Raw genomic sequence first — 70,677 nt, 5'->3', positions numbered from 1 at the left:
TCAGGAACTGAGAGACAGAAGCTTTAGGCCCAGCTTTGCCTCTCAATGTACAAAATTAATAAGAGTGGAGGGCAAGATGGTGGGACACTGCTTCTGCTCTAATTGGTGAATATAGTCTCTGTTTTTTTTCTTTTTTTCTCTCATGCCGTTGCAGTTTTGGCTGTTTGAAAGGAAGCTTGGCACAATACCCATTGTCTTCTCCATTTGTGAATCACCAAGCAGAGTCTGGGCAAGCTGATGTTGCAGAGCAAATCCTGCAAATGTACTGGTCATCCTGAGCCTGGAGAATGCAGTTAAACACAGCCAAAAGTAATTTCTGGAAAGTCAAGCCTGGTGTACATTCTCTTGACTTTGGCTATGCCAACTTCACCTGAGTCTTATGAAAAAGCAAACAAAAGACTCAAACCAAAACAGACAAAACCTAGAAACAAACGAACCCATGCAAACCAATCAAACAAAGAGACTAAAAAAACCCCAAATAAAACCAAAGGGAATGAAGAGTTGGAATTAGTTTTGAGTTCATCACAGCAGGTAAATGGCTGCTTTCCACAGGATCATCATAAAAAGCCACAGATAACAGCTGCTCCAAAATACACCCAACAGGAGAACCATCAAAGTGATACATAGCAACTCTGAGGGCAGCTCCCTATTAAGGTGAGGGATGAGCTCAGAGTGGGAAGACGCAGGACGCGTGAGTATGAGCCGGTTTCCCGCTCGGTTTGGGGTGGTTTTCCCGGAGTGCTGTGTGTGAGAGGTCTCGTAGAGACCAAGTGAGTGCGGACTCTGTATTAGTGCGTTTTCCATTCCCCGCGAGGGGCTTGGCCACGAACCAGGGGAGCACGTGTGTGAGAAATTGAGTGCACTCCGGAAGATGGGACAGAGGAAAAGCAAGCCCTCTGGTCCCATAGGAGAGGGGACCCATGCTAAGCTTCCCCAGATTCCCAGGGATAGCCCCTTGGGTTTGATGATAATTAATTGGGATGCTTTCCCATCTAGAAAAGGGAAAGACAAAGTTAAAATGATACATTATTGTATGGAAGTGTGGGGGGGGAAACAAATTAGGGGAGACCATTTGTATTGGCCGGTATTCGGGTCCCTTGAGGATTGGATTTGTCAGGCTCTAAATATATATGTTAACTCAAAGGAAGCCTTTGATTCAGAAGAGAGCAAATATGCTTCCCTGTGGACAGTTGGGGAGACAAGGACAAAACTATTTGCCTTATCAGCCAGGGAAAAGAACAAGAAAAACAAGGAGGATTATGGCTGCAGTTGTGCGGGAAGGGCCTAACCCTAATTCCCGTGCAAGGAATGTAGAACAAAGGGAGAATCGGGAGCAGAGTTATATTTCTAGGGAAGGAAAAGGAAGAGGTCGTGAAATTGTCTGCTTCTACTGTGGAAAGAAGGGACATATGAAGAGGGGATGCAGACAATGGATAGCGGATGAGAAGGCCTTTAAGGAAGATTAGGGGTGTCAAGGGCTCTATTTGTTGGGGAAGAAACATCATAAGGAGCCCTTGGTAAAGCTTAAAGTGGGACCCCAACAACAAGAGATGGAATTTTTAGTGGATACCGGGGCTGAAAGATCCACGGTGCAAGCCTGGCCGCTTGGATGTAAAAAGTCATCTGACACTGTACATGTAATTGGGGCAAAAGGAGAGTGTCGCGGCGCGGCATGCGCCCCCCCTCGCCGTGATACCCCGAGCGGTGGCGTGCTGGGCGGCGAGAGGGAAGAGAAGGGGCGGCCGCTCCCCCCGGGGTGCTCTGCTGTCCCAGTCGGTGGCGCAGGAACAGAGGAAGGCGACATGGGACTTGGGGGTGAACAAGATGGATTTATTCAGTGAGCCCCAAGACCTTATGGAGAGGGTGAACAAAGGTTTTATACAGAACTCAAGAGGAGGGGAGTAGGAACAACAACCAATGAGGGTAGGGCTGGGGAGGAGTTTAAGGCAGGACTAACATAGCACAAACCAATCAGGGGAAACAGGGGAGGGGAGTAACACAAAGTAACCAATAGGGTGTTGAGCCTCACTAAATAGACAGGGAATGGTCTGGAAGTAGGGGAGGAGGCCGAGAGGAATGACAGGGAATGTTCTGGGGAAAGGGGCAGGGAAAGGGAGGATTGACAACTTGGAGGGGAGTGGGTTAGGGAAGAGCTTGGGAAGATTGACAGTTGGGGAGAGGAGGAGATTAGGGGGTTGGGGGGTGAACAGACACTGAACAAATATCAAATAAAATAAAAACACACCACCGCAGGAGAGCCCTTTGAGGTATCTGTTATCAAGGATGTGATGGTAGAAACTGATTCCAAATTTGGTATAGGTTCTTTACTACTGGTACCTGAAGCAGATTACAATTTATTAGGGAGAGATCTGATAATAGAATTGGGTATTAATTTAGAAATTGTAAATAAAGAATTACAGATAAAGCTCTGCCCTTTAAGGGTGGAGGATGAAAAGAAAATTAATCCTGAGGTGTGGTATACCCCAGAAACGGTGGGGAAATTGCAGATTAAGCCTTTCTCAGTGGAAATAAGTAATCCTGGCAAACCCGTAAGAATAAAACAATACCCTATCCCTAGGGAGGAAAAATTAGGACTAAAACCTGAAATAGATAGGTTATTGGAAAAAGGGCTTTTAGAGCCCTGTATGTCTCCCTTCAATACTCCCATCCTGCCTGTAAAAAAAGTCAGATGGGTCCTACAGATTGGTGCACGATTGAAGAGAAATAAATAAGAGGACTTTGGCCCGGTTTCCAGTAGTTGCAAATCCATATACTTTGTTGAGCCGTCTGGGACCTGAAAATCGATGGTATAGTGTTATTGATCTAAAGGATGCCTTTTGGGCATGCCCCCTGGATGAGAAAAGTAGGGATTATTTTGCATTTGAATGGGAGGAAGGGAATTAGCTCACAGGCCTTTTGCCAAAATACAAATAGACCTCACTGAATTGCCTAAAGTGGGTAGATATAAATATTTGTTAGTAATAGTAGATCATCTCACCCATTTTGTAGAAGCTTACCCCACTACTCGGACTACTGCTCAGACAGTGGTCAGAATATTATTAGAAGAAATAATCCCTAGATATGGGATAGTAGAAACAATAGATTCTGATAGGGGACCCCACTTTGTGTCCAAAATAACTGATATCTCACATGCTCTGGGAATTAAGTGGGAATACCATACCCCATGGCATCCCCAAAGTTTGGGAAGAGTGGAAAGAATGAATGGGGAACTAAAAAAGCAATTAACCAAATTAATGATAGAAACAAAATTGACATGGGTCAAGTGTCTCCCTTTAGCCCTATTGTACATAAGAACAAGACCCAGAGCAGATGTTGGGATTTCCTCTTTTGAAATGCTATACGGGATGCCATATGATTTGGAGGAACCCCGAGACCACCCCCGGTTGAAGGACTATAAAATAACCTCATATATTATTGCCTTAATAAAACGCCGCAATGAACTTTGGGAAAAAGGAATCATTACGCAAAGACCCCCTTTAGATTTAAAAATACATAAAATGCACCCAGGAGACTATGTGTTAATAAAATCCTGGAAAGAATCTACACTAACCCCACAATGGGAAGGTCCTTATCTTGTGTTACACACTACAGAAACTGCAATTCGGACTGCAGAAAGAGGATGGACACATGCCAGTCGAGTAAAAGGACCAGTTAACAACACTGTGTGGCAAGTAACCAGTCCTCCCGGGAACCTGAAATTGAAGTTACAGAGAAACTAATGGACTCTTATCAGATTGAATACACATCAGACTTATATTACTTAGATAGTGGACTAATTAGTAATTCAAGTGTTAGAGTAAAGTGTAAAAATCAAAATTGTAATTGCTATCCTTTTGTATGCTATATCTGTAAGGTGTGTGGGGAACGGTGGTGGTCACATTGCAACAGAGGGTATCCTCCACGAGGAACTTGCAATTCCTGTTGGAACGTACAAAGAGAGATTACAGCTTGGGTACTGACCTGTAAAGTGACTAGAGGGGAAATCCGATTGGAATCTAAAGAGTGGTGGGAAATTTTCTCAAAGGGCATTCACCCAGACTATTACTGCTACAATACAAACGAGCCGAGCCCATTTGTGGCAGAGATCATAGAAGGCCTTTGTAGGAAAGACCTAAAAGGGGTCAGTTGTACCGCACCGGAGGTAAAAGATCAGAATTGGCGTTCTTATTGCATGCGGCAAGGCACTAGAGGGCATAAATCCCCTCCTGAAGAATACTCTTGCTGCCGAGAAGATGGTACACCCTGTGGCTCGAAGCACCCGAGTCGACGGGCGAGGCAGAGGAGTAAACAGCTGTGGAGGAAGGAGTCCTCAGGATGGAATACGCAAGCAATATTTGCGGAACTACCCCGGGACTGGGAGTAACAAAGGCAGAAATAGTTTTTGGGCTCAAGGGTATTTTGGTGATAACCAGCTAATAGAGGGAAAGAAGTCACAAGCGTATAATTGTTGCAGTGTGAGAAACCAGACCCCACATGCCATTTGCTTACTGCTTGTGATTTTCCTTTGTATATCTTGTAATACTGCGGAAGTAACAACTCATGAACCTTTCAAGTGGACTTTAGGAAGATGGGAGGATTCACGAGTTATAAGGAGCTGGAACTGGGGTGGCATCCCTAGTAAATCAACAAAAGGAATTTAAAGCATTAAGAATTTCAGTAGATAAAGATCTGAGTAAAATTGAGCAGGCCATCGATGGATTAGTAAAATCATTACGGTCCCTATCTGAGGTGGTGTTGCAGAACAGAAGGGGTTTAGACTTGCTATTATTACAACAAGGGGGATTGTGTGTAGCCCTGAAGGAGGAATGCTGTGCATACGCTGATCATACTGGAGTTGTTACAGACACCATGGCAGAATTAAGGAGAAGATTAGAGCAGAGAAAGAGGGAAAGAGAGGCACAGCAAAGTTGGTATGAATCATGGTTCAATCAATCTCCTTGGTTAACTACCTTGTTATCCACCCTTGCAGGACCTCTGATATTGATAATATTGGGACTGACCTTTGGGCCATGCATCTTCAATAAGGCAATAGAAATAGTGAAGGGACGCTTAGAGGCAGCACATTTAATGCTCATTAGGGCAAAATATGAACCCATACACGATGTAGATGAGACCCTAATACTAAGTCACCAAGAGTTACAAAGATTCAGTGAACAAAATAAAGATGAACAAGAAAAAGGGGGGAATTGAGATAAGTAGAAGATCATTTGTTCACTGTGGTATGCTTGCTTACCTTGGTTTGCATAAGAATGTACTGGTGTGTCTTTGAAATGCTTATTTGCTTACAAGGTGATAAGGAGGTTGAGATTAAAGTCCTGGGTGTGTGTATCTGGTCTGCTTGCTGTATCTCAAAAGAAGAGACTTAGAAACTATCACAACGACCAGACTCAGACTACATCTGGAGAGTCACGCCTGCAAGGAGAAGGGGGGGAATAAAAGGAAGGTTGGGACAGAACATTTTTGCGTGCCGTTGGTGGAGAAGGAGACTCCCGGCCGCCCAGCGCTGTGCTTTGCCTGCCTTACTCGCTTGCTATTTTAAATAAAATTTCTTTATTGAATTAAGACACTTCAAATTGTCGTGTAACAATTTATAACAGGGCCCTAAAAAATTCTGCTGGATTGAGGGATAAGCATGCCCAAGAGCATCCAGGATTAAACCTGCTGGGTTGAGGGATTTGCATTCCAAGAGCACCCAGGGTTGCAAGATTTAAGATATGCCCACGGGGATCTGGGGTTGGACAACAGTAACATTAACACCTAAAATTCTGCTGGGTTGAGAGACATCCAGGATTAAACATGCTGGGTTGATGGATTAACATTCCATGAGCACTCAGGGTGTAGATATGTAATGTAGACTGTTTGAAAGTAAAAGGTATCTTCTTGTTGTATGTGAGAGTGAGTGAAAAATAAAAGTGAGTAAATGTAGATTAATGGAAGTGTATATAATGTAGATTGTTTATTTTGAGCTTTACTTTATCTCCTTGGAGGGAGGTGGATTGTGTTGAATGGTATTGTGAGAGAAAGGACTTTTTGAGTAGTTGAAAGAAGGTGGTATTCAGGTTGTTAGAGAAAGTGGGAAACAGAGGCAGAGGACTTGTGAAGAAACGTGAGGAATGGACTATCACATCTAAACTGGTGACACCAAATTGACTTTCAACCAGGACTGGGTGGTAATGGTTTGGGAAGACCCAAATGATCCAAGGCAGGTACAAAGAATAACACCTAACTGAGAAATAAGGCAAAGCTTGCATCACTGGTTCTAAGCCCTGCCTGAATAAGCCCTGAGACGCCTCCGACACCTCCTTGGCAGAGGAACACTGCCACTTCAAACAGGAGGATCGGGAGTGTTTGAGTCAAAGAGTTCTTATAGTCTGGCCTTAGCCTGTGACTTGTACAGGGAAGAAAGGAAATTGCCATCAGTGCTATACTGTATACTTATTTGATTCATCCCAATACTGGACACGCCAGCTGGGTTACAAGTGAATGTTCAAATTATGGGAATAATTGGTGTTGTATCTCACAAAATCTATGTTCTTGTTGCAAGACGTATCAGTACTGAATCAATTCCCAATACAGATAGAACTCAAAACAACTGAAGTAATAACTCTGTTTTGTGGATGGGAATTATTACTGCCTGTTGACTGAGAGATACCTGAGGAACAATGGGAAACCACAGTTAAGGAGTGTCAAAAAGGACTTGCCTAAAAATATCAGTAAAAAGGAGTGACAAGGGAAACAGAGGGCAAGCCTGGATTGAGCACTGTACTCACCAGCGAGAAGATTACACGTACCTGCTGTGGGCAGCAACCCCACAGGCAGGGGAGGTGGGGGTATAAGCCATGCCAGACCTCTGTCATTCCTGTTTCTGTCTCCCATTTGTTGTCTTTTCCCTTCTGAGATAGCAGCAAGATCGTGTCACAAATGTTACAGAAAGTGTTACATGGAAAGAAACCAAAGTTCCTTTTTGTTACACACACCCATGTCAACAGCCACAGACTCACCCAAATTGAGTACCTGCAGGCAAAATGGGGAAAAATATTGGATTACAAGGAAATTAGGAAAATGTGATAATAGATGGGGCATCGAATGTCTGAAAGGAGAGAGATGGATTTGCTTTACATTTGATCTTAGAGATATAGTCCAAGATTTGGTATAAAGACAATTAATAAACAAAAAGGTGAAACCAGCACAGCAATCTAGCTCTGTATTGACTCCAAATTGTATACTGCATCATATTATAGGCCTCCATGCTGTTATAGAGGAGATAACAAACAAAGCTGCTCAGGCACTGGAATTAATATCAAATTGTGAGAAACTGCATTGACTTGTTTGTTCATCAAAAGTATGAAATTAGGATAAAAGGGGGGGAAGTCGGGACATGGAATTTGCAGGCTTTACTGGTAACCACAAACAAAGATTGTGAAAGATTTTGCAGGACTGGCTGGAACTGATAACCGCAGTGGAAACCCATTGTTGCTGAAAACTGATAAACCAAAGTGGAAGAAGACACACCACCCCACTTGTGAAATCCATTGTTTTTGGGACTGATAACCACGGTGGAACGAGACTCACCACCCCCACTCATGCAAGATAAAAAGGGACTGAAGAGAAGGAAAGGTTGTCAGCTTTTGGTGGAGCCAGGCTCCCAGCTGAACCCAGCGCTGTTTTGCTTGCTATCGCTTGCTGTAATTAATAAAATTATTAATTGATCTTAAAAGGCTGAATCAAATTATTCGCCTCAACTTATAACAAATTCATAAAGGCCAAACAAAAACTGCAGTGTACCAGAATAGGCTGGCTTTAGACCATTTATTGGCTAATGAAGGGGTGTTTGTGGAAAGTTTAATATATCAGATTGTTGAAAATAGATGACAACGGGGAGGTCATCCTAGAAAAAAACAACCCAGATACCAATCCAAAAATGGGAAAACAATGTTAAAAACTAACTAGTGGGGTAATGTATTGAGCATGGGATGGTGGAAGAAATGGGGATTCTTCCTTTTATGTATTACAACTGTTATAAATGAAAGTTTGTCTAGACAAATTAATATGAAAAATAAAATATTTATTTTGCAATCAAATTCTACCTAGCCAGCCACAAGGAAAGAACAGAGCCGAGCCCGGGGTCGGCCCTGGGTGGGCAACAAAGAGGTCAGCCTCAGCAAAGGTTTTCCTCTAAGCCCACACACCTCCATTCTGGCACAAGCGGTTTTTATAGGGAAAATTCTGCCTGAGGCCAAGATTTCAGCAATCAGTCTTTTCTTCCATTAAGAGTCTATATGTTAATGAGATTTTCTTTTTTGGTGATGAGGGAGAACAATTCAGTGTCTGGAGTTTGTTGAATCCCTTGATGAAATTTACGGGAGGGAACGCTGCATTCACCTGTGTCTGCCCAAGGATTTCCATGATATCCATCTCGGGTCCTTCAGGCAAGGATCAGCACCGGGGGTTCCTGTATCTCCCCAGCCATGCCCCATCTCCTGGGGAGCCGCACCTTCTTACTTGTAAATCAGTTTCCAATATACACCCGGTCTCACCTGCGAGGGTGGGGGGGGGAATCCTTATACAACCGTGTAGAGTGTTAGAGTGTTCTAACAAATCTAACAAATATTCAATGTCACATATATCATATTAGAAATGGCGCCAATTATATCTGCTACATATAACAGTATGGTAAATGTAGCTTTGTAGATAAAATGAAGCTTTAGCAGTTAAAAAGGAAACTATGTATGTGTGTGGGGGGCGGGGGGTTTAAGGAATGAGATACTCGCTTCAAGGAACACGCAAATTCTCCAGAGAAGAGCAATTTATGGTTTTCTTATTAGAAGAAGCTGATTTCTTCACGCCTTGCTCAGACTCGAAGACCCCGTGGGGATTAAAGAAAACAGTTGACATACAACAGAGTTTTTTGTTTCAAATATAATGTATGCATAACCACGAAGGATATATGAATATGCAACAGTGTATTGTTTTAGGGGTGATTCCTTCATTCACAAGGTACATTCCTCTTGGCTTAAGTACCAGAGAGCAGCTGGACCTCAGATATTCTTTCTTTTTTATTGTCTTGTAATTGTCTTAACTCTAAATTTTTATCAGTCTAATTCTATTCCTATTTTTTCCACCATTTTATTATTATAAAACTTTTAAAATTCTAAAAACCAAGTGATTGGCATTTTTCACAAATTCCTATCAGGAGACAGAGAACCCATTTATCATTTCAATGGCATCATTAGATTACAAACTGTCCTCGGAATGAGAACCAACCAGACAGCTCCAGCTCCTGACCTTCCTGCCGACCAAGCCACTGAAATGAGGAACACAACATTTCACCAGGGGATGGGATCAGATTATCTGTTAGCAGGAAAAAAAACAGTTTGAGGAAAACTAAATGACTCAAACTGCTGCTGGCAAAGAGATGACAAGGGGAAAGTGTTGAAAAAGATAATAAAGGAAATAGGAAAGCAGTTTATGTACGGGTCCAAGCATGGAAAGGATGGGAATGAGACACGGTTTTCCGGCTCCCCGGCAGACCAGGGGTTAAACGTTGGGTGTCTCCTGGATTGTCCCCGGAAAGCGCCCATCTCTGCACCGAGATACCTTTTTTCATTTGTAAATTAGGTCTTTCTTTCTCTGCCAACAGTGGTTTCTCCAGCCCCGGCTGCAGCCACTGGTCATTTAAAACTTTAAGAATCTTTTTGTACAAGCACAACTGACTTGATGCATATTTTATATAAGCACGAATTATTCCATAACATATATTAGAATGGGGCTGCGGAAATCTCCCTGCAGGTCCATGGGGATGCAGAGATCCCCTGCGGGTCCATGGGGATGCAGAGATCCCCCTGCAGGTCCATGGGGATGCAGAGATCCCCTGCAGGTCCATGGGGGTGCAGAGATCCCCTGCAGGTCCATGGGGATGCAGAGATCCCCTGCAGGTCCATGGGGATGCAGAGATCCCCTGCAGCCCCTGCAGGAGCCGGGCTGGAGCTCGGCGATGCCCGAGAGGAGGCTGTGAGCCCGCGGGCAGAGGGGCCCCGCTGGAGCAGCCTGTCCTGGCAGGACTCAGCCCGTGGCACAGTGACCCACGCTGCAGCACTCGGAGGGGGCTGTGCCCAGGGGATGGACTCCGCTCCGAGAAGTTCCTGGAGAAGTCTCGGCCGGGAGAGAGCGCAGGGTGCAGCAGGGAACGACTCCTGTCCCTGAGCAGAGGGAGAAGCCCCGGGGGATGAGCTGAGCATGGCCCCATTCCCTGTCTCCTGCCCTGCCGGGGGAGGAGGTGCAGCTGGGAGCAGGGAGGCGTGGGGAAAGCTGCATTTAAGGCTCTGCACTGACTTCTCCTGCTCCTGCTCCGAGTCTTTGGAGTTTTCTGCCAGAAATCTCTCCCCTGCCCCACCCACCCACAGGGCTTTGGGCAGGTTTCCCTTTTCGGGGGAAATCAAAGCGAAGCACTGATGCGCTAACGAGGGGCAGGAGAAGTGAGGCTCCTGGGCTTCCCGCAGAGGCGGAGGCACGGGAGGCGCAGGGCCGGGAAAGCCGTGGCGGGAGGCGCGGAGAAGTTTGTTTGTGTGGGCAGCTCAATCCCGGCTCGGCCCGGGCCCGTGCCGGGGCTGTTCCTCATCTCCGGCTTTCCCCTCACGCAGCCCGGGGGCGCCGAGAGCGCGGGGCGAGGCGGGGCCGTGCGCAGAGCCCGCCCCGAGCTCGCTGCCATTGGCCGCCGGTGCCGTCAGTCGCGGTCGCGGCGCGCTGATTGGTGGGAGCGGGGCGCGGCGCGGCCCCGGCGGCGGGCTGAGGGCGGCCGTGGCCGCGCAGCGCCGCCATTGGCCGAGCGGCTGTGCGGGCCCGGCAGCGGCGGCAGCGGCCGGAGCGCGGTGAGGCGGCGGCGGCGGAGCTCGGAGGCGGCCCCGGCGCAGGTGGGAGCCGCGCTGGGCTCTGCGGGGGCTCGGGGCTGGCTGCGGGCGGAGGGGGCGGCAGGGGGCTCCGGCGGCTCGCCGGTGCCGTGTCCGGCCCGTGCCGGCCCCGGGCTGAGGGCGCTGCGGGAGCGGCTGCCCGCGGTCTCCTTCCCGCCGGGGCCGGGCAGGAGCCGCTGCCGGAGCAGCGCTGGCTCGGCCCGGCTGCTGTGGGTAGGACAGGGGGGCTGCCCCGCGGCCGGGAGCGGGCGGGGAAATTCCCGTCGCCGGAGGTTTGTGTGCCCGACGGAGAGCGAGGAGTCCTGTCAAAGTGACTTTATTGCCGAGCAGGGGCAGAGGCCGTGGGGCATTTGCCGTGCGCTCTCTGCCGTGGCTGTAGCCCGCAGCCTCCTTTTTATCCTCATTTTCCCGGCCGCATCTCCCTCTGCCTTTGCCCACCGGCTGAGTTCCTTGGAAGGTTCCGACTTCCCGATGCGCCTGGAGCCTGTCCTCGTTAATGTGCACCCTCCTTTTGTATAACAGCCGATATTCATGGCTCTGTTAAGTCTTTGTTCTTCTCCTCGAAGTTCGGGAATGTAGCGGCACTTTGAGCAGCTCTCTGGGTCAATTTGAAACATTTATTGGACCTGATGGTTTCTCACGTTGCTTCCTTTTCTACAAGTGCCCGGCCCTATCTCCAGGCAGATTCACTCCTTGACTCTGTTTTGTTCTTCCCGGGTCCTCTTTGGTTTTGGGATTATTCTCGGTGCCCTCATTCCCTGTCCTTTTGCAGCCGTTTGTGGATCAGGAGGCCTGGCTGCCACCTGCATGCCCTGGCTCAGCTGCTGGATGAGCTGCACTGCCAAGGTGTAGAGCATGGTAAAAAGATGAGAGTTGCTGCAGCACAGAAGAGGAGAAGCAGCATTCCTTTAACCCCTGGTGTGCTGGGTAGCCACGAAAGGGTTTCCCATTCCCATCCTTTCCATGTTTGGAGGAATACATAAACTGCTCTCCTATTTCCTTTGTTAGCTTTTTCAGCACTTTTCCCTTGTAATTTCTTTACCAGCAGCCGTTTAAGCCATTTAGTTTTCCACAAACTTCTGTTTTTTCTGCTAAGAGATAATCTGATCCCATCCCCTGGTGAAATGTTGTGTTCCTCATTTCAGTGGCTTGGTCGGCAGGAAGGTCAGGAGCTGGAGCTGTCTGGTTGGTTCTTATTCTGAGGACAGCTTGTAATCAAATGATGCCATTGAAATGATAAATGGGTTCTCTGCCTCCTGATATGAATTGGTTTGGGTTCCCAGGGGCTGGTCCATGGTGTTGTAGGATTTGTTCTGGTGGCCCTTCAATGCTTTTCCCCATTTTAGGGTGCTCCCGCAAGCTAGGGTTGCATCAATTGACCGTTTTTTTCTTATTCCATCATCAAATACTTGAATTCCAACTGATTTCCCTAAACCTCTTCTAGCAAAAACCCCAGTGCTCTGATACAGCCTGTACAGCACAGACAGAGGCAGCAGATGTTGGAGTGGGCAGAGGGATGATCCCCCCCCCCTTATTTTAGTGAAGTTTTCCCAACATTCTCCATTTGCTGTTTCCCTTTGCAGCTTCAGCCATTTCTGTTGCAGAGTCAGAGATCCTCAGCATGGGCTCTGCCTTCAGCTGTGCAGATTCCATCTGTGCAAGCAGGCAGAGCTCGGGGTGAGGGGCAGAGGGGATCAGCCAATTCCTGCCCCAGGCAAGAAGAGCCAGGTACATTGTCTCCTCTATGCCCCAGCGGTGTTAATTTGCATTTCTAAAGCTCCTGTCCAGACTGCCTGCTTAAGAGTTTAGGGGTCACCTTTATATCTCTTCTAGTGATGCAGCCTAAAGGTGAACTTCAAAAAACCCAGATCAAAATTTTGGTATCTTTTACAGCTACGCACAAACATAGACAAAAAATCCCAAGGTAATTCAGCTTTTTCTACTTCCCCCCCCTCGGAAAAAAAAAACTCATTCTCACCTCCTTTACCCAAACATAACCAGCTATATAGAAGTATGAGTAATAAAAAAATACTATGTTGCTATAAACTTTGCACTGAAACTTCAGGAAAAAGGAGAACTTCACTATTCTTTTTAGTGTTAGAATCAAGGCATTCCTTGATTCTGGCCAGGATGTGCAACAGAAATCATTCCATTCCCACATAGCCCGAGAAAATTGTTCCATTACATATGGGTTTTACTCGGTTTTTCCCAAACTTGTGCTGTCTGAAGCAATCTACATCCACTGGTTTAATGTTCTATAGTTTCAAGTCCTGTAGTTTTTAGTATTTGGTTTCCTCTTGGACCCGGATTTCTTTGCTTCTGCTGTTAATGAGGTGGGAAGTGCTGGATTTCCTTCTCAGCCTTTTGCAGACCAGGTGTCTGCAGCCCTGCCGGGGGCAGTGTCTGGGGTAGGTGTTGGTTGCTGTTTGCTGCTGGGGTTGATGTTTTGCTGCTGGTCGTTATCTTTGTGGGTATCTTTTGGGCCATTCCCAGTGTGTTGAGATGTGAAACTCATCTCCACTGAGTGGTGTAACAGCCCTTAACAAAACCTTTAACATTTGTTTCCCCAAGGCCAAGGCAAAGCAAGCCTGAGTAGAGAAATCAAAGGTTAACAATGTTCAAGTCCATGAGCTGGTCTATTTTCCATGGATGCACTGGCAGGCAGGGCAGTGTGTGAGTGTGAGTGAGAGCCAGAGTGGAATTGTCCCGGTGTGTCCCCAGCAGCTGTGGCAGTGCAGGCCCAGAGAGCACTGAAGCTGCAGCAGTGGCAGCAAGGGCTGGCCCCGGTGGCTGGAGCTGCCCAGGGAGGGTGGCCAGGCCGAGGATTTCAGCAGAGGAGGTGTGGGCAGGCCCAGGGCCTTGCCCCGCTGTGGAGCCCTGGCTGCTGCTGCGCTGCCTTCAGTGCAGGCTCAGGGGGGCCTCCCATCCTCCTGCTGCAGGCGGGAAGTGCAAATCTCCGGGGCTGCAGAGACCTGGAGCCCAGGCTGAGGGGTCCCCCCGTGTTCAGCTGTGCTGGCGGCTGTTTCTGGCCTCGGGCCCCTTGGCATGGGCCACGCCACTTGGCCACCAGTGGTGCTGCTTTGCACTCCTTAGGCAGAGCCCATGTCCTGCTTGGATGTTGGCAACAGCAAAGTGCCAAGGCAGGCTCTGTGCCAGCCCAGCTTCCTGGGGGAGAGATTGCACCAGAGACAGGATTCTGGCCACGGACTGCTTTAAATGTGCATCCCTTATCTCCACCCTGCACTAGGTGGAGAATTCCCAGGTAAGGATTCCCGAGATCATTTGCAAGGGGAAATAATGGAATATCTGCCCTGGGTGTGGCCCTTCTTCTTGCCCAAGCCAATGGCAAAAGCCGTCCCCATGGCATCTTGGTCTCTATCCCCAGCTTCCAAAGGTGTTTCTTTCTTTCCCCATTCATTCTTTGTACCCAGCCTGAGCTGTGGGGGTGCCAGGGGTTCTGGAGGTCCCATTGTATTCCTAAAGTTTCCATAAGCCCCTGGAGGATCTTTCCTGGAGAATGAGTTCTGCTTGTCTGAGTCTGTTTCTTCCACAATCCCTTTTATTGGAATTATTATTTTTAGAAATACCCTAATAAGTGATCCAGTAGTTGCTGAGCAATCAGAATTGCTTTTGCCCCCCTGTTAGGTGAGATGGTGTCACCAGAAGATATTGAAGCCTTCCTGCTCAGGGCATTTCAGTGCCAGGCTCTTACAAGCACACACAGCTGTGCTGGTTGAGCTGACCATGGGGGGTAACCTGTGCTTTGTCTGATTCCCTTTCCTCAATAACAGCGTGTCTTGGAACTCTTTTCCCTTCTGCTGCCCTTGAAGAGCCATCCACAAAGACATTTTCTGCCTCAGGCCAGGCAATGTCTCCTGAATCTCCCCCAGGCTGGGTCTGGAGCTGTGTCATTTGAATGCAGTGCTGGGTTTCTTCCCAGCCCCTCTGTGGGCTGTTCAAACAGGAGGGTGGGTTAAACCCTTCCCGTGTCCTCAGTTCTGAATCCTCCTGTGCCACTGAACAAGTTTCACACTGTAATAACCGAGCACTGCTCATCCATTGCGAGGCTCTTTTGGTGATCAAAGCTTGAACTTGATGGCAGACTGGAACAGTTGGAGATCCTGTTGTCATCAGGTTTTGGGCCTCGGTTCTGTTGAAGCTGTGGCTGCACAATTCTGCAGGCAATGAGGCCACTTTGGCCACTGGGTGAAACATTTTGGCCCAAGGATTCCTTTGGCATGGCCCTGTTGAACATTCACCTGCAATTCCAATTTCTTTTCTGAGTGTGGAAGAGCCCCAGCTGAGGCATCAATATTTTTGGTTGTTCATTTTCTCAAGTTTTGCTCACTTTCTCCTGTCCATACCACAGCATGGAGGCTGTCTGGGGTTAAAAAGTCCTGCAATGCTCTGGCTGGAACAGAGAATCCTCAATCCAGGCTGTGGAATTCCTGTTAATCCTCAGAATTGTCGCAGATCTTTTTTGGTCTTGGGAAATGTTACTTCTCATATTGCCCAGACCTTCTCTAGGTCAATCCACCATAAACCTTCAGTCAAAATATGTCCCAAATATTTAATCTTTGTCTCCATCATTTCCACTTCTTTTTCAGATACTCAAAAGGTATTTTTTCGATAGCAAATTGAGCCATTTCACAGGGTCTTTGGCTAGCACTTGTTCTTGTTCTCCTCATTGGAGCCATTCGATTCCCTGACTGGCAGGATAGGAGTGCTGTAGGGAGACATCCCTGGCTCCAAGAGCCCTGCCTTTGGCAGGGACTCCATACCAGACTGTGAGCCCTTCCTTCCCTCCCCTGGAACAGAGTGTTGCTTTTAGACACCACTTGTCCTGGTTGCTTCCAAGTAACTTGGAGAGGCTCCACATCAAATTTTCACTGGGGCTGCCCACACCTCTGGGTTCCCTTCAGCAGAGGCCTTGGCAGACATTTGACACAAAGGTACAGCAGCAATAGCCTCTGTATCACCTTTTACAATATTGCAATGCCACCATCAAATTCCTTCCTAGTTAATAACAATCAGAGTAGGAAGAAAAAGAAATTAGTTTATTTCAAATCTATCCTCCAAAGCATGTAATAATGATTGAACAAATGATACCAGCTCAGCTTTCCCATTTATTCCCTTAATAATGAAAACATTCCTTTACAGTTTTCCCCCCTTAGGTGTAAGATTCCGAGTGGATGGAGAGGCCCCTGTGTCCATCAGGAGAGGCCTCCTCTGGATGCAGACCCAGCCTGAATGTTCTGCAGGGCTCCAGTGTGGTGGGTCCCCGGTGGGATGGGAGCTCAGAGAGCCCTGCCAATCCATGTCCATGCAGGGGTGGACTTGCTCCTGCTGAGGGTGCTGCTGTCTGTGCTTGCAGTGTCCTTGTGGGCTGCAGCTGGAGCCCTGACTCCTTCCCAGGGGCTGTTTGGGTGGGCTCTGCCCTGGCCAGGAGGGCAATGCCTCTGCCAGGTGCTTGTGGCCGACCCCGTCATGCCCCGGGTGCTGGGGCCCCCTTGGGCCCTGGGGTTGATCCCTCAGGGGCTGTGGGAACTCTGCCATGGCCTTTGCCTTCAGCTTGGCCTTTTGCTCATCCCTTCTTGCCTTCAGCTGCTGTGCCCTTGTGCCCAAGTGCTGCAGGGCTTCTTGTGCCACTCCTGCAGCCCCGGTCACTGCCTGTGGGTGCTCATCCTCTGAGAGCTGCTGAGCTTTCTGCAAAACCTTTCCTTTCTGCAGGGACCCAAAGCAAATCCTGAACAGCAAATCCTGATCCTTCATGTGCACTCTGCATTTCCCAGCTGTTCCTTTGTGTTCCCCGTTGTGCTCAGGGTCCCTGCCCAGCCCGTGTGGCAGAGCCGGTGCCTGTCCTGCCGCAGTGTCCAAAGGCGGCCCCCCCGGCGGGCAGGGCCGGCAGCTCCCCGGGGCCGGGCAGCGGCCGGGGCGTCCCGCAGCCTCCTGGGGGCCGGGGGCCACTGCCGGCCCTGCCCGGGGCTGGTGGGGTCAGGCAGCGCCCGGCGCTGAGCCCCGGCTGCCCCACAGCCCCGGCCCGGCCCCGCAGCTCCCCACAGGCCCCAGCCCGTGCTCCCGGTGCCGCACCTCTGCGCCCGGTGCTGCCGCTGCCACCGCAGAGAAACCCCTGGCATCCTGACCTCCTGCTTTTCCTGTCTGGCAAACTGGGAATTCAAAATATTAGCTGGCAAATTGTGAGGTTAAGACTCTGTGGAAAAACATCCCTATCCAGAGTATTTTTCTCTTCCTCCTCTTTGCTATCATCCTTTTTCTTACCACATTGATTCCTCCTGCTGCTTCTTGCCTGAACCATATTGCTGCACACTCCCCTTCACCTGATTCCTTCCCAGCACACCAACTCCATCCATCCCCTGTTGTCCAAATCCCTTCTCCACTTCTTCTGCATTCTCCCAAGGGACCCTTCAGAGACATTTTGGGATCATCATCCCTTTGGCCAGGACCCCTCCCTGGCTTTCCCTTTTCTCCCCTCCATGGGTGCCCTGCCATGTTCACTCCCCGAGGATCCCAGGGCACTCACTGATGAGATTTTCAGTGCTCTCTCCCTGCTGACTCTTCACAGACCCCCTGATGTGTCACTGGTCTGTCTCCTGGTCACTCCCGGGTCCCCAATCAATCCCCGGTGCTGCCGCCAGCCAAGGGAGCCGATCACCCAAAGTGGGTGAGGCACCTTCAGCTGCACTCCCTGCCCGCCGCCCCGGACAGTGGAAGGAATTCCGGATGGGCCCCAAGGTGTGTGGAAAAATTGACATCACCAGAGGATTCTGTCCACAAAGCAGACAGAGAATCCTGTAAAATAATTTAATTCCTAAAAATGGGAAAGAGTAGGGGACAGTCCTCATGGGATCTCTCCGATTGTTGGAGCACACAGCCTCCTTTTCATCCTATTTCTCCTGGCCACATCTCCCTCTGCTTTCCCCATTGGCTGAAGTACTTGAGAGGTACAGACTTCCCAATCCACCTATTACATACCCACCTTGATATACTCCGTGCTTTCATATAGCAAACGATATTCATGGCTCTGTTAAGTCTTGTTCTTCTGGAAGCTCATGAATAGAGCAGGACCTTGGCTGAGCAGCAGTCTCTATCATCAATTAGTAACATTTTCTGAAACCGATGTCTTCTCCTGTCACTTCCTAACATAAAATTCCCTGGCCCTATCTCCGAGCAGATTCAGAGCATCTGTTTGTAAAGACACTTTCCTGTGGTTCCTTCCATGGGGTCCCCCGTTTGTGGGACATCCCCCCTGGAGCAGGGTGTCCCCTCTGTGCTGCAGCCCCAGGGCTCGGGCAGAGCTCAGCCAATCAGAGCCCGCGGCGCTGATGACTCACCAGTTGCCAGGCAGACTCGCAGCTCCCCGCGTTCCCCACCTGGACCCACCTGCGCCCCCCCTCGGCCCCATGGCCCCGCGAGGGGAATTTGGGGAGGTGGGAGTGGGGCAGCGCCAAGGCCGGGCCCCCCCGCGCTGTCCTGGCGGGAGCGGCTGCAGTGGGGACCGAGTGCGGGCGGGAGCGGCCGAGAGCCCAGCGCTGCCCCAGCCCGACCTGCCCCAGCTCCATCCCTGCCCCTGCGCTGGGATGCTGTGGGTCTGGGGGGAAGAGGGAGCCGGCAGTGGGTGCTGGGCCTGGGGGCAGGAGGAGAAGGGAAGGAGAAGCAAGCTTGAGGAATGAGATGGTGAAACGATGGACGTGGCAGGAGAAGGAGGAATAGCAGGAGGAAGAGGAGTGTGAGGAAGAGTAGGGACACAAGAGGAGGAGCAGAAAGAGGAAGCAGCAGAAGGTTCCGCCCCTCCCTGTGTCTGCAGCCTCCCCCCAGCCCCAGGAGTGCTGCTCCCTCCACATGCAGCAGGTGATTGTGGAGGGGGATCCATGATTTTCACAGGGTGAATCTTGGTGTTTCTGAGTTTTCTTGGGCTAAATGTTGGTGCTTTGGTTTTATGTGGCAGCTGAATCTTTATGTTTTGGAGGAGGTTTTTGCTGAGCTGTGATGTTTGGGGAGGTTTTGTTTTGTGTCTTAAAGTTTGTGGGATTCTTGGGCTGAATCTTGGTGTTTTGGAGGTTCTTACAGACACAAGATTCCCAATGACTTCCTGAGATGAACTTGGGCAAGGAGGAACCTCCAGTCCAAGGTGCTCTCCTCTTGTTTTTCCCTCAAACCAGGATTTTTCATTGCCAGGGCGTGGCTGGATGGAGGAGGAGGAAAAGCCCCGGAGATGCTGCAGGAGGAGGAGCTGCAAACCCAGCCCAGGGAGCTGCGGGGAGGAAAGAGCCCCCCTGAGCCAGGAAGGCGGGCGGAGATCCAGGCAGAGCTCGGAGCTGGTGGAGAAGCCTCATGGCAGGGAGAAGCCACACAAGTGCTTGGAATGTGGGAAAGGTTTCAGCCGGAGTTGCACCCTGATCCGGCACGAGAGGATCCACACTGGGGAGAGGCCCTACGAGTGTGGGGAGTGTGGGAAGAGTGTCAGAGACAGCTCGGACCTGCTCCGGCACATGGTGATCCACACTGGGGAACGGCCCTATGAGTGCTTGGAATGTGGGAAGAGCTTTGGGTGGAGCTCAGACCTGAGAAAACACCAGCGCATCCACACTGGGGAAAGGCCCTACGAGTGTTCCCAGTGTGGGAAGAGGTTTCGGACCAGCTCCAATGTCCTCATACATGAGCGGATTCACACAGAGGAGAGGCCCTTCCGCTGCCCTGACTGCGGGAAGGGCTTCAAGCAAAACTCCAACCTCACCATGCACCAGCGCATCCACACCGGGGAGAGGCCCTACGAGTGTGGGAAGTGTGGGAAGGGCTTTTCACAGATCTCAAACTTGACCCAACACCAAAGGAGGCGCCACTAAGGGAAGCCCTGTGAGTGCCCCGAGTGAGGGAAGAGAGTGAGGGAAGAGCTTGGAGTGAGGGAAGAGAGTGAGGGAAGAGCTTGGTGCGCTGCTGCAGCTCCATCCCCCATGGGAGGATCCGGGCTGGATGATCCCCAGTGACCCCCGTGGGGCAGAGCCCTGGTGTCCCCGTATGGGGAATAAAACAGAGAGTAAAGCAATGGAGCTGATAAAGGGGCCCGATATCTGAGGCCTGACTGAGCAGAAACTGTGGGAGACACAGACACAGTTTCAGTCTCCCTGGGCAAGAAGTGGCCAAGCAACATGGTGTGAGACTTTGTGATAAAATAAATGTTCCCAGGTTACTGGATGTCACCAAGAATGTGTAACCAATGGGAAATTGTTACCAAAAACAGAGCCCTCTATAAGCCCCATACAAGTCAATCCCTGTATAAACACCTGGTACACTCAATAAAATTGGCTTTGCTCTAAACTGGGATGTCCCCGTCTCTCCATGGTGGATAACCCTGTTGTGGGTGATCCCCGTTGGCTGGGGGAAGGTGCTGGAGGGATTTCTTTCCCTTCTCCCGGTGCTGCCGTGGTTTGGTTGGTAATAAATTCCCTCCCTGTGCCCAGGCCGGGTCTGTTGTCCCCGTGCCGGTGCTCGGGGCGGGATCTCTCCCGTTCCTTCTCTGCACTGCCGGGCCTCTCCTCAGCCAATGAGAGAACGCGGTGGAGAAGAGTCAGCCAATGAGAGCGAGCGGGGCTGATGACTCACCAGTTGCCGGGCAGACCCGCAGCAGGCAGTGTTCCCCACCTGGACCCGCCCTCCCTGCCCAGGGCCGGCCCCGCCGTGGGGTCCCCCCAAGTCCCTCCCCAGTGCCCCCAGGAACTGGGCTGGGTTTAACTGGGAAGCTTTACTGGGAACACTGGGAGCAGGGGGCAGGGGCAGAGTGACAGCAGGTCTGGAGACACAGGTCCCCCCAAAATCAGCGTGGGGATGGAGCAGGGGGTGCCGGGCGGGCCCGGGGTCACGGCGAGGGGCTCTCACCGCCGGCGGCTCAGGAGCTCTGTGGGCAGAAAAAAGGGGGTGACACCAGGCTGGGGACCCCGGGGAAGCATTCACATTCTGGGGGAGGGGGGACACAACCCCCGGAACCCCCCTATTCTTGTGCAGGTAGAACCCGATCCCCAGTGCCAGGAAGATGAAGCCCAACACAGAATCCCCAGTTCCTGTCAGCATCTTGCTGTGGCAGCATCCAGCAGCATCTCCGGGGTTTCCGCAGGGGTCAGGACCCCCCAGAAACTCTCACAGGCACCCAAGCCTCTTCAAGCACCCTCCTGGTCGCTCCCAACCTACTCAGGATCCCTGAAACCTCCCTCTTGATCCCTTCCTGACATCCCCAGGACCCACCAAAGCTCCTCCTGTCCCTCTCAGTATCTCACAGCCTCCTTCCAGTTGCCCCCCACTGCTCCAGGACCCCCAAACTGTCAGTCCCTTCCCAGCCCCACCAGGGGTCATCCAGACTCCTCCCAGTCTCTTCCCAGCACAACCAACCTTGTCCCAACCTCTGCTTTTCCATCCCCAGTCTCCATCCAACTCTTCCAGGCTCACTCTCATCCCTCCCAGTCACACCCAGCACACCCAAACTCCCTCCCAGTGTCCACCAGGACCCCCAGAACCCCATCCCACCCTCCCCAGTATTCTCCAAACCCCTTCTTAGCCCTTCCAAACCCACAACCTCCTCTCCCAGTTGAAACCAGGCTCTCTCCAACTCCCTCCCAGGTGATTCCAGCACATCCCAGTGGCTCTCCTAGTGCCCCCAATTCCTCACCTGTATCCCAGTGCTGGATCAGGGGGTGCTCCAGGCTGACGTGCTCCACCTGGCAGCTGGAGGTGACCCTGGCCCAGGTTGGGGTTTCCAGCAGCACCATGAGCTGGTGGGTTCAGTCCCCATTCGGGACCATGTCGGTGGCCACCACAGAGAGCTCCTGCTGGCCCTGGAACCACCTCAGCTGAATGGGAGCAGGGTAGAAATCCACCAAGGAGCAGAGCAGGTGACTGGGGCTGGGCCGGGAGCTCGAGGGCACCAGCGAGATGGACACGGTGGGGGGCACTGGGAGAGAGCGGGGACACACTGGGATCAGCTGGGGGGAACTGGGAGAGAGAGGGGAGGGGTGGTGTGGCCTTGGGGCAGACTGGGAATGGACTGAGAGGGACTTGGAATGAACTGGGAAAGACTGGGATGATACTCAGAGAGAGGGGAGGGGATGGGGGGCACTGGCAGAGGGTGGAGATCTCGGAGTGAACTGGGGAGGAACTGGGAATGGGCTGGGAAGGAGTGGGAGGGACTGGGGCGGCACTGGGAGGAACTGGGAACGGGCTGGGAAGGAGTGGGAGGGACTGGGGCGGCACTGGGAGGAACTGGGAATGGGCTGGGAAGGAGTGGGAGGGACTGGGGCGGCACTGGGAGGAACTGGGAATGGGCTGGGAAGGAGTGGGAGGGACTGGGGCGGCACTGGGAGGAACTGGGAATGAAGCGCGCGGCACTGGGAGGCCGAGTCCAGCGCGGGGCACGCGGCGCTGCGGGTCTGCCTGGCAACAGATGAGTCATCAGAGACTCGCGCTCTGATTGGCTGAGAGGCGGCAGCGCCACGCCAGGCTGAGATGGACAGCCGGGAGGCACTGGGAGAGACTGGGATGGACTGGGAGAGCCACGGGGGTCAGTGGCAGGGACAGAAGGTCTCGGGGATGGGCACAAGGAGGGCTGAGGGCTCTGGGGCGATTCCCAGGGAGGTTTTGAGGGCCCTCAGGGTCATTGCCAGAGCAGGGCTCGAGGGGACACGCTGTGCCCCACGCTCACCTCGGCGCTCCCTGAGGAACGGGCTGAGATACTCGTGGTTGCACCGGCAGAGCCAGTCCACCGCAGTCCTTCTTTGCTCCATAATGTGCGGGTCGCTGTTGCAGTACCTGGCTGCTGTCCCTGGAGTATCTGTCCCATGGTATCTGTGGATACCATGCAAAGGCCTTTTCTGCTTCTTTACCCGGCACTCTCCTTGTAGCAGTTCAGGCTGGAACAAATGGCTCCCAGAACAGGGACCTTGGGCAGTTGTCCAGTCCCAGAGAGCGTCTCCTGAAGGTCATCGGATCCGGGATCTTCGGGAATTCAAGCGCTGTTTGGGACCAGCTCCAGGAGGAGCTTCTTCCTTCGCTTTGTGAGGACTGTTTCTCCTGGCCTGTCGGCACCCCTTTGGAATTCTGAGGGAAGGCTGCCGCTTTGGAAGGGAAGCTTTCAGAATCCAAAGGACCGGCAGGAGCCCACCAGCCCCCTCGAGGTTTCGCTTTTCCTTTGTGTCCCTCGCATTGGTGAGTACTCGCAGCGTGGGCTGCCAGGTGCCCGGGGGAGAGCACCACACATGAACACATTTATCTTAAGTTAATCCTTTTGCCTCGTGGGGGGGAATTTTGGGTTGTTTGGGGAACATGGACAATCATTTATCCCCAGCTCAACGAGAGATTTATATTCAGATTAAAGCAACTTTAGTACTAGGGAACATTTCATTTAAAAAGAGGGATCTTAAAACTTTTGTTCAGTTTTTGTTTGAGCACTTTCCTGATGCTTCCCAGAAAGATGTTTCATCAGTTTCGTTCTGGGGAAAAGATTGGTGATGCATTTATGATATACAAACGGGGGGAAATTATAAAGTGGGCAAGTTTAATCCTATTTTTGATTTGATTTTTAAATTAGTAAAGCCTAAGAGAGAAAGTTGGGTCCCTGGTTCTTGTTCCCCGTGTTCCTCCCTCCCTGATCCTAACCCTGCTTCCCCTATGGGTGGGATGGGAGCCAGACCCTGCCCACGGGCACAGGGCTGTCACCTACTCCCTGCTGCCTCCTGCCCCACTCAGTCCCTCTCTCGGGCTGGCCCTGGCCACTCCAGCCCGAGCCTTCCCCGCTCCCTTGTCCCCGACTGCCCTGTCCCCAGTTTGGTCCCCAGCTCCAGGAATGTCAGTTGTACAGCCCCGCCTCGGGTCCCTCCCCTGCGCTCGCAGCTGCGTCGATGGTGTCACCGTCGGGACCAGCCCCTTCTGTCCCCTGCCCACATCCCCGAGTGGGCCCTTGAGGGTAGTTCCCTCCTTCTCCAGCCCATCCCGGTTCCCACGCCGCGGAACCGAACGCGGGCCTGGCTGGAAGCCCGCCATGCTGGCCTGCAGGCCCCGAGTCACCGGGCCCCACCGCTCCGCCGGAGGCTGCGCGCTCCAGCGCGCCCCGACCCACCTTCCGAAGAGGATGAGGACGGCGGCACCCCGGCAGTAACAACAGGCCGGGAGGAGGCTGGACACGGATCAGGGAGGAGCCCTGTGGGATGGGGACCTGGACTTGGTGAGAGATCTCGATTGCCTTGCGGCGCCTGTCGTCATTAAACGGGGAAAGGAGCCACGATGGGAGCGGATTCCTCACACTGAGGGGAAGGAGTTGAGAAAAGTGGCCAGAGACTACGGCCGCAATTCTCCATATTTTAAAAATGTATTGGACTAAACTTTCACAGGACATACCTTAATTCCCCATACCTTCCATTACATTACCACTGCACTATTGCAGTGGAAAAAACTTTTAAAGCCAATCCTATCCAAGTATGACTTGAGTGAAGTTTTAGGCGAAGGCCAGGAAGGCCTTGAGGCTTTGGCAGGAGAGGGGGAATTTAGCAGACCAGAGGATCAGGTCATGCTGCCCAACAATGTCTTAGATGACATCAAATCTGCTGCAAAGACTGCTCTTTTAAAAATCCCTGATGGAACCACCCTTGTCCAAAACTTTTCTTCAATCCATCAGGGGGTTGAAGAGACATTTGTTAAGTTTGTTGACCACCTCCCAGAGGCCATTGATCGCCAAATTGATAATGTAGAGGCCAGGGATGAACTCCTGGGAAAAATGGCAATGTCTAACGCCAACCCGGAAACCAAAAAGCTTCTCGGAGCTCTTCCCCAAGATCCAGAGCCACCCATCCCACAGATGGTCGACACCTGCACTAAGGCCTCTTCTTCAGAAACTGCTTTAGCCCTGGCCGTGAGCAAAGGGGTGGGGGAGGCAGTGGTGCCCATTAACAACGAGAGGTGCTTGAACTGTGGCCAGTTGGGCCATTTCCAAGCAAACTGCACTCACTGGCCTCCTGTGCACTTTAACTGACCTCGCTGCCCTCTCCAGAACACCTAGAAATGATCAGCCCTCGCAGCGTCCGGGAAACGGGCGGGGAGCGCGGCGCGGTCCCGCACGGAGACAACGAGCGGCAGCCGCGGCCCCGGGGCCGAGGGCGGGCGGGTGAGGCCGGCGGGCGGGCAGCCCCGCCGAGGGCGGCTCAGAACCGCAGTCCTGGGGCGAAACTGCCGCCCCCGCCCCGCTGCTGCTCCGGAGCTCCTGCGCCCGCAGCGTCCGCGGGCACCGGCCGGGACAGAGCCGGGAAGGAGAAGGGGCCGAGCCTCGGCGCGGCCGCCAGCGCCGGGAGCGGGACGAGCCCCGCACGGCAGCGCCCCAGCACCGGCGCCACGTCCAGCATCACCAACACACACGCAAACCCGCTGGCCAAGGTAAAAAAGTCCTTGCCATGAACGTTCTGGGGACAGGAAATGGTTCAATGTCAAAAACAGATACCGTTTCATAACCCAGAATGATAACAAACAAGATGTGCTTGTTCATCAGACTGCTATAAAAAAGAATAACCCCAGGAAATAACTCCACAGTCTAGGAGATGTAGAAATTGTGGAATTTAATATAATACAAGGAAGAAAAGGCCCCCAAGCAGCCGATGTGACAGGACCTGGTGGAGTTCCAGTGCAAGGTGGCAAACATGCACCAAACTGCAAACCTGCAAAATATTACCCATGTCATGGAAGTCCTCCACACTCCTTGGGGAAATAAAACCCAAAACCAACAACCAAATCCCAGCAACAGCCCAAAAGCTGAAAGAGCACAGAACACCAACAAGCCGCCCTCCATCCAAGACTCCACCTCCATATCAAAACAACTTTCCTGTCTGATAAGTCCCACTTCTTCTAATACCCTTCCCCAATTCCTGTGGCCTCCCTGCCCCCCTCCCACTTTCCCCGTTTCCTTTCCGTTGTCCTATTACCCCTTTTTTATGTTCCCACAAATTCCTACCTCCTTTTCCCCCTTTCCATGGCCTCCCTCCACTAGTCCCTTTCCCCAGAGTTCCTTCATAATACCCAAGTGAGTGTAATTGGAGGGGAAGAAAGGACAGTTTTCCTAAAGTAACCATCTTTTTCTTAAAAAGTAATGATTTCTATTTGGAGTTTCCAACAGGCACACCACCACCTACATTACCTCGTACAGAGTCTGTCACAGCCAGCAGCACTGCCACAGGGGCCAGAGAACCAGTCCCTACTGAAGGCTCCTGACTCCATCTCCTGATAAACTGGACTAAGAAAACCCCACATCCCTCCTGCCAGCTCTAAGAAAATCTATTTGGACATTAGAGACTCAGAATTGTTTGCATTTTGAAAATTGTATGAGTGCTTTTGATTGTTTTTGTCATTTTGTGTTGAATCAGTTTGATCCTCCAGAGAAGCTTTCTTAATAATATAAAAAGGGGAATTGTGGGGATCCTGGGGGGCATTTCCCTGGTTTGGGGAGACGCAGGAGGCTTCCCTCAAGGGGCTGCTGGACTCCGTTTGCTCCTTTCCCTGTTCCTGTGTCTGTTCCTGTGTCCCTGGGCCACTCCCTCCCTGTTCCCTGACTGGGCCTCATCTTTGTACTGCCCAGGGACCAGGGTCACCCCCACCCCGACTCCTCAGGACAGGGAGAGCTGAGAGTTGGAGCAGGGGGATGGGTGTGCTGGGGAAAACCCTGAACATCTCACGGCATGGCTGAATCAAACATCTGTGGATACCATGCAAAGGCCTTTTCTGCTTCTTTACCCTGGACTCTCCTTGTAGCAGCTCAGGCTGCAACAACTGGGGATCATCCAGCCCGGATCCTCCCATGGGGATGGAGCTGGAGCAGCGCACGAAGCTCTGCCCCCACTCAGGACACCCGCAGGGCCTCCCTGGTGTGGAAGTGCTGCTGAGTGACGATCTCTGAATTCCACCTGAAGCTCTTCTGACATTCCAAGCACTCGTAGGGCCTCTCCCCAGTGTGGATCCTCTGGTGTTCCATCAGGTGGTAGCTCCGGCTGAAACCCTTCCCACATTCCAAGCACTTGTGGGGCTTCTCCCTGCCATGAGGCTTCTCCACCAGCTCCGAGCTCCGCCTGCATCTCCGCCCGCCTTCCTGGCTCAGGGGGGCTCTTTCCTCCCCGCAGCTCCCTGGGCTGGGTTTGCAGCTCCTCCTCCTGCAGCATCTCCGGGGCTTTTCCTCCTCCTCCATCTAGCCACGCGCAGGGAATGACAAATCCTGGTTTGGGGGAAAAACAAGAGGAGAGCACCTTGGACTGGAGGCTCCTCCTGCCCAAGTCCATCCCTAGAACTCAGCAGGACTCTTGTGTCCATGAAAATCTCCACAATATCAAGGTTCAGCCCAAAACAACTCTCCCAGGAGTTCCCTATCTCTGATCTCTCCACTTTTGGGGTTCCAGAGGTTTCCTTTCCTTGGGATGATGGGGGTCCAATGGCTCCAGGGGTTCCCCCTTCTCAGGTGTCCTGCTTAGGGATGATCCTGGGGCTGTTGGGGCTCCATGGGGTCCCCTTCTCCCCTGATGCTCTACTTTGAGATCCCAGGTGTCCCAGGGGTTCCTCCTCTCCAGGCTCCCCCCCTTTCCAGCCAGCCGGGGGTCCCCCAGCTCCAGGATCGCCCCTCTCTGCTCTCCCCACTCCGGGGGTCCCAGGGGTTCCCCTCCTCTGCTCCCCCGGGGGTCCCCAGGACAATGTCCTCCCCCTGGTGACACTGGGCAATGGCCTCGTGGACTCCCAAAGATCCCCCAGGGGGCTCAGCTTTGGGGTCCTGCAAGATCCAAACCTACACACACACACAGAAAAAAACCTCCCAGTGTTTATTTGGGCCTCCCAGACGACATCTGGGGCTCAATTCCACAATCTGCAAGCTCCCAACACACCCCAATAAAAAACCCTCTCAGAGACTCCCCGATATATTTGGGACGAGTTCCCCCTCCCCTCTCACCTGCAGGATGAGCTGGGGGCGATGGTCCCGGGGCCAAGGGTGCTGCGGCCTCAGGGGGCACTGGAACCTCCTGTTTCTCCTCCTTTTCCTGCTCCTGATCCTCCTCTTCCTCCTCCGTTTCCTCTCTCCCTCCTCCTCCTCCTTCCTAATCCCACCTCCTGCCCAGTTCCTGCCTTCTGTATATTTAGAGTGCAGCACCTTGCTTGTTTTTAGAGCGAGAACAAAGATCCCAGCGGGAACACGGCTTGCTGGCTTTAGTCAGAAGTAGCAGTGACTAAAGGTCCTGTTTCCTCTGCTGTGCTCCCGTCCTTGTTCCTCCTCAGTGTTCAGGCTGGGCTATGGGGTGTCCCTGTTTGCTGCATTTTCAGAGCTCCTCCTGGAGCCTTTGGGCAATAGGCTGTGCCCTGGGAGGGTTCTTTGTGCTCCTTTGTGACCCAGGAGAACCTTCCGGGCGGTTTCTGCATGAGCTGCTGCTGTGATGTCACAGGAGCACTGCCACGTCCCCGAGGTGCTCCCGTGGCTGTGGGACACGGAGGCCTCAGTGTCCCCAGTGGCTCTGGGCACTGCTCCTTGCCGGAGGATCCTCCTGCCCGAGGCATTTTCAGCACCAGCCCAGCCCTGACGGGTGTCCTTGTGTGCTTGCAGGGCTGCAGTCTGCAGGCGTGTGCAGCGCAGCCAAAATGATCCAGCACGTGGCTGCTGCAGTTTGCACGCTGTACTCTGTGGCTTATTCGGGCTATTTTTTAACCCACTTGGCACGTAAGTCGAGGTTTTCCCTTGCTGCTGTGGCTTTGGGCTTGCTGTGTGCTTTCTGTTCTTCCTCTGGACCCGAGCTGACTTTGTAACCAAATGGCCATGAAGGCTCCATTGCTTTGGGAGAGCTCCTGCCAGCAGCTGCAGCTGAAAAAGGGGGTGTCTGCAGCCAGCGGGGCGTGCACAGCATTTGCAATGAGCCCTGGGGGGTTCTGTTCCCTCCAGCGGGGAGTCTGTGGCAGCAGAGCCGGGAACTCCCTGTCCAGCCAAGAACTGACCCAGCCCAGCATTTTGTGCTGTTCTCTTGCTGTGGGAAGGGACTGTGGCTCCTGGAGGGACGCTGGGAAAGCAAAATGCTCTCTCGGGGTTGCCTTGCACTGTGGCATTTCCCACCACAGGCAGTTTTTCCCTGACAGCATCTGGTTCATGTTCCCTCTCCCGTTGCAGGGCACCTCATGTGTGGATTCCGAGCAGCTCCTCCTCCGGTGAGTGGGAAAGGAACCTTCGGTGTTTGGAATTGTGCAGCAAGCTGTGAGCTCGGCATGTGGCAGCCGAGTGCCAGCCTGGGAGGCTGAAGGAAAGTTCCTGTCAGAGTCTTTGCAGCAGCAGCAGCAAAGGGATCCCCAGCAGATTTCTCCTTTTCTGCTGCAGAGCTTTTGAAGGGCTGCAGGTCTGGTTTTGCAGGCAGAGGATTGCTTGCTGGCTTTAGCCACGGTGGAATATGGAATTCCCAACAATAAGTGGCAATGTTGACTTTAGCCCATTGTTAGTTTGAAGAGCCCCAATCCCAATTTCTGCTTAGTGCAGCTGGATGTGCAGCTGAGGATAAATAAGGTGATCACTGAGATAGAACTTCCCGTCCCTCACGCTGCCGTCTGTCCACAGGGCACAAAAGCAGCACCAGCCCCTCCTCTGGCTCCCTCTGCTTCCCAAGAGGAGGCCAAAGAGGAGGAAGACAGCAGTGAGCTCCCCGCTGTTCTCGGGGACGCTGGTGAACTTTCCTCGGTGCCAGGAGATGACAGTGAACTTCCCGCTGCTCTGGGAGACGAGGGCGAACATCCCGCGCTGTGGGAATACAGCGGCGAGGCTCCCGCGGCGTGGGACAAGGACAGTGGACATCTCCCGGCGTGGGACGAGGGCGGTGGATGTCCCCTGGTGCGGGACGAGGATGGCCAAGCCCCCATGGTGTGGGATGAGGACAGAGGACATCTCCCGCTGTGGGATGAGGACAGAGGACATCCTGTGCCTTGGGAAGAGGAGGGTGAACTTCTCCCAGCATGGGAAGAGGACAGTGAACATCCCCTGGCTTGGAAAGATGACGGCGAACCTGCAGCATTTTGGGAAGAGGACCCAGAACCTCCCTGTGCTTGGGAAGAGGAACCTCCCTCCGCTGTGGGATCCTGGGCTGAAGGTTCTGACAGCAGCACAGCCCTGCAGCCAGAGGGGAGAGGGGAGTGGTGCCTGGTGCAGCTGAGTACGTCTGCTCTGTTCCTGTGTTCAGAGCAGGGGCTGTGTGTGTGTCTCGGCATCAGCTGCAGCCAGCGTTGCTCTGCAGCTGAATGTCACAGGGGCATTTATTGTCCTTCCCAGCTGAGACCAAGGGGCTCACGGCCCCAGGGAGTGGGGCTGCATTCTGGCTCTGCTCTGGTGGGGTCTCGCTCTGGTAGGGAGCCTCTTCCACGTGGTTTCTTTCAGGGAACATCGTGAGCGTGGAGGAGCCTGCCGAGAAATACCTGGAAGTGGAGCAGATTGGCCAAGGGTAAGTGCACGGCAGCTACTTCTGCACAAGCAGCCCAGGGGCTGTGCTGGTGCAGGATCAAGGGAGAAGTCAGGAGAGCTCCAAACACCTTCAGACACTGGGGTGCCATCCTGCTGTCTCTCAGTCCTGATCAGAATTGAGAACTCGGGTCAGAAGGAGCCGTCACAGGCCCCTGAGGCTGGCAGTGTCCTGCCTGCAGCAAGGAGCAGGACCTGGAAGATCTTCTGTGTCTGGAACTGGATTGCTTAAAAGAGCCACTCACCATCTGGTGACTGTCAGAAAAGAGTTCTCAAGGAGATTTCTTTCAAATATTTTGCTTCAAAAAATATCCTCTAGTCAGCATTAACAACCTAATGGTTTTGAAACAGGAACCAGAGATGAACTAATGAGTGCTCTATTCTAGCACAGCTCGTAGAGCCCATACATTCAGCAACAGACACAGATCTGATGCACTCTGGGGGAAAATGCATCACCTGCCTGATGGCAGGGCCCTTGTGGATCCTGCAGGTCTTAGGCAGGAAATGGAAAAGGATGAAATGCATTCTTTTCCAGTTCTTTAGACACCCATTGCTCACCTCAGGTTTTGAACTAAAGCAATTAAGTGTGGACATTTGGGATTTGCTCCAGCCCAATTCCTTAGTGTTGGGTCTCAGTTTTCTCTTGCACACCTGGCATGGCAGAGAGCTGGTGGCTGCTGCGCTGTTGTTGCAAGGGTCAATGCACCCAGGTGTTTGTGAGCGCTGCAGGCAGCAGAGATCTCCTGTCTGGGCTGGCTTTCACTCCCAGGGCCTCAAGCGCTGCTTCTTTCTTCTCTGCTGTTTTGTCTCCAGGGCTTTCGGAACCGTTTCCAAAGGACTCGACAGGGCCACTGGAGGAGAGGTCAGTGCCAACACGCCCAGCACGTCTGGCAGCTCTCCAGGGCTCTCCCCTCTGCTGGGAGCTGTGGCTGCAGCTCTGGGGGCCAGCAGAGCTTTCCTGCACAGGCTGCTCCTCTGAAGGCAGAGCAGTGTCAGCCTGCAGAGCACAGCTGGGACACACTCAGTCCTTCTGGAGTGCCCAAAGGGATGCAAGGAGGGCAGCGGTGTCTGTCAGAGCAGGACACGCTGGCTTGCTCTTCATATCTAAAAGTGTGAACACATCAGGGCTGGAGACTGAGGCCCAATTTATCTTCACCTTAGCTGCAGACAGGAACACTATTTAGCAGTTTTTCCATACTGCCTTTCATCTTCAAAGGGTACCTCAAGGCCTAATTAGGGTGAGATCCTGCTTGGGCTCAATTTGGGGATTTAATTCCACTTCAGCTGTCCACAGAGAGAGAGGGAGAGAAATGAGAAGATGGATGTCCAGAGCAAAGCTCTCTCCTAAACCCTGCAGTTGTTTGGATCTGGGGTCAGTGACAGCCTGTGACAGGGATCACCTGAGCAATGGATGTGTGTGTTTGCTTTGTTGTGCAATCCCAAACAAAGCAACTGCATCTGAAATCATGACCAAATCCCATGGAATTGCTAAAGGGTTCCTGGCTGTTTTGCTCTGTTTTCACAGAACCAGAATGACCTCCTGCTTGCAAAATGTGTTTGAATAATAATGAGAGTGTTGAGGCCATTTGAGAAGACTGTAGGTGCAGAGAATGTGGTTAGAGCTGGGAGGCTGACAGCTGAGGGGCCATTTCTGCAGAGCTTGCAAGGCCAAATGTCTCTGGCCGTGTGTCCTGTAAGCAGCCCCAGCGAGCAGAGCAATGGGCTCTGGGAGTGGCCCTTGCTGAGCTCTGGTGCCCATCCCAGGGCAGTTTGGCACAGCCCAGCTGGGTCGCTCCAAAAAGCCTCGCCCTGTGTTGGCTGTGGCCTCCTGCCACAGACTCCTCCAGTTAAAGGTCTGCAATGTCCCCTCAGGTGGCCATAAAGAAAATGAGTCTCAGAGGGCAGAACGGGGAACGCGCTGTGAATGAGCTCCTGCTCCTGAAGGACAAGAAGAACCCCAACATTGTCAACTCTTTGGACAGGTGAGTGCTCCAGGCCTCACCCCGTGCACGGGCCCTGCCTTAACCTTTCCTGGCACCCGTAGTCTGTAGCCTGTTTTGAAAATGCCTGACCCAGCCGTATCTTCCCAAAACAGCAGCCTGGCAGTTCGCTCCCTCCGTGTGCTTTGGTTACTTTGGTTTGTTTTTTCCTTCAAGTTGACCCCATTTTCTGTGTCTTACAACAAGTGCTGATAAACCACAGCAGAAATTATTTCCCTTGGCTTCTTCTTCCCAGCCCTTTTCCATTGCTGCAGATGCCAGGAAAACCAGGGCCTTGTTTCCAGAAATGCCTCATTTGCCCATTTTTCACTGGCCTTGCCTGTTTCTGAAGGGACTTTCTGAAAGGTTTCTGATTGCTTTTGTCCCAAGTGCTGCATGGCCTCCTCCCCTGGATAACCCTGGGAGTTGTGTTGCCTTGTTCTGCAGGGAATGGTGGAACTGATGAGCTCAGAAGCTGAACCAGCTGGGGGGCCAGTGTTGTGGTTCCACACTGATCTGGGCTGTTGCTAAACTGCATTTTTCACCTGCTTGCCATCTAAGGCCTCTCCTTTCTCACAGGGGTCTCCTCCTTTAGACTGTGCAGATTCCAAGGACTCTGCAGCCTGGCAGGAATGTCTCTCCATCAGATTCTGTCCTCATGGACAAGTGACCTGGAAACAAAACTACACTCCAGGCTTTTCCATGGGGGAATTGAGCACTGCACATTCGTCTCCATGTCACTGCTTTTCTCTTCCAGCTTCCTTGTTGGTGGAGATCTCTGGCTGGTGATGGAATACATGGATGGAGGAACTTTGCAGGACGTTGTCAGACAGACACGCATGGCTGAAGGAGAGATGGCAGCTGTCAGTCGGGAGGTGAGGGATCCTGCCTGTGGCTGCCACGGCTTGGACACGATGGTCCTTCCACACAGGCGTGAGAACAGGAGTGGCTCCATGCTCAGGGCTCTGTTTCTCTGTTGTTTTTATGAGCTGGAGAAGAAAGAGCCTCTGCAGTGAACGGCCTGCCAGCATCGCTGCACTTCTGCTCTGTTCTTGCTCTCTTTCCTGCTGTTGTGGCACTCTCTGTCTGTTCTGGATTTGATGTGCTGTTCTCAGCTTTGCCCTGAACCGTTTGCCTGGAGCCTGTCTGCTCTGCACTCCTGGCCTGTCACAGCAAAGCTGCTGCTGGCAGAATTCAGAACTGTCCTTTCTTGTGTGATAGATTCTGGCCATTGGTTTTTGTCCTGGTGTTTCTTGTTCTCTCTCAGTGCCTGCAGGGTCTGGATTTCCTGCATGCGAACCGGGTGATCCACAGAGATCTGAAGAGCTCCAACATCCTCCTGGGCATGACCGGCTCTGTCAAGCTGGGTGGGTGTTCCTGGCCAGGCACGGCACTCCCGGGTGCGGCTGTGGGGCTGCTTCCCAGTGCCGGCCAGAGCCCCACAAGGGCTGCTGGGGGCACTGCCCGGCCCCTGCTGCCAGCTGAGAGCGGCTGCCCCTGCAGAGAGCTCCGGAGAGCAGCAGGGTGCCAGGGGTGGCTTTGCTCTGGGTATGGCCCTGCCAGAGGGGCAGGAGTTGGAATCTAAAGCTTCAAGGGAATCAGTAAAAGCCACTTCACAAAAGCTGAGGGTTTCTTTAAGGGTCCAGTTCCACATTCCCTTGGCTACAGCCCTGAGCACTTTTCCAGCTGACTTCACTACTGCATTCTCAGACTGAGAGTGGGGAGTCTTGGTGCTTGGTTTCCTCATTCCAGCTGCCTTTGACAGTGTTTGTTTCTGTCCTCAGCTGATTTTGGCCTCTGTGCTCAGCTCAGCTCTGAGCAGGACCGGCGCAGCTCCATGGTGGGCACTGCTCACTGGATGGCCCCAGAAGTTGTGACCAGTTCTCCTTATGGCCCCAAGGTGGACATCTGGTCCTTTGGCATTGTGACCATTGAGATGGTGGAAGGAGAACCTCCTTACGTCAAGGAAACGAGGGCCATGGTAAGAGGCAAATTCTCCAGGGGCTGCAGAGCCCTGTGAGCACAGGGTGACCCTGCACTGGGAGCAGCAGCTGGAGGTTTCTGCACCTGGGGAAGGGAATTCCCAGAGCACTCGAGCCTCAACACAAACAAATATTCTGCAGTCTCCAGCAACAATTTGCTTTGGGATTTATGATGTTCCAGCTCTTCTGTCTGTGAGGATGACCTGAAAATGTGAATCAAGTGCATCAGCTCTTTCCAATGGCTGTGGCAGCACCAGGGTTTGGGTTTTTTGGTTGGCACAGGACAATGAGCTGTGAGCAGCACCTCTGCCAGGGAGGAAAGTGCCCCTGGAGCTGGGGCTGAGAACCCGGGGTCGCTGTGAGCACCTGTGGGTGGGAAGGAAGCTGGCAGAGCGCTGAGTTTGCTTTTCCTGCAGGCTCGCGCTCTGATCCGGCACAACGGGACCCCGCAGCTGCAGGAGCCCCGGTGCCTGTCGGCTCTGCTGCGGGACTTCCTCGAGTGCAGCCTGGAGCCGGACGAGGAGCAGCGCTGGTCTGCCCAGGAGCTGCTGCAGGTGAATGCCGAGCGGCCGAGGGGAAGCAGCAGCACCAGGGAGGGGTTTTCTGCTGGGGCCCCTCCGATAGTCTCCAGCCTCGCTGCGTTCCACACGCAAAGCAAGCAGAATCCTCGCTGGGTTTGGCTTGGCAGGGTCCTTTCGAGGGCATCTGCCCCTGGTGCCCCACAAGGAGCAGGGCCATCTTCAGGCAGGTCCGATGCTCAGAGCCCTGCCTGGCCTGAGCTTGGATGTTCCCAGGGAGGAGGCACCTCCCACACCCCTGGGCACCTTTTGTCAGTGTTTCCCCACTCCTGGCAAAAAGATTCTGCCTTCGATCTAACCTGAGCCTGCTTCCCTCTCCTGAGTTTCTGACCATTTCCCTTTGTCCTGTTGCAACAGAGCCTGTGAGGAAGTTGGCTCTGGACAGTAACAGTTCATTTCTTTCTTTTTTATTTTTTGGGCAGCACCCATTTTTATCATCAGCCAAGCCTCTCTCCAGCCTGACCCCTCTGATCACCGCAGCAAAGCAACTGAGGCAGCAGCAGAGGAGATGAAGCACTTGAGGACAGCTTTTAGTTACAGTAGTCAGTGAGGACAACTAGTTAGTGATGGTAGTTAGCAGTGCTAGTTGGTTATGGTAGTTAGGACAGCCTGTTTGTTACGGCTCTTATGACAGCCTGTTTGGTATGGCAGTTTTTTGAATAAAAACTCTCTTAAACCTCAACTCCCTTGAGGTGTCCCTTCCTCCTCCCTCCGTGACTCGGCTGCCCGGAGCAATGTGAGGGGAGAGCGGGCCCAGCCTGGCCCAGAGCTGAGCCCCAGCAGAGCCCTGGCAGAGCCCAGAGCAGCCTCGGATCTGCAGAGTCAGCCTGGGAGGAGGCGCTCGGAGCCTTCTGGGCTGCACCCGACTCTTGGTTACAAACTGCGTGTGCTGGAAAATGCCACCGGCTCTGCCAGAGGGCAGAAGGGGCCCGGGGAAGGCCCCAGTGCTCCCTGCAAGGGAAACACCTGCCCTGGGTTTGTTATAGAGAACTATGTAGTTGGTGGCTTTTGCTCTTATGTCTTGACTTCTGCAACTTATTCTTAATCACAACGATTTTGATACAGTACAGTTTGTAATCACTTTTAACTGCTTTTGCTGTAGTATAATTTGTCAGCTTTTTGTGGCCAATGCCCTGGCCCCTGTGTAGCTCATATCCTCAGAACATCATTCATGGATGATAGTTTAGCTTGTGCACAGTGTGAAAAACATACATGATAGTTTTGGCTTTTGCAAAATATTGATGTGGATGCCATGTGTTGTGCATTAGAATGTTAACTTTTGCAGAAGTAGCTGTAGTTGTGAAATAACAACTAATGCTTTTATTTTTGTAACTAACTGGCAGTAATAACTCAGAGATAGTGGTGAGACAGCCGATGTTGATTTAAAGTACTTGTAGAAGTAGCTAAAACCGTCTGCATGGCCAGATAACATTTAAGGAACGGGTGTGATGAGGACCCTGCCGCTGACTCTTCGACTGTCAGGAACTGTCTCCTGCTGATGTGGAAACCCAGGTGTCCCAGGGTGAGGTTCTGGTGTTTGTATCCCCAATTGTGGGTTCTGTTCATGTTTGATATTCTGTTCTGTGCTCTCAGAACTGACTCTGAAAGTGAAGGTTTGTTTTGTCTTGTTATCAGCCGGCTCACCTCCCCCCATGGTCTGTTCTCCACAAGAGGCTTGTGTGGGCTGGCTTGGCTTGCTTTTGCTGGCTTTGTTTGCTTGCTTTTGCTTCCACTCTTGCCTTTGCTTTTTCCTGTTAGTTAGTTTAACTAGGCAGTCCAATTTTTTCCCTGGACTGTTCCTTTCCCTTTCCTTCTTCTGAATACCATCCAACCTGCTCTGGACTGGGACCTGGGAACCCCGAGGAGCACCGGGAGCCTGCGCTCTGTGATCTGCAGCAGCCATCCCCAGTGCCCAGAGCAATCCCCAGCGCCCAGACCCGGGCGACCACCCCCAGGAGAGACTTTCTGGATTTGTCATCTCTGCAGAGTGGTGAAAGAGTTTTGTTGTCATCTGGTGTTGTTCATTTTTTTTAGTGCTTGGGAGTGTTTCGTTTGTTAAATAAACCGGTTCTTTTCCACTTCTCTCAGAAAAAATTCTTCCCAAATCAGGTGGGTGGGGAGGAGCCGTGGGGGTTTGTTTTCTGGGGGCTCCTTCCAGAGGAGGATTTGGGGGATTTGCATTCCAAGAGCACTCAGGGTTGCGTGTTGAGGTTATGCCCAAGGGGATCTGGGGTTGGACAACACAGCAGGACTGAAGGTTAAAAATGTCCAAGGGGATCTGGGGTTGGAAAACAGTAACACCTAAAATTCTGCTGGGTTGAGAGACATCCAGAATTAAACCTGCTGGGTTGATGGATTAACATTCCATGAGCACTCAGGGTGTAGATATGTAATGTAGACTGTTTGAAAGCAAAAGGTACCTTGTATGTGAAAGTGAGTGAAAAATAAAAGTGAGTAAATGTAGATGAATGGAAGTATATATAATGTAGATTGTTTATTTTGAGCTTTACTTTATCTCCTTGGAGACAGGTGGATTGTGTTGAATGGTATTGTGAGAGAAAGGACTTTTTGAGTAGTTGAAAGAAGGTGGTATTCAGGTTGTTAGAGAAAGTGGGAAACAGAGGCAGAGGACTTGTGAAGAAACGTGAGGAATGGACTATCACATCTAAAATGGGCAACACCAAAACACACCAAAGGAGCGTTGAAAAGGACTTGCCTAGAAAAATCAGCAAAAAGGAGTGACAAGGGAAACAGAGAGCAAGCCTGGATTGAGCACTGTACTCACCAGCGAGAAGATCACACGTACCTGCTGTGGGCAGCAACCCCACAGGCAGGGGAGGTGGGGGTATAAGCCATGCCAGACCTCTGTCATTCCTGTTTCTGTCTCTCATTTGTTGTCTTTTCCCTTCTGAGATAGCAGCAAGATCGTGTCACAAATGCTACAGAAAGTATCACATGGAAAGAAACCAAAGTTCCTTTTTGTTCCACACACCCATGTCAACAGCCACTGTTATAACCCATCCAAATTAAGTACCTGCAGGCAAAATGGGGAAAAACTGCAGTGTACCAGAATAGTTTGGCTTTAGACTATTTATTGGCTAATGAAGGGGGTGTTTGTGGAAAGTTTAATGTATCAGACTATTGAAAATAGATGACAACGGGGAGGTCATCCTAGAAAAAAACAACCCAGACACCAATCTGAAAATGGGAAAACAGTGTTAAAAACTAACTGGTGGGGTAATGTATTGAGGATGGGATGGTGGAAGAAATGGGGATTCTTCCTTTTATGTGTTACAACTGTTATAAATGAAAATTTGTCCAGCCAAATTAATATGAAAAAATAAAATATTTATTTTGCAATCAAATTGTACATGGCCAGCCACAAGGAAAGAACAGAGCCGAGCCCGGGGTCGGCCCTGGGTGTGCAACAAAGAGGTCAGCCTCAGCAGAGGTTTTCCTCTAAGCCCACACACCTCCATCCTGGCACAAGCAGTTTTTATAGGGAAAATTCTGCCTGAGCCCAAGATTTCGGCAGTCAGTCTTCTCTTCAGAGTCCACATGTTAATAAGATTTTCTGCTTTGGTGATGAGGGAGAACAATTCAGTGTCTGGAGTTTGTTGAATCCCTTGATGAAATTTACGGGAGGGAATGCTGCATTCACCTGTGTCTGCCCAAGGATTTCCATGATATCCATCTCGGGTCCTTCCAGCAAGGATCAGCACCGGGGGTTCCTGTATCTCCCCAGCCATGCCCCATCTCCTGGGGAGCCGCACCTTCTTACTTGTAAATCAGTTTCCAATATACACCCGGTCTCACCTGCGAGGGAGGGGGGGAATCCTAATACAACCGTGTAGAGTGTTAGAGTGTTCTAACAAATCTAACAAATATTCAATATCACATATATCATATTAGAAATGGCGCCAATTATATCTGCTACATATAACAGTATGGTAAATGTAGCTTTGTAGATAAAATGAAGCTTTAGTAGTAAAAAAGAAACTATGTATGTGTGTGTTGGGGGGGGGGGGGCTTTAAGGAATGAGATACTCGCTTCAAGGAACACGCAAATTCTCCAGAGAAGAGCAATTTATGGTTTTCTTATTAGAAGAAGCTGATTTCTTCACGCCTTGCTCAGACTCGAAGACCCCGTGGGGATTAAAGAAAACAGTTGACATACAACAGACAGAGTTTTTTGTTTCAAATAGAATGTATGCATAACCATGAAGGATATATGAATATGCAACAGTGTATTGTTTTAGGGGTGATTCCTTCATTCACAAGGTACATTCATCTTGGCTTAAGTGCCTGAGAGCATCTGGACCTCAGATATTCTTTCCTTTTTATTGTCTTGTAATTGTCCTAACTATAAATTTTTATCAGTCTAATTACATTCCTATTTTTTCACCATTTTATTATTACTAAACTTTTAAAATTCTAAAAACCAAGTGATTGGCATTTTTCACAAATTCCTATCAGGAGACAGAGAACCCATTTATCATTTCAATGGCATCATTAGATTAAAAACTGTCCTCGGAATGAGAACCAACCAGACACCTCCAGCTCCTGACCTTCCTGCCAACCAATCCACTGAAATGAGGAACAGAACATTTCACCAGGGGATGGGATCAGATTATCTGTTAGCAGAAAAAAAAGCAGTTTGTGGAAAACTAAATTACTCAAACTGATGTTGGCAAAGAGATGACAAGGGGAAAGTGTTGAAAAAGATAATAAAGGAAATAGGAAAGCAGTTTCTGTATTGGTCCAAGCATGGAAAGGATGGGAATGGCACACGGTTTTCTGGCTCCCCGGCAGACCAGGGGTTAAACGTTGGGTGTCTCCTGGATTTTCCCCGGAAAGGGCCCATCTCTGCACCCAGCTACCTTTTTTCATTTGTAAATTAGGTCTTTCTTTCTCTGCCAACTGTGGTTTCTCTAGCCTCGGCTGCAGCCACTGCTCATTTAAAACTTGAAGATTCTTTTTCTAGAGGCACAATTGACTTGATGTATATTTTTCATAAGCACAAATTATTCCATGACATATATTACAATGGCGCTGCGGAGATCCCCCTGCAGTTCCATGGGGATGCAGAGATCCCCTGCAGGTCCATGGGGATGCAGAGATCCCCTGCAGCCCCTGCAGGAGCCGGGCTGGAGCTCGGCGATGCCCGAGAGGAGGCTGTGAGCCCGCGGGCAGAGGGGCCCCGCTGGAGCAGCCTGTCCTGGCAGGACTGAGCCCGTGGCACAGTGACCCACGCTGCAGCACTCGGAGGGGGCTGTGCCCAGGGGATGGACTCCGCTCCGAGAAGTTCCTGGAGAAGTCTCGGCCGGGAGAGAGCGCAGGGTGCAGCAGGGAACGACTCCTGTCCCTGAGCAGAGGGAGAAGCCCCGGGGGATGAGCTGAGCATGGCCCCATTCCCTGTCTCCTGCCCTGCCGGGGGAGGAGGTGCAGCTGGGAGCAGGGAGGCGTGGGGAAAGCTGCATTTAAGGCTCTGCACCGACTTCTCCTTCTCCTGCTCCGAGTCTTTGGAGTTTTCTGCCAGAAATCTCTCCCCTGCCCCACCCACCCACAGGGCTTCGGGCAGGTTTCCCTTTTCGGGGGAAATCAAAGCGAAGCTCTGATGCGCTAACGAGGGGCAGGAGAAGTGAGGCTCCTGGGCTTCCCGCAGAGGCGGAGGCACGGGAGGCGCAGGGCCGGGAAAGCCGTGGCGGGAGGCGCGGAGAAGTTTGTTTGTGTGGGCAGCTCAATCCCGGCTCGGGCCCGGGCCCGTGCCGGGGCTGTTCCTCATCTCCGGCTTTCCCCTCACGCAGCCCGGGGGCGCCGAGAGCGCGGGGCGAGGCGGGGCCGTGCGCAGAGCCCGCCCCGAGCTCGCTGCCATTGGCCGCCGGTGCCGTCAGTCGCGGTCGCGGCGCGCTGATTGGTGGGAGCGGGGCGCGGCGCGGCCCCGGCGGCGGGCTGAGGGCGGCCGTGGCCGCGCAGCGCCGCCATTGGCCGAGCGGCTGTGCGGGCCCGGCAGCGGCGGCAGCGGCCGGAGCGCGGTGAGGCGGCGGCGGCGGAGCTCGGAGGCGGCCCCGGCGCAGGTGGGAGCCGCGCTGGGCTCTGCGGGGGCTCGGGGCTGGCTGCGGGCGGAGGGGGCGGCAGGGGGCTCCGGCGGCTCGCCGGTGCCGTGTCCGGCCCGTGCCGGCCCCGGGCCGAGGGCGCTGCGGGAGCGGCTGCCCGCGGTCTCCTTCCCGCCGGGGCCGGGCAGGAGCCGCTGCCGGAGCAGCGCTGGCTCGGCCCGGCTGCTGTGGGTAGGACAGAGGGGCTGCCCCGCGGCCGGGAGCGGGCGGGGAAATTCCCGTCGCCGGAGGTTTGTGTGCCCGGAGGAGAGCGAGGAGTCCTGTCAAAGTGACTTTATTGCCGAGCAGGGGCAGAGGCCGTGGGGCATTTGCCGTGCGCTCTCTGCCGTGGCTGTAGTCCGCAGCCTCCTTTTTATCCTCATTTTCCCGGCCGCATCTCCCTCTGCCTCTGCCCACCGGCTGAGTTCCTTGGAAGGTTCCGACTTCCCGATGCGCCTGGAGCCTGTCCTCGTTAATGTGCACCCTCCTTTTGTAGAACAGCCGATATTCATGGCTCTGTTAAGTCTTTGTTCTTCTCCTCGAAGTTCGGGAATGTAGCGGCACTTTGAGCAGCTCTCTGGGTCAATTTGAAACATTTATTGGACCTGATGGTTTCTCACGTTGCTTCCTTTTCTACAAGTGCCCGGCCCTATCTCCAGGCAGATTCACTCCTTGACTCTGTTTTGTTCTTCCCGGGTCCTCTTTGGTTTTGGGATTATTCTCGGTGCCCTCATTCCCTGTCCTTTTGTAGCCGTTTGTGGATCAGGAGGCCTGGCTGCCACCTGCATGCCCTGGCTCAGCTGCTGGATGAGCTGCACTGCCAAGGTGTAGAGCATGGTAAAAAGATGAGAGTTGCTGCAGCACAGAAGAGGAGAAGCAGCATTCGTTTAACCCCTGGTCTGCTGGGGAGCCGGGGAACCGTCTTTCATTTCCATCCTTTCCATGTTTGGAGCAATACATAAACTGCTCTCCTATTTCCTTTGTTAGCTTTTTTAGCAGTTTTCTCTTGTCATCTCTTTGCCAACATCAGTTTGAGTAAGTTAGTTTTCCACAAACTTCTGTTTTTACTGCCAACAGATAATCTGATCCCATCCCCTGGTGAAATGTTGTGTTCCTCATTTTAGTGGCTTGGTCGGCAGGAAGGTCAGGAGCTGGAGGTGTCTGGTTGGTTCTTATTCCGAGGACAGCTTGTAAGCTAATTATGGCATTGAAATGCTAAATGGGTTCTCTGTCTCCTGATATGAATTTGTGAGAAACGCCAATCACTTGGTTTTTAAAATGTTAGAAGTTTTATACTAGTAAAATGGTTATAAAAGTAGGAATACAATTAGACCAATAAAAATTTAGAGTTAGGACAATTGCAAGACAATAAAAACAAAGACTTACATATGTCTGGATGGTCTCTTGGGCACTTAAGCCACAACAAGCATATCTTGTGAATAAAGTAATCACCCCTAAAAAAATACACTGTTGCATATTCATATATCCTTCATGATTATGTATACATTCTATTTCAAACAAGAAACTCTGTCTGTTGTATGTCAACTCTGTCTGTTGTATGTCAACTCTGTCTGTTGTATGTCTGTTGTATGTTTTTTTTAATCCCCACGGCATCCTCCAGTCTGAGCATGGCCTGAAGAAATTAGATTCTTCTAGTAAGAAGACCATAAATTCCTCTTGTCTGGAGAATTTAAGTGTTCCTAGAGCGAATTTAGGTGTTCTCATTTCGTAAACCCCCGCATGCATATTTTCTCTTTTAACTACTAAAGCTTCATTTTATCTACAAAGCTACATTTACCATACTGTTAAAATGTTAATACAGCACAACTAATCAATATAACATAATACATATAGTAACTATCTGCACAGAGCCATATAACATGTATTTTTCACAAAATCATTTTGCTTCCCAGGGGCTGGTCCATGGTGTTGTAGGATTTGTTCTGGTGGCCGTTCATCTTTTCCCCATGTTTGGGCGCTCCCTCAAACTGGGGCTGCATCAATTGACCATTTTTTTTCTTACTCCTTCATCATATACTTGAATTCCAACTGATTTCCCTGAACTTGTTATAGCAAAAACCCCACTGCTCTGATACACCCTGTAGAGCACAGACAGAGGCAGTAGATCTTGGAGTGGGCAGAGGGATGATCCCCCCTGTGAGAACCCCAGCCTTGTTTTGGGGCCACATGTGGTGGTGAAATTCCTCCTCCAACCCGTGCTTCCAAAGAAAAACTCCACAGGCTTTAGCTGTTCGGTCTCAAGGCAGTTTATTGCTAGTTATCTAACAGATTATGTTCTTGGACTGCAGCTATTTGATCAGCGGCCTGGGTAGAGGCACACACACCCCCTGACATCCTCTCTCTCTGCTGTCTTCTTCGTCTCTCTCTCCGCCCAGGGTTGCTGCTATCTTTTATAAGATATATTACGTATAACATGTTTACAATTATTCCCCAATACCTACTACCTACGTTGCCAAGTGTTTTTCTACTCTAAACCAATCTGTGAGTGCCAACATCACCAAGAACATGGAGGTAAGGAAGAAGAAGGAAGAAGGATGGGTTCAGCCCACTTTCCTCCATCTTAGAACTTCTGACCCCCATGTACAAAGTGAAAACCCCCCTGTACATGTGCTAAAACCCCCCTGTACGATACTAAAAAAATTTCCCCTCTACTTTGTAATTACTTATACTATACTATCTAACCTTTTGTGATTGCTTGTTCCACCTCCAAAGTTGGTAATTCATTCCATGGCTCAAACTCAAAATCACAGTTGTTTTTCAGCTGTCTGCCAGGGTCTAGAATGCTTCTGACCAAGGCCTGGAACCTCTAAAAATGTCTGAGAGACATTTAGAGTTCCCACACCCCCCCTTATTTTAGTGCAGTTTTCCCAACATTCTCCATTTGCTGTTTCCCTTTGCAGCTTCAGCCATTTCTGTTTCAGAGTCAGAGATCCTCAGCATGGGCTCTGCCTTCAGCTGTGCAGATTCCATCTGTGCAAGCAGGCAGAGCTTGGGGTGAGGGGCAGAGGGAATCAGCCAATTCCTGCCCCAGGCAAGAAGAGCCAGGTACATTGTCCCCAGTTTGCCCCAGCAGTGTTAATTTGCATTTCTGAAGTTCCTTCTGGGTGCCTGGAATGCAGCTTCTCTTCCACAGCAGCCTTCAGCAGCCTCACTTGTGCCCCCCCCACAACCTGCTGCTTTTTTTTCCCCCTTCAAATAATCTATTTATTGTTTATGAGTTAAAGGGTCACTTTTAAATCTCATCTAGTTTTGTAAATTTTGAAAAAATCCAATCATTTTGTTTTTAAAATTTTATAAGTATCATAATAATAAAATGGTTATAAAAATAATAATACAATTAAGAGTAATACGGTTTAGAGTTAGGACAATTACAAGACAGTAAAAACAAAGAATTACGGACGTCCTAAGAAAAGCATGACTTGTGAACAAAGGAATCACCCTTAAACCAAGACACTTGTTGCATATTCATACATCCTTCATGGTTATGCATACATTCTATTCTAAACAAGAAACTCTGTTGTATGTCAACTGTTCCCTTTAATCCCCTGGTGTCTTCAAGTCTGAGCAGGGCCTGAAGAAATTATCTTCTTCTGATAAGAAGCAATAAATTCCTCTCCTTTGGAAGATTTAGGTGTTCTTCGAAGGGAGCATCTCATTCCTAAAAAGAAAACTCCCCCCACATACATAATCTCTATTTTAACATTATGTTGTAACCTAAAACTACACTTAATACGTACGGGAATTAATACAGCATAACTTTCTAACATTGCACATATAATATTCATTGTAACATTTGCGAAAAGCCAATCATAAATATGCATTTTTCACAATCCCGCCTCTTATTGCTCAAGCCAAATGATTTATAAAGAATATTTCCTGTCCTCTTGCATTTTTTGGACTCTGTTGGTAATCAAATAAAACATGGGATTAAACAAAGAAAAAATATCAAAACACTTGTAACACATAAAAGGAAGAATCTTAATTTCTTCCACCATCCCATTCTCAATACATTACCCCACCTGCTAGTTTTTAACATTATTTTCCCATTTTTGGACTGATACCTGGGTCATAATTTTTTTCTGATATCCTTTGTTTTTTCCAGGATGACATCCTCATTGCCATCTATTTTCAACAATCTGTACACCCCATTCTTTAGCCAATAAATAGCGTAAAGCCAACCTATTTTAATACACTGCAGGTGATGTTTGGCTTTGCAGACTCAATATTTATTCCAATGCCTGAGCAGCTTTGTTTGTTATCTTCTCTATAAGTGCTTGGAGTCATTTAATATGACTCAGGATATAATTTGGGGTTAATACAGAGCTAGACTGCTGTGCTTGTTTTACCTTTTTTTTTACTAATTGTCTCTTTACCGAATCTTGGACTATATTTCTAAGATCAAATGTAAAACAAATCCATCTCTCTCCTTTTGGACATTCCATGCCCCAAGTATTCCTAAGTTCTTTGTAATGTGATAATTTTCCCCCTTTTTCCTGCAGGTACTTAATTTGGATGGGTTATAACAGTGGCTGTTGACATGGGGGTGTGTAACAAAAAGGAACTTTGGTTTCTTTCCATGTAACACTTTCTGTAGCATTTGTGACACGATCTTGCTTGTATCTCAGAAGGGAAAAGACAACAAATGAGAGACAGAAACAGGAATGACAGAGGTCTGGCTTGGCTTATACCCCCACCTCCCCTGCCTGTGGGGCTGCTGCCCACAGCAGGTACGTGTGATCTTCTCGCTGCTGAGTACAGTGCTCAATCCAGGCTTGCCCTCTGTTTCCCTTGTCACTCCTTTTTTACTCATTTCCAGGCAAGTTGTTTTTGACACCTTTTAACTGTGGTTTTCCATCATTCCTCAGGTATCTCTCAGTCCACAGGCACTGATTATTCCCATCTACAAAAGCAATTTATTACTTCAGTTTTTGAGGTCTTTCTGTATAGGGGATTGATTCAGTACTCAATACTTCTTGCAACGAGAACATAGATTTTGTGAACCACAATGCCAATTATTCTCATAATTTAAACATTCACTTATAACCCAGCTGCCATGCCCAATGTGGGGATGAATCAAATAAAGTATACAGCATAGTATTAATGGTAATTTCCCTTCTTGCCTGTACAAGTCACAGGCTAAGGCCAGACTATAAGAACTCTTTGACTCAAACACTCCCGATCCTCCTGTTTGAAGTGGCAGTGTTCCTCTTCCAAGGAGGTGTCGGAGGCGTCTCAGGGCTTATTCAGGCAGGGCTTAGAACCAGTGATGCAAGCTTTGCCTTATTTCTCAGTTAGGTGTTATTCTTTGTACCTGCCTTGGATCATGTGGGTCTTCCCAAACCGTTACCACCCAGTCCTGGTTGAAAGTCAATTTGGTATCACCCGGTTTAGATGTGATAGTCCATTCCTCACGTTTCTTCACAAATTCTTTTATTTTGCTGTCATGAATTCACCCTCTTTCCATGGTTGGGATTGCTGCTTTAGTAGTACCTGGAAAGGACTTCTCAATCGCACAGTGTTAAAAGAAAAACAATTCTGCATTAACTTTTACCATTAGTTTTCTTCAAAACTTTCTGGGTTTAACTAAAAACTTTTTCTATAGCTGCTTCTTCTTCTTGTATCCAGCTCTGCTAATTGCTGCAGAGGCCAATTCTTCTTCCTGTGAGCTATAATTAGTTAAATAAAAAAAGACTAGCCCAAATTTAACACAAGATGTATCACATCTCTTGGGTTTTTGCTTTTTACTGAACATCTAACTGTTTTAGTCTTACAGACCCATTCTTCAGAACAAAAGCCTCCTTTTCTTAATAACAAAAATCAGAAGGAAAAAAAAGAAGTCTTGTTTAAAAAAATAAACCACTTTGTGAGAGTCAGCTATCTCTCTTTGATCTTATCTCTATCGGTGGTCCCGATCTCCCTGTTTTTCACAGCTTTGGTTTTGACTCTGTCCTTCATCACTCCCCTCCCCTTGTTGTGACTCTGTCTAGCAGGAATGGGGGAGAACTTACAAATATCGACGGTATGGGGACTTTGGGGTGTATTTCGCTCTCCCTCTCTCTCTCGCTTTCTCTTTTCCTTTCTCTCTCTTTCGCTCTCTTTTTCTCTCTTCACATTTCAACATCCACATTCCAATATCAGTCCACTTTCTAACATTAGTCCTACATCCTGGAGAGGTGAGTCTGCCAATCACCTCTCCCTCCTTTTCCAACTTCCTTACAAATTAAATTACTTTTGTTATGTGTGTTCTGCAGGCCTGTAATTCACAGCACCCTCCACCAAGGGCTACCAGCTACCCACAGCTGACAGTGCTAAAACTAAAGACTTATTTTGCTGTCACAATTTTCCATTCACAAGCTTGGAAGGGTTGTAGGAACAAGGTAAACAACAACTTACTTCCAAAGTGACCTTGCCTGCACTAAAAAATTTAAGGCAATCCTTGTTGATGCAATATAATTTGCAAAGAAGCCAAGGTTTGATTTGGGAAGGGCATCTGAGGACACAGAGCATGAGTTTTACCAATCTATAATTTGAAGAGGGAATAGACAAAATGTGGATACAGTGGGGGAGACAGCAAGTAAGGAATTTATCTCTGCAATACTCTCTTTTTGACTGCCAGGAGACACTCTCTGAAGAGGTTCTTACAGTACAAACAATAACTGGATGGGAAGAGGCACTCTTGAATTTAAGCTTTGATGTCAAAATAGGAAACTGCCCCTGAGCACTGCAGTGCTGGAGCACCCTGCCTGCAAACTCACCAGAGGCAAGCCACTGCTGCCATGCTGCAGGGCTGCCTGCAGCACAGAGGGAACCATGGCCAAGCCCTCCCTGCAGGCCTGGGTAATCCACACAAGGAATCACAATTGCTTCATAGCTCTCTAACTCATTCAAGAAATAGGAAACTGTAGTAAACAGAGATCTCCCTCACCATCTTTTTCATATGTGTGTGTCACACACCCACTGTGATGCTGGAAGTAACAAATTGTTTACATTAGAAGATACTGAAACTTTTTCTTCATCTAGCTTTGTAGTTTCCCTTTTCTATATGTAGCCACCTCCCATTGTGGGAAAAAATGAACCCTATTTTTCTACAAGTGTTTTGTATGCACAATTTTATTTGCTGTTCTAGATACACTGCAAGAAGTTAGCACTTCCAGAAAAACTAGCAAACAAACAAAACAAAAAAACGAAGAAAGCAAAACACATTTGGGTACATGAAAAAGGATTGGTTGGAAGGAAAATTGTTTCTCATTGACCTACCAAGCAGCTGGTGTTACCTTTAGTTTAACTTTACACACTGAGAACACTTGATTGAACAGCCTGCACTGACTCAAATTAATAGCAGGTTTTTCTATGTCACAGCTGTAAACTAGTTTTTCAATCCTAGAGTACAGTAAGTTATGTATTTCAAGATAAAAATCACAATGCAAATTGGAAGAAATTTAGTACTGCATGAGGTGTGCACACAATTAATTTACCTCTAGAAGTCAGTTTATGACTTTCCTCTACTAGGATTGCAGTAGCTGCTGTAGCTTGAATACACACTGGCCAGCCTTGATTTACTGGATCCCACATCTTTGATAAATAAGCCATGGGTCTCTTTACTCCTCCCCACTCTTGAAACAAAACCCTATGAGCTACCCCCTTTTTTTCATTTACATATAAATGAAAGGGTTTTGCTAGTGAAGGTGAGCTTAAAGTTGATATTGGGGCTAGTTTTAACTTCTTTTTTCTTAGTTTTTCATTATCCTTTTTGATCCATTTTATATCATCTCCCTCTGTCAGTTTTTTTTATTCAAAAATTTTACTGCCTGTGTATATCCTTCAATCCACAATCTTTAATATCCCAATAATCTGAGTATCTTTCTGATTTCCCCCTTTGAAGAGGGAGGGGGAAGGGATAGAATCCCTGTGTTTCAGTCTGGGTTGAGCTTCCAACTACCCTTTCTAAGCAAGTGTCCAAGATATTTTACCTCTGATTCTACAAATTGCAGCTTCCCTTTTGATACCCTTAATCCTTTTTCCCCAAGAAAATTCAAAAGCTTTATAGCAGCCTCTCTAACTTCAGCTTCAGCTTCCCCAGAAAGTAAAAGATTATCCACATATTGGATAATTTGTATTCCAGGGGGGTGGGGAAAGTTTGTAGTATTGTTTCTAAAGCTTGTCCAAATAAGTTTGGGGATTCTGTAAGCCCCTGTGGTAGTTTTGTCCATCTTAATTGCTGTTTTCTCCCAGTTAGTGGGTCCTTCCATTCAAAAGCAAAGATAACTTGCTCTCCTGGGCTAATGGGCAAGCCCAAGAGGCATCTTTAAGGTCCACTACACTAACCCACTGATGCTGGGGAGGAACTTTACTGAAAAGAGTATAAGGATTTGGTACCCTGGATAGCGGGTCTGAGTTCCTTTGTTAACCTCCCTTAAGGCTTGTACCAGTCTATAGCTCCCATCAGGCTTCTTTACTGGGAGTATTGGGGTATTATGGGGAGACATACAAGGTTCTAATGTCCCATCCTTTATTAGTCCTTCTATTACTGGCTTTAAACATTCCTGTCCTTCTAAAGATACAGGATACTGCCGTACATGTATGGGACAATTTTTTTTTCCTAAGTTGTAATCTTTATGGGGTCAATATTTAATCTTCCCCTATTTCCCTCCCCAGCCCAAACTTCCTTGTTAATTCTTCTTCCATCCTCCTGGCCTAGTTTTAAAAGTCTAGCTGTCATCTTCCCATCTTCTGGAACAACCCCTATTCCTAATTTCACCTGTAAATCTTGTCCCAATAAATTGCTACATGCCCCTGGGACCAAGAAAACATCCCTCATCCAAAATTTAGTTTCTCCCTCTATTACCACATTTTTAATAATGGGTACTGTGAAACTCTCTCCTTTTGCTCCTGTTACTATTACGGTATCTTTGCTTACACTATAACCTTTTGGAATATTTAACAGAAAGGTTCATTCTGCCCCTGTGTCTACCACAAATTCCAATTCTTCTTCTTGGGGACCCACTCTTAAAATTATCTCAGCATTCCCCACCTGGACCCACCTGCGCCCCCCCTCGGCCCCATGGCCCCGCGAGGGGAATTTGGGGAGGTGGGAGTGGGGCAGCGCCAAGGCCGGGCCCCCCCGCGCTGTCCTGGCGGGAGCGGCTGCAGTGGGGACCGAGTGCGGGCGGGAGCGGCCGAGAGCCCAGCGCTGCCCCAGCCCGACCTGCCCCAGCTCCATCCCTGCCCCTGCGCTGGGATGCTGTGGGGCTGGGGGGAAGAGGGAGCCGGCAGTGGGTGCTGGGCCTGGGGGCAGGAGGAGAAGGGAAGGAGAAGCAGGCTTGAGGAACAGAATGGTCAAACGATGCAGGTGGCAGAAGATGGGATTGTGCAGGAGAAGGAGGAATAGCAGGAGGAAGAGGAGTGTGAGGAAGAGCAAAGACACAGGAGGAGGAGGAGAAGGAGCAGAAAGAGGAAGCAGCAGAAGGTTCCACCCCTCCCTGTGTCTGCAGCCTTCCCCCAGCCCCAGGAGCGCTGCTCCCCCCACATGTAGCAGGTGAGGGGGATCCACGATTTTCAGGGGGTGAATCTTGGTGTTTCTGAGCTTGCTTGGGTTAAATGTTGGTGCTTTGGTTTTATGTGGCAGCTGAATCTTTATCTTTTGAAGGAGGTTTTTGCTGACTTGTGATGTTTGGGGAGTTTTTGATTTGTGTCTTGAAGTTTGTGGGATTTTTGGTCTGAATCTTGGTGTTTTGGAGGTTCTTACAGACACAGGATTCCCAATGACTTCCTGAGATGAACTTGGGCAAGGAGGAACCTCCAGTCCAAGGAGCTCTGATCTTGTTTTTCCCTCAAACCAGGATTTGTCTTTGCCAGGGCTTGGCTGGATGGAGGAGGAGGGAAAGCCCCGGAGATGCTGCAGGAGGAGGAGCTGCAAACCCAGCCCAGGGAGCTGTGGGGAGGAAAGAGCCCCCCTGAGCCAGGAAGGCGGGCGGAGATCCAGCCAGAGCTCAGAGCTGGTGGAGAAGCCTCATGACAGGGAGAAGCCCCACAAGTGCTTGGAATGTGGGAAGGGTTTCAGCCGGAGCTCCCACCTGATTGAGCACCAGAGGATCCACACTGGTGAGAGGCCCTACGAGTGTCCCCAGTGTGGGAAGAGGTTTCAGAGAAGCTCCCATCTCCTCGTACATGAGCGGATTCACACAGAGGAGAGGCCCTTCCACTGCCCCGACTGCGGGAAGGGCTTTCAGCACAACTCCAATCTCACTGTGCACCGGCGCATCCACACTGGGGAGAGGCCCTACGAGTGTGGGAAATGTGGGAAGGGCTTCAAAGACATGTCTGGCCTGATCCAGCACCAGGTGATCCACACTGGGGAACGGCCCTATGAGTGCTTGGAATGTGGGAAGAGCTTTGGGAGGAGCTCAGGCCTGAGAACACACCAGCGCATCCACACTGGGGAGAGGCCCTACGAGTGTCCCCAGTGTGGGAAGAGGTTTCAGACCAGCTCCCATCTCCTCAGTCATGAGCAGAGTCACACCGAGGAGAGGCCGTTCCGCTGCCCCGACTGCGGGAAGGGCTTCAAGCACAACTCCAGCCTCACCAATCACCGGCACATCCACACCGGGGAGAGGCCCTACGAGTGTGGGAAGTGTGGGAAGAGCTTCTCCATGAGCTCAAAGTTGATCAGACACCAACGGAGGCATCACTAAAGGAAGTCCTGTGAGTGCCCCGAGTGTGGGAAGAGCTTGGAGTGAGGGGAGAGCTTGGTGCGCTGCTGCAGCTCCATCCCCCATGGGAGGATCCGGGCTGGATGATCCCCAGTGACCCCTGTTGGGCAGAGCCCTGGTGCCCCCGTATGGGGAATAAAACAGAGAGTAAAGCAATGGAGCTGATCAAGGGGCCCGACATCTGAGGCCTGACTGAGCAGAAACTGTGGGAGACACAAACACAGTTTCAGTCTCCCTGGGCAAGAAGTGACCAGAAAAAATGGTGTGAGTCTTTGTGATAAGATAAATGTTCCCAGGTTACTGGATGTCTCGAAGAATGTGTAACCAATGGGAAATTGTTACCAAAAACAGAGCCCTCTATAATCACCATACAAGGAAATCCCTGTATAAACACCTGGTACACTCAATAAAATTTACTTTGCTCTAAACTCGGATGTCCCCGTCTCTCCATGGTGGATAACCCTGTTGTGGGTGATCCCCGTTGGGTGGGGGAAGGTGCTGGAGGGATTTCTTTCCCTTCTCCTGGTGCTGCCGTGGTTTGGTTGGTAATAAATTCCCTCCCTGTGCCCAGGCCGGGTCTGTTGTCCCCGTGCCGGTGCTCGGGGCGGGATCTCTCCCGTTCCTTCTCTGCACTGCCGGGCCTCTCCTCAGCCAATGAGAGAACGCGGTGGAGAAGAGTCAGCCAATGAGAGCGAGCGGCGCTGATGACTCACCAGTTGCCGGGCAGACCCGCAGCAGGCAGTGTTCCCCACCTGGACCCGCCCTCCCTGCCCAGGGCCGGCCCCGCCGTGGGGTCCCCCCAAGTCCCTCCCCAGTGCCCCCAGGAACTGGGCTGGGTTTAACTGGGAAGCTTTACTGGGAACACTGGGAGCAGGGGGCAGGGGCAGAGGGACAGCAGGGCTGGGGGACACTCGACCCCCCCCCAAAATGAGCGTGGGGATGGAGCGGGGGTCCCGGCCGGGCCCAAGACCACAGGGAGTGGCTGCGGCCGGCGGCGGCTCAGGAACTCTATGGGCAGAGAAAAGGGGGTGACACCTGACTGGGGGCCCCAGGGGAGCACCCACACACTGGGGGAGGGAGGACACGACCCCCGGGACACCCCTGACTTTCCTGCACAGGTAGAAGCTGAGCACCAGAGCCAGGAAGACAAAGCCGAACTCGGAGTCTCCAGTTCCTGACAGCATCTTGCTGTGGCAGCATCCGGCAGCATCTCTGGGGCGTCCGCAGGGGTCAGGACCCCCCAAAAACTCTCACAGGTATCCAAGCCCCTTCAAGCACCCTCCCGGTCGCTTCCAGCCCACTCAGGATCCCCTGAAACCTCCCTCTTCATTCTGTCCTAACCTCCCCAGGACCCACTAAAGCCCCTCCTGTCCCTCTCAGGATCCCACAGCCTCCTTCTAGTCGTCTCCTACTGCCTCAGGACCCCTAAAGCCTATCCCAGTCCTTTCCCAGCCCCACCAGGACTCACCCATAGCCCTCCCAGTCTCTTCCCAGCACAACCAACCTCATCCCAATCTCTGCTTTTCCATCCCCAATCTCCATCCAGCTCCTTCAGGCTCACTCTATTCCCTCCCACTTAAACCTAGTGCACCCAAACTCCCTCCCAGTGCCCAACAGGACCTCCAGAACCTCATCCCACCCTTCCCAGTATTCTCCAAACCCCTTCTTAGCCCTTCTAAACCCCCAACCTCCTCTCCCAGTTGAAACCAGGCTCTCTCCAGCTCCCTCCCAGTTGCTCCCAGCACATCCCAGTTGCTCCCAGCACCCCCAGTTCCTCCCCCATACCCCAGTTCTGGCTCACAGGTTGTTCCAGGCTGATGTTGTTGGCAGGTGGAGGTGAGCCCTGCCCGGGTTGGGGTTTCCAGCAGCACCAGGAGCTGGTGGGTCCAGTCCCCATTGGGGACCACGTCGGTGGCCACCACAGAGAGCTCCTGCTGGCCCTGGAACCACCTCAGCTGGATGGGAGCAGGCGGCCGGGGCCGGGCCGGGAGCTCGAGGGCACCAGCGAGATGGACACGTTGGGGGGCACTGGGAGAGAGTGGGTGTAATAAATAAAAAGGTCGTTGTTCATCAAAATGAGTGTTAAAGGAGATAATTTGAACTGAGTAGGGAATGCAACTAGCATAGAAGACTGTGTAACTAATTATATACAAGTTGACTTTTAGGCCAAGGACAATCTGCAAGGAAGATGAGGAGCCTTTGTTGCTATGACCACCAAGGGCAGAAAAAAAGACCCCCCCAGGAACCAATTGCACCGGCGCAGAGTGCATCGAGAGAAAATACATCAACTGGAAATAAAAAGGGACTATAAAACCAAAAAGGTCAAAGGGGGAAGGTGCTCCGTGGCAGAGCAGAGGCTCCCTGGCTGCCCCGCGCTTTTCTTTTGCTTAATACTGCTTGCTTAATAAATTCTTGTTAATTGATTTATCTATAATTAGCCTCCCCAATTGAATTTGTCCATAACAAATTTGGTGCCGTGACTCGGATAAGGGCGACCGGGTGGGAATTCCTAATCAGGGAGGCGCCCCGTTGCCTCTGCAGTGGCCCTGGTGCAGGCTTTTCCTTCCCAGGCCCTTACCGACGAACCCAAATTCGATATTGAGCACAAGGGATACCGGTAACCCCGTAATCTTTGTGCACGAAGCCGGGCGAAGACGCAGGACAGCGTGAGTATAAAAGTGGGGATCCGCTGGGTTGGGCTGGGATCCCAGGACATAACGCGTGAGATGTCCTTGTAGGACGAGGCACGGGCAGAGCTCTGAGTAGTGCGGTTTGCAGAGCCCGCGAGGGGCTGGGCACCAACAGGGGCCGCGAGTGTGTGTGTGCCTGAAGGTGTCCTGGGAGATGGGACAGAGGAAAAGCAAGCCCTCTGCTTCCATGGGGACGGGGACCCCGGTAACGCTTCCCCAGATCCCCCCTGACAGTCCGTTAGGTCTAATGATAAAATCTTGGGATGAATATCCTTCAAGGAAAGGGAAGGCTAGGGCAAAATGATACATTATTGTATAAAAGAATGGGGAGGAAAACACATCTGTAGTGATAATTTGTTTTGGCCAGTGGTTGGAAACTTCAAGGACTGGATTTGCCAGGCATTAAACATTTATATAAACTCTAAAGAACCTTTTGATAAGGAAGAGAGCAAGTATGCTGCTCTCTGGATAGTGGGGGAAACAGGAGCAAAACCTTTTGCCTTAAGCACCCAGGGAGGGAAAAAGAAAAATAAAAAGCCTGAGGAAGTTCCAACTGCACCCCCTCTACCATACATCCCTCCTCCTCCTCCACCCCCACCAGCACCACCCGAAGTCTACCCCGATTTAGATCAAGGGGGAGATTTTGATAACCAAGAGGTAGAAATCCCAGAGCCGGTCCCTGAGGAAAATTGCTGTGTTACTCGTAGTCTAACAAGGGGGGAAAGAGAAAGGGAAGGGCAAGCTCTATATCCATGAAGGGAAGTAGCTTTGGGAATGATCCCTAACCCCAGTGCTGGTCAGCAGGGACAACCAACCCAAATTCTGGGAATAGGTTATGTGGAGGTACCTCTCAGGAGATGTGAGGGAGTTCAAGAAAGAAATGGGAGCATATGGGCCAAATCTTAAAGGAATTTTCTGACCCTATAGCCTGGGACTTCCCTTGTGAGCAAATTCAGAATCCAGCTGAGGTGGCAAAGTACCTGAAAGATAAATGCCATGATAAGTCTAAGGAGAAAAAGATCATTGCAGTGAGCTGGGCCCTGGCATGTGCTTATCACACCCTGCTAGATACTGTAGGGCAGCAGACAGAGGAATGGGGGCAGGGAGATAAATCAGCAGCGATCCCAGTCACTCAGGCTGCAGCCATCAGCCCCGGCTCGAAGCCAGCAGCTAAACCAGACAGTGAGCCTAAGCCAGCAGCTAAACCAGACAGGGAGCCTAAGCCAGCAGGTAAACCAGACAGTGAGCCTAAGCCAGCAGCTAAACCAGACTGTGAGCCTCAACCAGTGGTTGTTGCTATGAGCACAATGGGCCAGTGATGCCTCAGGCCATCAGGGCAGAGATGCCACCTACAAGTGGGCACGAGACCGAGGGGTGGATCTAACCATGGACAGTATTTCTCAGGTGATCCATGACTGTGAGACGTGTGCTGCCATCAAACAGGCCAAGCGGATGAAGCCCCTCTGGTATGGTGGGCGGTGGTCCAAGTACAAGTATGGGGAGGCCTGGCAGATTGACCACATCACACTGCCCCAGACACGCCAAGGCAAGCGCTACGTGCTGACCATGGTAAAAGCCACCACTGTATGGTTGGAAACCTACCCTGTGTCTCATGCTACAGCACGTAACACCATCCTGGGCCTTGAAAAGCAGGTCCTTTGGAGGCATGGTACCCCTGAGAGGATTGAGTCAGAAAATGGGACTCATTTCAAGAACAGCCTTATCAACACCTGGGCTAGGGAACATGGCATTGAGTGGGTGTACCACATCCCAAACCATGCACCAGCTGCAGGCAGAGTGGAGAGGCACAATGGACTGTTAAAAACCACCTTAAAAGCATTGGGTGGGGGATCTTTCAAAAATTGGGAGCAACATTTAGCAAAGGCCACCTGGTTAGTTAACAGCCAAGGTTCCACCAGTCGAGCAGGTCCTGCCCAGTCTGAGCCCCTGAATATAGTAGATGGAGATAAAGTCCCAGTGGCACATGCCAGAGGTTTGTTAGGAAATCAGTGTGGATCAATTCTGTCTCGAGTACAGACAAACCCATTTGTGGGATTGTCTTTGCTCAGGGACCAGGTTGTACATGGTGGATAATGCAGAGAGATGGAGCAACACGATGTGTACCTCAGGGGGATCTGACTGTGGGGTGAGACTCATGTGCAAATATCAATGTTTGCTGGATGTTACTGCCAGTGTCTGTACATGAAAACACACAGACATGAGACAGAAGGAAATGTGTGTCAAAGGTTTGAGCAAGTGAAATAGAAGGAAATGTGTAAGTGTCAAAGGTTTGAGTAAATGAAAGAAGTTTTTACTTGATGAAGTTTATACATGATGTTGAAGATATGGAGATAAGGGGTGGAATGTCCGAGGGTGATGTTATGGTGTTTGTATCTCCAATCGTGGGTTCTGTTTATGTTTGATATTCTGTTCTGTGCTCTCAGAACTGACTCTGAAAGTGAAGGTTTGTTTTGCCTTGTTATCAGCCGGCTCACCTCCCCCCATGGTCTGCTGTCTAGAAGAGGCCAGTGCTGGCTTGCTTTGCTTTGCTTGCTGGCTTTTGTTTGCTTTGCTTTGCTTTTTTTGCTTGCTTCTGCTTTTGCCTTTTCTTCCTAGTTAGTTTAGCTGAGCAGTCCAGTTCTTTGCCTGGACTGTTTCCTTTCCCTTTCCCTTTCCTGAATACCATCCAACCTGCTCTGGACTGGGACCCTCTAAACACCGAGGAGCACCGGGAGCCTGCGCTCTGTGATCTGCAGCAGCCATCCCCAGTGCCCAGAGCAATCCCCAGCGCCCAGACCTGGGCAACCACCCGCAGGAGAGACTTTCTGGATTTGTCATCTCTGCAGAGTGGTGAAAGAGTTTTGTTGTCATCTGATGTTGTTCATTTTTTTACTGCTGGGAAGGGTTTTGTTTGTTAAATAAACAGGTTTGTTTTCTGGGGGCTCCTTCCAGAGGTTTTTCTCCCAAATTTGCCCTAAACTAGGACAAATATTTTGCTGCCCATTTCGTGTCTGGAGAGAGTGAAAAAAAAAAAACACCAACCTGTTCTAATCATATTTTGGTTCCAATTACTTTGTGTTAGTATGGAACAGTTACTGGCTATGTTGTTTGAATTCATAGTGTCTTTTAGAGTGCAGGCCTGTATGTGTTTCTGGTCCCTAGGGTTTTTTGAGATCTTAATCCCTCTATGGTCCCTAGGTTTATTTTCTTATTCAGGAATAGCTCCGGTATTGTCCCTAATATGTAGTTTTTGTAGTAGAAGGGCACTGACCAGAATATCCATTGGGCTGGGCTTGGGTGTCATGGCTTTCAGGGGTTTATGAAGGTGCTGAAGTCTGTTCCAGGAATGCATGGCTCATGGTCATGGTTGTGCAGCCAGTTTGTTAGAGGGGAAGCAGGGGATGAGGCTTTTCAGCCGTTGCTTTCCTTCTTCTCCTCTGAATCTCTCAGCTCCCTATTAGAGAATGTTCCGTTTCCCCTGACTGTTAAAGAGACCATCTTCCTGGTGTTTAACCTGGTAAGGTTTCTCTATACAGTCTGCAGTCTCTCTAGAATGAGGGCTGAGATTTCTAGGGGGGCTGAAGAGACCCCTGACCCAGGAGTAGACCCAGGTGTGAGAAATCCTGAGTGGTGTGGGAAATGGGGGGGGCGGGAATTGGCACATAGACCGTTTTCCCACATTCAAATCGATTTTACTGATATGCCTAAAGTAGGAAGGTATAAACACTTATTGGTGATAATAGATCACTTGACTCACTTTGTAGAGACATTCCCTACCTCCAGGACAACTACACAAACAGTAGTAAAAATACTATTAGAAGAGATAATCCCCCGCTACAGACTAGCAGAAGTAATAGACTCAGACAGAGGGCCACACTTTGCCTCCAAAATAATTAAAGAAGTAGTTACAGCTCTAGGAACAAAGTGGCAACATCATACACCCTGGCATCCACAAAGCTTGGGTAAAGTGGAAAGGGTAAATGGGAAAATTAAGAAACAACTAACTAAATTGATGTATGAAACACAGTTATCTTGGGTAAAATGTTTACCTTTAGCCTTGTTAAATATAAGAACTCTGCCCAGAACCGATATTGGAATTTCTCCATTTGAAATGCTTTCTGGGATGCCTTATGACATGGATTCTCCTATAGATCACCCTGAAATAAGTAATCAACAAATTAACCAATATGTCATGCAACTTATGAAGGCTTGGGAAGGGCTTAGAAGAGTTGGGTTACTAGTGCAACAAGCTCCTTTAGACCTAGCAATCTATAATATAAAAGCAGGTGATAAGGTGTTAATAAAAACCTAGAAAGAAACCTCACTAACCCCAAATTGGGAAGCCCCCTGTGTTGTTTTACTCACTACAGAAACTGCAGTCAGAACCGCCGAGAAGGGGTGGACCCATGCGAGCCAAATAAAGGGAGCGATTCCTGCTGCTGCTGAAGAGCCCTGGAGAAAAACCAGCCAGCCCGGGGACCTTAAGGTCACACTTAAATGGACTGAATGGACTCAGTAAAAATTGTACGAACCAGCTGGTAGAGTGAGATATTGGACTATGGATATCCTATAACTAATGATTTTAGAGTATATTGTACAAATAAGGATTGTGATTGTTACCCTTTTGTATGCTATATTTTTAAAATTTGCCAGGAACGCTGATGGGTCCATAGTTACAGAGGCACTCCTCCTAGGGGTATTTGTAAAGGTGTTATCAGTTAGAAAGAGAACTGACAGAGTCAGTCCTAAGGATTGGAGAAGAGAACGGGACCCTACCAAGGGAATCCCAAGAGTCGTGGGAGGTGTTTACTAAGGGGGCTAGACCCGAAAATTGTTGTTTCCACTCCAATGAACCAATTCCCTTAATTATTCAAATTATAAAAGGGAATTGCTAAAAAACTTTACCTGGGATTCAGTGTGACTCACCACAAGTGAAGGATAAAAACTGGAAATCATTCAAAAAGAGGCAACAAAAACAGAGTAAGGGTCCTCCTGAAGAATATCCTTGCTCCGAGAAGATGGTGCGCCTCGCGGCTCGGAGCAACCGAGTCGGCGAGCGAGGCAGAGGGATAAGAAGCGGTGGAGGAAAGAGCCCTCAAATGGGACAATTCAAAGTATTTCAAGAACTGCCTCAAGGATACTGATCTCCCAAGGGTAAAGGTGAGCCTGACAATAACATGTCAAAACAAACACTGGGAATGAGGAGATAATGATAATCAAACCCTGGGGCAGTTTGGACTCCACCCTTGCTGGCAAATTCTGTGCCTATTAGTTATATGCTGTACCTGGCCTGTACAAGGGGACTATGCACACCAGCCAGTTTTCCCCAGCAGCAGCTACAGGCAGTGACCCTAATTATAAGGTAGGGATGGTGTTTCCTGGTTATAGAGGAACTGGTAGGGGTTGGTTGGACTCTGACCGAAATAGACCAAGGGAAAGTTGTTAAGCATAATGCCACCACTGTAGCTCCCATTTTTTTGTTACTAATGAGGACTTGGTAAACTCTATGTGGAGATGGAGTAAACCTGAACTCCGGGCTACCTATTGGTGTCCTAGTTCCAATCCTGGGGGGGGGATATTGAAATTATCCTGGGGAATATCTGTGTGGGTATTGGGGCTGTGAAGCCATAGCAACCGCCCAGGCTGTCACCCATCCAGATAAATTTTTAAAGACCTCATGGTACCCTGAGAGGTGCAAAATTCCAGAGTATGGCACTCAAGGATAAATTCTGTATAAGGGAGATTGCAGGTTATTGTTGTTACTAAGTTTAACTTTCAAACCTTGCATTGTTAATAAAATCATAGGCATTATAAAAGGAAGACTAGAGGCAGCTCATCTAATGCTTATTAGAGATGGGTACGAAGCATTGCCCAGAGATTCAAAAGCAGATAAAATCCTGGTCTTAGGCTACCAAAAGTTAAAGTGTTTTAATGAACAAATTGGTAAAGAGAAAAAGGAGGGATTGTAATAAATAAAAAGGTCTTTGTTCATCAAACGAGCATTGAAGGAGATAAGAATTTGAACGGAGTAGGGAATCTCAAGATGTGGGAGGAGAAGGAGAAAGGGGGGGAAACAGCAAGTATTCTGCTTAAGAATTGTGCAGAGGTAACTAGCATAGAAGACTGTGTAACTAATTATATACAAGTTAACTTTTAGGCCAAGGACCATCCGCAAGGAAGATGAGGAGCCTTCATTCCTATGACCACCAAGGGCAGAAAAAAAGACCCCCAGCAACCAATTGCACCGGTGAAGAGTACATCGAGAGAAAACACGTCAACCAGAAAAAAAAAAGGGACTATAAAAACAAAAAGGTCAAAGGGGGAAGGTGCACCCTGGCAGAACAGAGACTCCCCGGCCACCCAGCGCTGTTCTTTTGCTTAATTCTGCTTGCTTAATAAATTCATGTTAATTGATTTATCTATAATTAGCCTCCCCGATTGAATTTGTCCATAACAAGCCTGACTAGAGAAATGAAAAAAAATTAAAGTTGGTGTATTATCCAACACACATGTGCAGAGCAAGCCCCCGGCTGCTGAGTCTCAGGAGAAGGCTGAGGGAAATGCACCCACTACAACCCCTCTGTGACTCACTTGGCACCTGGTGAAGAAGTTTGGATGCCTGCAGGGGTTGCTTGTCTCCTCTGGGTGTGTTCTTCCTTCCCTCTGGGAGGGCCTTAATGGAAATTAGTTCCATTTCTCCTGCAGACCAGAGTGGCAGGGAGTCACTGCAGGCTGGTGATACTCTGATACAAGGAAATGGGTGTGCATACAAACCACACAGTGAAAAGCCAGTGTCCATAAGGGAGCCAGAGGAGCCCTGCATCTTTATTTGAATAAAGGGAGAGAGTCCATGGGGACATCTGCTGCTGGGGTTTTCTCTCTCAAAGTTTTGGAGGACACAGCCTCCTTTTAAACTCCTGGCCACATGCTGCCCTCTTCCTTTCCCCACTGGCTGGGGTACCAGGCCAGGGGACTGCAGGGACCTTTGTACCCTCTTTTCCTTCTGCAAGGTATTAGTTCTGGTCTCCATCCAAACTGTAATAGATAGATAATGAGATGATTGGCTCTCACAATTAAGGGATGAATATTGTGTGTATCTTAAGAGAAGCTTTATTGATGTAGAGTTATGTTATTGTGATTTGTTGTTTAGATGTTCTCTGTTCTCCCCACAGTCCCCTTCCCCCCCACTCCCTATTGTTCCCACATGGAACAGGTGGGCTTTCTAGGACAGGTAGAAAGAAGGCATGTGTGGTATTCACATATCCTTTGAACAGTGAGAGACACAGACTTTCCCAGGAAAATCCTGGGAAAGGCTGTGAGAAAGCTCAGAGAAAGAAAAACAATTATCTTCATTTGCTGCATCTGTTGTTTGGCACATGTGTAATGGAGATTGTTTACCAAAGAGGGGTTTCTTCATTGGACTCTGGTGATGGTGTTTTGATTTAATTTGACCAACTGGTGCCACTCTGTGTTGCCTGTCTCTAAGGGTCATGGGTTTTTCTTCAGTATAGCAGTAGTATAGTTTTTAGTATAGTGTAATATAGGACAGCTTAATAAATCTTTTGTTCAGCCTTCTGCAAACATAGAGTCAATGCACGTCATTCCCTGAGGTGGAGGTCCACCACAATAGGTGTCGACATATACCCCTTGCATGGGAGAGTTAGGAAAGGAAATGCTTGTTGCTGGGGGAACACGATGTGACAACACCTGACCTTCAAATGCAGCTACAAGAAATAAATTCTACCAATAAAGGGCAAAGAAGGGTTGACTGAGAGACTTTGGGAGGGGCCAGGGTGGCTGATGCACCCTCCAGGAATGTGAAAGGTGAAGCATCAATCTTGAAGATGAGGCAGCCACCTGGCAGGCAGCCATGGGGCAGGGGCACTTCCCAGGCCTATTCTTCCGTATTTATCCTTCTCTTATGTTTTTGTAAATGTTTAATAAACATTTTAAAATTTTTTAAGTGAACAGTTGTTTCTCACAAAACCCAGTCCTAAGGTGAGATGGTCGTGTGTCGTGGTTTGACACGGGAAAAGAATTTTCTTGGAAGGAAGAGGCCAGTCCAGTCAGGGGTCAGGTTTGGATACTGACACTTGGGGTGACCAATTGAAGGTGGACACGCCTCTGAGAACACAGAGGGGTTAAAAGCAGAACTCCCAGGAAAACTTGCTCTCTTTGATTCCGGTCATTGCAGAGTGCAAACCTCCCCTGCCCAGCCATGAGCTGGGTGGGGAAGGGGAAGCCATGTGGCCTGCAGAGGTAGGCCAGGGGGTGAAGGGTCTGAAACCGAGCTGGGCCAGTTCCTGCGGATGGAAGGGTGGAGAACGTCTGAGATGTCTTTGTTTCCCCCGCCCAGCCTAGAGGAAAAGACATAGAGAGCCTGCAGACACCTGGGAGTTTGCTGGCAGAGGAGAAGGGGAGGAGGGGGGAGATACCCAGCATGGGAACGGGAGACAGAGTCCTGGGCCGAGAGATTTCAGCTGTCCGGGGAGTCCGGGAATTTTAACCCTTTCCTGTGAAATGAAGGCTTTGTGAAATATTGCTCCTCCTCAATTTGAAGGAAAGAGAGACAGCCGGGGACCTCAGTTGTTAGGGAAAGAAGGTTGTGGGGAGATGATGGAGTGGCTGTTGGCTGGACTCTTCTTGTCAGCCATAGACTGAACCAACTTCTCCAAGAGAGACTGCATTTTAGGGGGATGCAATGGTGAGCCAAGAAACTCCTCCAGCAAATACCAGTTCAGGGATGAACAGAGGAAAGCAGAGGAGGGTGTGATGATGCTCTCCGTCTTCAGAGAAGAAGAGAAGGCGATCTCTGTTCTTGGACCCCTGGCCTCAGGGGAAAATGGGGGGAACTGTAGTCCCAAAATGAGACACCGGACTGTTGTTCCTGTTGGTCCTTGGCAAAGCATCCTTAAAGGGGCCCTATAAGCAGTCTCTGTCCATGCACGGTGGTGAGAACACTGTGACATGGAGAGGAGAGTGTCAGACTGGCTTGGTGTGTTTGGGCGGTGCCATGTATGACATGGAAAGACAAGAGGTGGCATCTGTGTTTCCTGGGGGTCTATGGTGCAAGGGAGACTCCTCTCTCCCCTGATGGACTCGGTATTGATTATGTGGAAGGGTGAAGACTTGATTAAGGGTCCAATCGTGTCTCGCTGTGGTTTGTTGGAGGTGGGTGGTGGGAGGAGGAATGTTTTGAAAGGTTTTAATTTCAAATTTTGTGTGTGTTTTTTTTTTCCTCCCTTTTTTTTCCTTTTATAGTAGTAGTAGTGGAATAAAGTTTTCCCCTTGTTATTAAGTTTGGCCTGCTTTGCTCTGTTCTCAATCGCATTTCACAGCATTCAATTGATAGGTTACATTTTCATGGGGGCACTGGCATTGTGCCAGTGTCAAACCATGACATCGTGTTACTCCTGACAGAAATGGGCTCCCTGCAGTTCGAGCTGTTCTGCAGCCGGTGCTTTTCCGTACCCTGCTTTGCTCTTCAGGTGGCAGATGCCTTGGGCAGGTTACTCCAGACACATGAGAGTGCCAGGGCAGGCCCAATCCCTAAAGCTCTCACAGAGCTGTGCTTGACTCCAAATTATGTAAGCATGAAACGGATTTTAAAGACTGTAGCACATCTGCAGATTCAAGGGATAGTAAAGCCAGTGCTGCACTCTGAGAAGTAAGTCCACAGTCTGAGTCGTTGATGTCATTTAACTAATTTGCAGCTCATTGTGATGATGATGCTAATAGTATCATAGAACATTTCCTTTTTTTTTCCTCCCCCAAATAAAATGGTGCCATTCAGCTTCTGGAGAAAAGAACTCTCAAAGGTGCAGTTTGGCAGTCATGGAGGCAGAGGTGGGGGAGAGACAGATATGCCCTGGAGGGATGCTCTGGTGGGCTCCAGCATTTAAACAAGCTACTTTGATACAAAGACTGGGCCATTTTCAATACTAAATGGCTGCATTAAATGGTTTTCCAAGCCTTATGCTGGCCAGAAACCTTTAAAGCCCATGGGAGTTTAGCCTCCATGAGAAAGGCAGTATCAGTTCCTGTGCCAGGTGAGACATAGTGTTCAAAAGCTCAACTTGTGTTTAGAGAAGCCACCAGCCTAATGTAAGCAAGGCCAGAAAGCTTCTCCAGTCCTGCTGAGCAGGTGTGGCAGAGCTGTTGTGTTTCACAGCAGCTCCATGGCAGAGCAGCAGCTGCAGGAGAGGGCTCAGGACAGCCCTGGGGGGAGCGGGACGGCAGGAAGCTGAGCAAAGCCCCCGCTCTATGACACAGGCAGAAGCAAACAAAGATGGTGACTTGTAGAGATTCCTGCTGTGCTCAAAGTTTGCCTCTGAAGACTGAGAGGTGATCTTGTCAGGAATCCCAGCAAACATCAGGGAAAAGGTTTTAGGTTAGTTGTTGTGATTAGGCACAACTGTCCAGTGAGAAAAGAGCCTCTGAAGCAGGCTGTGAGTCATAGGGTGTCTTAGTTCTTAGTAGAGCATAGATCACCAATTAAATACAATTTTAATTTTTATTCTAGAAATGTAAAAATATTCTAAGTTTTTCTGAATTCTAAAACTACTTTGAAAAATATAGAACTGCTGTGGGAAAAGGGACAAAATATTTGGAGAATTCTCTATGAAAAATATTCCTAAATCTTGCAAAACGAAAAATAAAGTCAGTAGCTGCTGGTCTCAGGGGCCCGAAGCCCAGTTGCTGCCTGCCCAGCACTGGCTGTGCCCAGACAAGCAGCTCCACCAGTGCTTGTGGTAGCAGCCAGGGACCAGAGCTGAAGCCCAAAGATGCTGCTGGAGTCAAGCCCTGCCCTGGCAGGAGGGCTGCACCTCCTGTCCTGGCTGGACACCAGGGCCAGCACCTTTGGGGACAGAGGGTTCTGTTATGGGTGCTGGCAGCATGTCCCCAGCAGTAAGTGGGTATTGCAGCTGTGGAAGAAATGTTGCAAACTGGCTTGGGGACGGCTGATGACAGGCGCAGGTCACCGTGACTGAAGTCTTCGTCTGGTCTTGTGAAGCTGCAGAGGCGCTGCTGTGGAGAGAGCAGTGGCTGAGGCCCCAGCTGCCAGTGGCACACAGGGACCCTCGTGCACAGCAGGGCCCAGAGCTGGCAAGGCTCCCCAGCACGGCTGGAGCGGCTGGCACACCTTGGCCCAGCTGCACAGCTGCCCCTCGAGGCCCCGGCGAGCAGGGGACGGCTCTGGGCAGGCTCCCTGGCCAGGAGCAGCCCCCAAGCGCCTCTGCCTTTCAGGGGCCATCTCGTCCCCGCTCTTTCTCCTGCCCACCTTGCTGTGCCTCTGCCCTGTGCCCCTGGGGCTGCTCTTGGCCAGGCAGCCTCAGGGGGAGCCAGCACTGGCTGCAGCCCCAGCGGCCCCCCAGGACAAGGCCCAGCAATGAAGAGGCCAAGGAAAGCACTGGGCAGCAGCAGAACCCTCAGCAGAGTGCTTTGGACAGCCATGGACTGGCCACAACTCCACTGCAGCCTGACTGGAAATGTTTCCCATCTACATTACACTTTTAAAAGAAACTGTTTGAGGGAAAGATGATCAAAACACTCACCATTTTCTCTTCCAGTAACAGCAGATTCCAACACAGGGCAATATGAAGATAAGCTCCAAAAACAGCAGACCTGCAATTAACTGTAGCACACAGTGTGTTTCCCAATAGCAACCACTTCTGAGGCTGTTCTGGGCATCGGGAACAGGTGTTGTGGGGCCGGCTGCATCTGTGGGAGCAATGGGGAGCGTGAGCCCGCGCTGTGCTGCACTGCTGAGCTGGCAGCACGGTGCATACGGCCAGGATGTTCTCTGTTTGCCCAGAGCTGGGGCCTGCAGGCACCTTGCCGCCCCTTGGCACAGGCTGTGCCTCCCAACACAGCCCAGCAGGCCGGCAGGAGAGCCCGGGGCCAGCGCAGCTGCTTGGGCCGTGGCTGCTTGGAGGGACAGGGGCCAAACCCATCCCTGAGCAGCCCCTGCCAGCCCTGGCCCTCCCTGCCCTGGGACAGCTCCCCCAGCCCCAGGGGACAGAGCCAGGCCCTGTCAGGACCCAGTGCAGCCCCTGCCCAGCTGGGAGCCAGGGCTGGCTCTGGCCCTGGGCTGGCAGCAGGGCTCCCGCTCGGGGCTGCTCCTGTGCCTGGGGCCTCTGGGCACTCAGGGCGGCTGCGGGAGCAGCTGCAGCGGGAGGGACGTTGGTGCAGAGTCCCGATTCCCCGGGGCTGGCAACGAGCTCCAGAGGCCCGGAAGCCCAGGCGCCTCCAGCTTTGGCTGCTGCCGGGCCGTGCAAGGGCAGGGCCTGGGGGAAGAGCTGCTGCCACACAGCCCCGCCGAGGGCTGAGCCCGGCTGAGCCTGGCACGGCAATCACCTCCTGTGCCTGTGCCCGTGCCTGGCATCGCCTTCCTTCCTGCAGCAGAGGCTGGCACTGAGCCACTCCTTCCTCCGGGTTCTACCGCCTTCTGCAGAGATGTTTGGTCCATTACTTGGAAAAGGAAGAGAGACAGCTGGATCAGATGGAACCATCCACCATTAAGGGAAGTGGCACCTTCAGGGGGCAAAGGTTTTCAAAGTCATGGTTAAGGATCAGAAAAACATCTGGGAATTGGCACTGGGACAGGGGCCTCCCTCCATCAAGCATCTGCCAGGCCTGAGCAGAAGTCATAAGAGGATGGCCCAGGGCGAGGGCACACACGTGCATGATTCTGTCCTGGCACCTGCAGTGATGCCCCTCTGGCCGAGCTTTGGGCTCTGAGCTGGCAGCTCTCACAGCGGGAAAGGCCTTGACCTACCCTCAGCATCTCCCAGAGGCTCCATCCTGAACGTGGGTTGGGAAGCCAGATCACTTTCACTAGCAGGGTTATCTGCAAAGAAAGGCAGGACAGAACATCTCCTGTGATGACACTGTAGGAGATCCTCAGGTTGCAGCCAAGGCTCAGCCCCAGGGCCCAGCCCTGGGCTCGGCTCCTTCCCTCTCTGCTCTTCTCTGTGGCTGCACAGAGCACACAGAAGGACACTCTGGCATTGCACACAGGAAGAAAACTGACAGCTAAATGCTCCTTCCTCCCACTGACAGTAATCCTGTGGGATCAATCAGGGCTCTAGAAGGGAGCAGGTCAGGGCTTCCCAATCTCAACAACCTTCAGGCTCTTAAGGGAATGGCACATGATTGAGCTCTTGCAAAATGGACATTGATTGTTCCTTCAGGAAGAGGGACATTGGGAGCTTGCCTCCAAAATTCTCCAAAGATTTCAAACTGTCTTGTGCTAGGCCTCCCAGATAAACCATGTCACACTCCCAATCTATACAGAAGTGCAGATCAGAAGCATTTGCATGGTGTGCTGGGATCTCCCTCTGCCTTTGTGAACCAGGCACTGCAAGGGGGTCAGGTAAGGCAGTGGGAGCCAGACGTGAATGGCCACGGCCAAAGCTGCACAGGGGCCTGGAGAGCCCTGCACTGGCTCCTGGTCACTCTCCACCCTCTTTGCAGGCCCTGTGCAACATCCCTGGAGGGGTTGCTGAACCTGCCCGGGGCCCATGGTGGTTCTCTGACTCACACAGAGGAAACCCTCACTAATTTCCTGAGGAAATGTGCAGCAGGCAGTGCCACAACTATTCCTTCCTGCCTATCTCTGCTCAGTCAGCTCAGACCGGCCAAGGAACAGTCAGACCCTCTCACACAGGTCAGGGCCTTGGAAAAGAGCTTCTGCCACACAGTCTCAGCAAGGGCTGAGGCCAGCACAGCAATTACCTCCTGTGCCTGTGCCCATGCCTGGAATTGCCTCCCTTCCTTCAGGAAATGCTGCCTTCCATAGAGCATCTCTGTCCATCCCTTGAGAAAGGAAGAGGCACAGGTGAATCAGATGGAAGCATTCCACATCAGGGGGGTGGAAACTTCAGGAGGCAATCCTTGTCAAAGACATGGATAAGGATCAGGAAAAGGCCCAGGCTCTTGGGGCTGTGACAGTGCTCTCTCTTTTCCAAACCGCCAGCCCTCCTGATCTTCTGAGGACTGGGAAATTGCAGGGGACATCAGGGTGTGCATGGCCCGTGGCGAAGTTGGGGCTCCCTGTCAGCTGGTGCCAAATGCCTTCCTGCAGAGGCTGGGGAGAAGCTGCAGCCAGGCCAGCCTGGGAAACAGCCCTGCAGGGCATGAGAGCAGCAGCGGGGCAGCGAGGCTGCCATGGATCCCTTCCTGCTGTGCCGGCCACAGCCTGTCCAGATGTGCAGGGAAAGCCCCCAGCTGCTGAGTCCCAGGGGAAGGCTGAGGAAATGCACCCACCTTGTCCTGCCTGCAGCATTTCCTTCAGCATTTGCCTCATGTTTTCGGATGGCTCATGGGGTTTCTTGCATCCTGTAGCTTTGTTCTTTCCTGTCGGAGGACCTTAGAGCAAAACAATGCCATTTCCCAGGAATGGATCCCACAAAACCAGTGCCCAGCCTGTGGGATCAGCAGGGACACACTACTCACCCCTGTGATGGGAGCTGGGTTTGTGAGCAACATCCACCAAAGGACCTGGGAAAGACTTCCCTGCAGCCACACCTGTAACTCAACAGCCACAGAAGCTTCTGCCATCTCTGCAGATCTGCACGGGCAGCACTGAGCCGCAGGAGCGGTGAGGGGATGGCCCAGGGCGAGGGCACACACGTGCATGATTCTGTCCTGGCACCTGTAGTGATGCCCCTCTGGCCGAGCTTTGGGCTCTGAGCTGGCAGCTCTCGCAGGGGGAAAGGCCTTGACCTACCCTCAGCATCTCCCAGAGGCTCCATCCTGAACGTGGGTTGGGAAGCCAGATCATTTTCACTAGCAGGGTTATCTGCAAAGAAAGGCAGGACAAAACATCTCCTGTGACACTGTAGGAGATCCTCAGGTTGCAGCCAAGGCTCAGCCCCAGGGTCCAGCCCTGGGCTCGGCTCCTTCCCTCTCTGCTCCTCTCTGTGGCTGCACAGAGCACACAGAAGGACAAACTGGCATTGCGCACAGGAAGAAAACTGACAGCTAAATGCTCCTTCCTTCCACTGACAGTGATCCTGTGGGATCAATCAGGGCTCTAGAAGGGAGCTGTCAAATTTTCCTGAATCCATCTAACTTGAGATGGTCTTAAGGGAAAGGGCAAATGTATGAGCTCTAGCCACCTTGTCACTGTCTATTCTGTGAGAAAAGGGACATTGAGAATTTACCTCCAGCATTTCCCAAGAGTCTCAAGCCGTAATCCAGCAGGCCTTCCAGATAATCCATGTTCTGATCCCAGTCTAGAAGGGAGCAAAGATCAGAACCATTTCCATGGTGTGCTGGGATCCCCTTCTGCCTCAGGGAAGGGGCTCTCCAAGGGGGTTGGGGAAGGTCGTGGGAGCCTGATGTGAAAGGATAAGGCTGATGCTGCAGAGGGGTCATGGGAGCTCTGGGCTGGCTCCTGATCAATCCCCATCCACTTTGCAGGCCCTGTGCAACATCCCTGGAGAGGAAACTGGAGCAGCACGGGGCCCATGGGGATGTTTCATTTGCACAGAGGAAACTCTCTTTAATCCCTGGGGAAAACTGCAGAAGGCAGTGATGCAAATATCCCTTCCTAACTCCCTCCCTCCCTCCTGTCCTACCAACTGCCCATCATCCTTCGGCTGAAACAGCTCCCCTGTCACAACAGGAGATGGCAGAGCTTTTACAGGACACCCTGGAGCCTTGCTCTCCCCCTCTGCCCTTTCCCCACCATGGGCACCCCGTGCAGTCGCTCCCAGGTCTCGGGACATGTCTCCCACGGAGGGACCCCAGCAGGACTGCTCAGTACCCGAGTGCCCTGAGCATAATAATTCCTCTGGGCTGTGCCGGCCCTGTCTGAGCTGTGCCCGCACTGCCAAGCAGCAGAGAGGGCAGCTCAAGGCTCAGCAGGGCTCAGGCCCAGAGGCTCAGCAATTACCTCCTGTGACTGTGCCTGGCATTGCCTCCCTTCCTGCAGCAGAGGCTGCCAATAAGCCACTGCTTCCTCTGGGAAATGCGGCCTTCAGACCAGCTTCTACATCCACTTCTGGAGAAAAGAAAAGACACAGGCGGGGCTGTTCCACATAGTGGAGTTGGCATCTTCAGGAGGCAATGCTTGTCAAAGGCAAGCATGGTTAAGGATCAGGAAATCTCTATAAAATTTCTGGGTAGGCTACGACCCACTCCCTCCTCCAAACTGCCACCTCTCCTAATCTGCCTTGAGACTGGGAA

General features: G+C 50.8%; 1 protein-coding gene and 1 pseudogene across 1 annotated transcript; one reads left to right on the top strand and one right to left on the bottom strand.

Annotated features, from left to right (window-relative positions):
- Nucleotides 1-20,832: 20,832 nt before the first annotated feature.
- Nucleotides 20,833-23,972, bottom strand: LOC144247120 (H-2 class II histocompatibility antigen, E-S beta chain-like; annotated as a pseudogene).
- Nucleotides 23,973-26,766: 2,794 nt separating this feature from the next.
- LOC144245874 (serine/threonine-protein kinase PAK 3-like) lies at nucleotides 26,767-35,503 on the top strand. Its single transcript, XM_077786450.1, is given in 11 exon segments — nucleotides 26,767-26,835; nucleotides 27,086-27,191; nucleotides 29,534-30,148; nucleotides 30,325-30,412; nucleotides 31,243-31,291; nucleotides 32,302-32,411; nucleotides 33,166-33,283; nucleotides 33,676-33,775; nucleotides 34,193-34,389; nucleotides 34,807-34,944; nucleotides 35,391-35,503. Coding segments are annotated over 11 exon segments (1,680 nt in total). The 3' UTR covers nucleotides 35,481-35,503.
- The last annotated feature ends 35,174 nt before the right edge of the window (nucleotides 35,504-70,677 follow it).

The sequence above is a fragment of the Lonchura striata genome, chromosome 14 (genome assembly GCF_046129695.1).
Source record: "Lonchura striata isolate bLonStr1 chromosome 14, bLonStr1.mat, whole genome shotgun sequence".
NCBI lineage: Eukaryota > Metazoa > Chordata > Aves > Passeriformes > Estrildidae > Lonchura > Lonchura striata.
This window is presented reverse-complemented; position numbering and strand designations above follow the sequence as displayed.